Source organism: Oryza sativa, chromosome 7, assembly GCF_034140825.1.
Source record: "Oryza sativa Japonica Group chromosome 7, ASM3414082v1".
In the NCBI taxonomy this organism is placed as follows: Eukaryota; Viridiplantae; Streptophyta; class Magnoliopsida; order Poales; family Poaceae; genus Oryza; species Oryza sativa.
In genome coordinates this window covers 16,897,864-16,958,811 of record NC_089041.1, presented here as the reverse complement: position 1 = coordinate 16,958,811, position 60,948 = coordinate 16,897,864, and the positions used below count along the sequence as shown (strand labels likewise).

Below are 60,948 nucleotides of genomic sequence, written 5' to 3'. Positions count from 1 at the left end.
GTTCAATCGGCCATAGATGAAGGACGATTGAAATTCACCGATGGTTCCAAGATGAAGCTTGATAGTGATCTTTTTCTGGTGAACACAATTAATTTCATTGATAAGAAGGTGTAGATTCGGCCGGAGCAAGCCGAATCTACTAAAGGGAAAGGAGTGATCATTTGAGAGCCTAGGCCAAAGATGATGGTGCCAAAGAATCCAGAGGTTGGTGTTTGGAAAGAGAATAGGAGTGAAGCTTCAAGTTCTAAAGCTCCTAAGAAGACTAAAGTAACCATCGATATGTTTTTGAGTAAGTATGAGAAGCAAGGTGGTGAGAAAGCTCGCAATAAAGGAAAAAGACCAAGATCACCTCCTAGGAAGCGATTTGGTCATTCACCAAGACGGTCGGAATCACCTACATATCATGGGGTTCTTATCCAATGCCGCCACCGGGTTATCCTTTTCCTTTCTACATGCCATGGGGGACAACACCGCCAATGTTCAATCATATGCCTCCAATGCAATACAACCTAGGATGGGGAGGACCAAGGAGGCCAGCTTGTGAGCATTTGTCTTCACCAAACAATGGCCAGTTTTATGTTAAAAATCGGGTCAATGAAGGAAAGAGGGAAGGAAAGCGCGTTAAGGTGGAGACGAGGACTTTGGAGGTGATAACTATTAAAGTGGGATCTCATGATGTGCCAGTACCATCTGGAGATGAAGTTGGGGAGTCTTCGAGTAACAAATCCGAAGCCAGGACCAGCTTGTCGCAGTCGGCCAGTCTGACTAGGCCCTCTGGCCGGTCGGACCGCAGCCCTACGGCCGGTCTCAAGCCTGTCTGACCGGGCCTTCTAGCCGGTCTGACCGGGCTCCAGCGCTGGTTTGATGAGAGGTTTACAAAGGGTAGCTCGGGGGCTTCATTGTCTTCGGGTAGAATCAACAGGGGACATTATTTACCTCCTGGAACGGAGCCGAAACCAAGGTGGATGCCTAAGTATTTGACGACTATCCAAAAGAGGAGGTTGCAACGTCTTCGGGCCCAAGAATTAAAACAGAGAGAAGCCAAAGAGCGGAGGGATAGAAGGTTCAACGAGTTGCGACCACCGCCTACAAAGGTGTGGAGGCGTAAATCCATAGAGGGAGAAGAATCGGTTGTTGTGCAAAAAGAGAAGGAAGAACAATCGGTTACTAAGGACGAATCATCTCCAAAGGAAGACATGGATGTCAACATGGTGTGCATGTTGCCTATGGAGTCTTGTGCTATGGATGAAGCCAAAGTTGCTCAATTTTCACTAGGTCCTAAAGATGCGGTTTTTGAGAAGCCCGATGAATCAAATCGTCATATGAAGCCTCTTTATCTCAAAGGTCATGTTGATGGGAAGCTGGTCTCTAGGATGCTATTAGATGGAGGTGCCGCCGTGAATTTGATGCCGTACTCGTTGTTCAAGAAGTTGGGGCGTGGAGATGACGAGTTGAAGAAGACTAACATGATTCTCAATGGCTTTAATGGTGAACCAACGGAGGCGAAAGGTATTTTTTCGGTGGAGCTTACCGTGGGAAACAAGACATTACCAACCGCTTTCTACATCGTCGATGTGCAAGGTAACTACAATGTTATTTTGGGTCATTGTTGGATCCATGCCAATTTTTGTGTGCCTTCTACCTTGCATCAATGTTTAATTCAACGGGACGGCGATGATATTGAAATTGTTCAAGCGGATACATCGGCTGAGGTTGCAATGGCCAAAGCAACATTTGAGTGGGAATATTCAATGCTTATTGGGGATGGATCTTTATAGCTATGATTTTATTAGTATTTCCGATGGCAAATTGATACCTATCTCTGTAAAGCTGGCTAGTGTAGCACGGTTAGGCCATATTACTTTATGTAATGAGTAAAGAAGCTAATTTAGAGTGGTTGCAAAAGAGGGTGCAAGAATATCGGTCTACAAAGAACGATATTGGTGAAACCATTGAAGATTTTGATGAAGTAGAGAAGCTTGGTCAAGGGTTTACATCGGCCGATCCTTTGGAGGAAGTAGACATAGGTGATGGAACTAAGCCAAGGCCGACTTTTGTAAACAAAAACATGAGAGCTGATTATAAGGTTAAAATAATCGAGCTACTTAAGGAGTATGTGGATTGCTTCGCATGGGAGTATCATGAGATGCTGGGTCTTAGCCGTGATCTTGTCGAACATCGGCTTCCAATTAAACCGGGTTTTAGGCCTTATAAACAACCACCTCGACATTTCAATTCTTTGCTATATGACCGGGTCGAGGAGATTGATCGGTTGTTGAAAGCGGGGTTTATTAGGCCATGTCGTTATGCGGAGTGGGTATCTAGTATAGTCCCGGTGGAGAAGAAGGGTTTCCATAGACTTTAGAGATTTAAATAAAGCTACTCCAAAAGATGAATATCCTATGCCTATAGCCGACATGATGATTAATGATGCCTCGAGTAATAAGGTGAATAGCTTTTTGGATGGTAATGCCGGCTACAATCAAATCTTTATAGCGGAGGAGGATATGTACAAGACGCCTTTTAGATGTCCGGGATTTATTGGCTTATTTGAGTGGGTGGTTATGACTTTTGGATTGAAGAATGCCGGTGCAACATATCAAATGGCAATGAATTTGATCTTCCATGATTTACTAGGTATTATCTTAGAAATCTATATTGATGATATTATTGTCAAATCGGATGGCATGGAGGGACATATGGCCGTTTTAAGGTTAGCTTTTGAGAGAATGCGCCGGTATGGTTTAAAGATGAACCCACTCAAGTGTGTTTTTGGTGTGTCGACGGGAAAATATTTAGGATTCATGGTGCATGAGAGAGGAGTTGAGATTGATCCTAAGAAGATAGAAAAGATTCGTGATTTCAAAGCGCCGACATGCAAGAAAGAAGTTCAAAAGTTACTAGGTAAGGTGAATTATCTAAGGGGATTTATTTCTAACCTAGCGGGTAAAATCGATGATTTTGTTCCTATACTTCGCTTGAAAAAAGAAGCCGATTTTACTTTGGGGGCAAAACAACAAGAGGTGTCTGAGGGGTTGAAGAAGTATTTGTCTACTCCACCTGTGGTGCGAGCGCCTAGAGCCGGAATGCCGTTTCGGTTATATATTGCTTCCGAAGACAAAGTCATTGGTGCCGTTTTGACACAAGAGGAAGATGGCAAGGAATATATCATTACATATTTGAGCTGCCGTCTTTTGCATGCCGAAACGAGGTATGTTTTCATAGGGAGATTTTGTTTATGCCTATACTATGCTTGTACCAAATTGATTCATTATTTGTTATCTAGTACATGCATAGTTGCTTGTCAAGCCGATGTTATTAAACACATGTTGCAAAGGCCAATTTTAAGCGGGAGAATTGGCAAGTGGGCATATGCTTTGATTGAATATGATTTGGCTTATGAACCATTAAAATATATGAAAGGCCAAATTATATTTGATTTTATAGTAGACTATTATGTAGATAATGCTTATGAGGAAAAGGTTTGCTTGGTTGAAGTTATACCTTGGAAGATTTATTTTGATGGTTCTTCTTGCAAGGAGGGTCAAGGCATAGGAGTAGTTTTATTTTCACCTAATGGCATGTGTTATGAGTCATCGGTTCGTTTGGAGTATTATTGTACAAATAATCAAGCCGAATACAATGCTTTATTATTCGGCTTACAAGTGATGGAGATGGTTGGAGCTAAGCACATGGAAGCATTTAGTGATTTGGAATTGGTGGTGCAATAAGTTACCGGAACTTACAAATGTTTGGACAGATCACTAAATAGGTATCTTGATCAATGATTGGATATTATTGCCAATTTTGATGATTTTGCTATTAGACATATTGCTAGGCATGATAATTCTCAAGTAAATGATTTAGCACAACAAGCATCTGGCTATAATGTGAAGAGGGGAGTATTTTTGATATTAGAAGAGCAGGTGCTTGATTTTAAACCTTTGTGCGAAATTGGCAAAATTGTAGACCAGAGCGGTCTGACCGGCATTGCACGGCCGTTCTGACCGGTGACCAGGGGCAGTCTGACCGGCCACCTCGGGCAGTCTGACAGGCCTTGCACGGTCGATCTGATCGGTGTTGGGCAGAGAGCTGGGGGGCACGATGCAATTGATTCAAAGGCCGAATTGATTATAAATTCGGACATTTGTGCCCAGAAAACAGAAGAAAATTGGAGAATTCCTTTGATTAGATATTTGAAAGATCCTACACTTAAGGTTGATCGAAAGATTCGGCGGCAAGCACTCAAATATACATTGCTTGATGAAGATTTATATCACCGAAATATAGATGAAGTTCTATTGAAGTGCTTAGATGATGATCAATCTAAAGTGGCAATGGGAGAGGTGCATGAAGGAATTTGTGGAACTCATCAATCGGCCCATAAGATGAATTGTTTACTTAGGAGAGCGGGTTTCTATTGGCTGAGGATGATTGAAGATTGTTTCAAATATTATAGGGGATGTGAAGATTGACAACGATTCGGCAATGTTCAATTGGCGCCCGCCACCGTGTTGAATCCTATCATCAAACCATGGCCGTTCCGAGGTTGCGCTTTGGATTTCATTGGTCAAATTTATCCTTCATCATCAATGGGGCATAGGTTCATGCTAGTTACAACGAATTACTTTACCAAGTGGGCTGAAGCCGTGCCGCTCAAGAATATGACTCATACGGAGGTAATTGACTTTATTTTGAAGCATATTATCCATAGATTCGGTATTCCGCAAATATTGACTACGGATCAAGTAGCTTCTTTTATGTCTAAGGAAGTGAAGAGTTTTGCCGAATCTTATGGTGTTAAACTGTTGAGTTCTTCTCCTTACTACGCTCGGGCTAATGGACAAGCCGAGTCAAGTAATAAGACGTTGTTGAAGTTAGTAAAAAAGAAGATTGAGGAATACCCAAAGAAGTGGCATGAAGTGCTTTCTGAAGCATTGTGGGCGCATAGGATATGTAACATGGTGCCACTAAAGTCACACCTTTTGAGATGGTTTATGGTCAAGAAGCCGTTTTGCCCGTTGAGGTGAATCTTGGCTCTCTTTGATATATCAAACAAGATAATTTATCAAGTGGAGATTACAGGACATTGATGGGAGATAATCTTGATGAAGTCATCGACAAGCGTTTGAAAGGTTTGGAAGAGATAGAGAAAGAGAAGTAGAGGGTGGCCAAGGCGTACAACAAAAGAGTGAAAGCAAAGTTGTTTCAAGTTGGAGACTTGGTTTGGAAGACAATTTTGCCTTTGGGTACTCGATTCAGAGAGTTCGGTAAGTGGTCTCCTAGTTGGGAAGGTCCTTATCAAGTATACGGCATTGTTCGAGGGAACGCATATTTTTTGGAAACCCTTCAAGGAGAGCGTTTTCAGCGAGCAATCAATGGGAAATACTTGAAGAAATACTTCCCGAGTGTTTGGCAAGGCACTTAGGAGGTTCTATGACCGGTAATTGAATTATCGCCCTAAGACCAAAATATGTTCTATGCTTTTAGATTCACGTTGTTCATCAAAAAGACAGGGGGCATGTGTTTACACCCAAATTTGGCACTTAGGAATAAAATAGGGAAAATTACCAAAGTTTGGAAGTCTGCCAGTTTTCCTCTGCTTGGGCCGGTCTGACCGCCGTTGTTTGGCTGGTCTGGCCGACCCCGGTCCGACCACCGATAGTGGGTCGGTCAACCGGCGGTGTGTGGCCGGTCTGACCGGCAGAGTCCGAGTCCGGGTCTGTTTCGTCGGGTCTCGAGGTTTCCTTGCTCAAGAAGGCATGTTTCGGGTTTCCTTTGGATTCTATCCCGAGTTGGACGTGGAGGACAGCCTGTAGAGGGAAGAACCAACCCCTATATAAGAGACATGGCCAGTTCAATTGTAACTAATCAATCTATAATCAATCAATCAAATCGTTATTTTGCTTTTGCTTCTAGTTCTAGTTTAGTTTGTCCATCTTTGTCGATTTGCGCTGTAAATCGTTCGCCGCCGCTGTGAGAGTGTGACACCTCTTTGTAGGTTTGTCCTGAAAACCTTCCGTTTTGCCCACGAGACGGTGTCGGTGATATGGGTCCGGGGGTACCCACGCTGAGGGAATCAAGTCCTTTCCCCCGGCCACGTGGTCGCACGCCCCTCCAGGCCAGACGTGTAGGCAACGAACGGCCAAGAGGTGCCTAACTTCGTCTAGGGGCCTCGGGGTAGCTCGTTGCACCCCTCGGGCCCGAGGGGCTGCGCCACCCCGAGGCCGCATTCAATGCGGCGTGGCTGGTTGTGTGCCGCTTAGCGATTGGACGTGCCCCAGTCGCCTTGACCGGGCTGTGACCGGCCACCAGCGGATGGGACGGGTGGCAGCGCACCCACATCTCGCCCTGTGTCAAGTGGCGTGGGGGTGTAGACCCCCGATTTTGGAAATCGGAAATCTTCTGTGTTTATCCGTACCAATCCCTGGATCAGTAGTTGGTACACACATACATAGTTGGATCACAACATATCACGAATGAATTTAGGCTAAAAGAGTTAAATACTTACATTAGGGCCAAGTAGGCCAACAACTATTAGAGAACAACAGCGGAAGACAAAATAATATAAGGGCCCGGTTAACATGCCACAGGCAGTCGACTGGGGAACGAGACCTAGAACAAGACCGCTCTCCGATCATCTTGTGGGATACGCAAGTGTACCGACAAGGGCTTCTCTTCAACACTCTCCTAAAAGATATATAAATAGCAAGGGTGAGTACCAACCGTACTCAGCAAGCCACCACAACAACAATGCATATGATAGAGGGTATTTCAAGGAATGGCTTCAGGTTCTTTTGCATAAAGCTAATTTTACAATTCTTTTCACAAGCCTAAAACCTAGCATCGACTGATCAAATTTTAGTACCAGTGTTCACTTTAAACAACGACGGTTCTGTCCACCATCCATTGTGATCCCAAGGATAGCTTCCCGCCATTGAATCGTCATGGTTTTCTGAGGACGCCCACATTCCCGCCTCTCAGGAAGTGGCTCCATCAGCATAAAAATCATCATGCAATATCCCATCCCACACAAGTTAAAGAATTTAGAGTCTAGCCAAGTGTAATACATGTCCCGGTGCTCAATAACCGCGAGCACGGCTATTCGAATAGATTTGGTTTACTCACACTGCAGTGGATGTACACTTTACCCGCACTCCGCGACTGCCCAACACATGAGCCTCGTCCCAACACATGAGACGCGTCACGGCAAAGCTTTTCGATAACCTCGCATTGGCAGTACCCGCTCCATGAACTTAAATCCTCATGCACTCTAGGCGTCCATGTTTCTAGCAGTGAGAGGAGTTCTGGCGCTCCCGGGAAAGAGAAGTCTCACACGCATATTAAATTATGGTTCAAGTTAAGTTCTCTCTCTCACACACTCATGGCAGTCCTACCAATGGCGACACCGATGTAGGGCACGCCTCTCGGCCCTACCTCAACGGCTGTCCCACCGTAGTGCACCTGCCTCACTCAGGGGTGAACCATCTATGCAGGGATACTGCCTCCGCTCGGCTATCTAATCCGCTAGGTCTATACCCATTCGAGAAGTACGGTTGTACGGGGGTCGTTTCATGCTTAACTTCATGGCTCAGTCCTTAATTGACCGGGGACGGTACTAGCCTTTCCCAGATACCACCCAAATCCTCTGTCCGCCCCAGTCGAAAACCATTGTTTAATTTTATTTCTCCTTTCACAAATCATGTCATCAACATAATGGCAATGTGGCGCTTATGTCTCCACATGCCGCATCTCAATTACCTTCCCAAAGGTAATTGCCCCAAGCATATAGCATTTGATAAATATGACTATAAATGATTCTAGAATAGCATTTCTAAGCAATTGTCATAGTTGACTAGGGACTCATACGTAAACATGGTTACAAAGATTTAAGGGTTAGCAATAATCAAGGCATGGCATAATCACAAGTAGGATGTTCATCATTGCATGCAATTTTATTTGTAAACAAAACAATTTTTTTTTTGCAATTAGGATCAACATGTTCAAGGAATAGTGATGACTTGCCTTGCTCAGGATAATCCTTATTATTGATATAATCTTGATCAACCTTCACCTCCTGGAAGTTGCAGACGTTGCCTCACGACTAACCGATACACAAGGTCTATAATACGCGAGAAAAACCAATATTCAAACAACAATCAAATATGCGCAACAAAATGTACTATTCGTGTTTGCTAATGGATCCCAACCACGCTAGGGGCTAAGGTTTCTTAATCTTTCTATTGTCAACGTGGCCTATTTAGGAGTTAACCATCATAGCATTTATGGGATACATATATATTTGGCTAATCGGTGGTTTAGTCTATCAAATGGCTTATGGAAGGATTATGGCTAAGCATGCATCTATCTAAATAGGACAGTCATATACTAGAGGTTATGTTGTTAGATGGATTTAGGATCAATCAAATAATTACAGTGAATCATTTGTATTATTTATTTTATTGATGGAAGCTTTACTTTGATTATGAACATATTTTACTTGTCACAATAAATTATAAAAGGTTAATAATTATCCATGCTCTATATGTTAAATTCGGGAAGTTTATAATATTATAGTTACATATTATCTCTTAATGAACAATCCGGAGTTACAATTGAACTATGAACATATGAGGTACTATTCATGTTTGTTATATACTCCCCAGTTTAATATATGAAAAAGATAAATTAATTGTGTAACTATAATGGGATGTACAATATATGTGTGCAACAACGTATAAGGTTTTGGTCGCCTACTGTACATGAGCTTATTTAGAAAGTGTACTACCCAATGCTCCAAGTGATTCCTGAATATATTGTAGTTTAATTATACATTAGCTAGTTTCTATGAGTGATATTGTATATGTGATGCGACAAGTTTAAGCACTGGTTCTATTGGGTTACTAATAAGTGGTAATCAATTTAGGCATATATAAGCTATTCTATATGGTATTGCGTCGATTAATTTACTTAGTGATTCCTCCACATCTAGCTCTATTATTATTCTCCTAAACAGGTTAAAGATTCATCTATGTGTGTTTATATTTTAGTTGCATAATCATAAGGCTACACTTGATTTAAATAACCTATAAGCCATGGATTTAATTATATGGCCATCGAATATTAAATAAGTACTAGTATTTTCCTATACATCCATTCATTTGATACATCACATAAAATTAGTTTGTGTGGTTGTTATAGTGGCAAGACATGTTAGAGACAAATATTATTACATCTAGTCTACTGTACAATACTAATTTTATTTATTAACATATTTTTAAGTTGACTATTATGCATCATCTTGATATTAATTATTTAATATTTATAAATATATTTTATCAAATAGTGAATTATATATCATTGGAAAGCTTATGAATTTAGATGAATTTAGGTTCAAGTTTCACTCAAATCGGAGCTAAATATCGAACGAAATCCTAGAAATATTATATGATTTAATTTAGTCTATGACTAAATGATTAAATATAATACACGGCTAAAATCCCTAGTAATTAAATCCGAATTTCTACCGTGAATCGATTACTTATAGGGTTTACCCAAAAATAATCTATAATAATCTATAAGAATTCATCTATTTGTTTAGTTATTAATTACGTCTAAATTACTACCGCGAATTGATTTCTTGTAGAAATTACCAAGAATAATCCATAATTTATATTAAATTTTGCAATTCTACGACTATAATTAATCTATAATTAAATTCTAATTATTTTAAATTTTCTAAACTTCCCTAATCTCCCTCTAATTTCCTATTTATTTCCTTTTCCTTTTTCTCCCTTTCCTTTTTCTTTTCTTTTCTCTTTTCCCTTTTCTTTTTCTCTTTTTCTCTCTTTTCCTTTTCTTTTCTTCTCTCCCTCCCGGCTCCTTCCTCTCTTCCTCGGCTTCTCCCTCCCTCGGTTTCTCTCTTTCTCTCTCGGCTCTTTGCCTCCCCGGGCGGCGACGGCGGTGGGCGCGAGGTGAAGGGGGGAGAAAGACGGCTCACCGGCGGCGGCGGTGGCGGCGACGACGGCGACGGCGGCGCAAGGCGGCGACGCACGGCGCGGCGGCTCTATGCGATGACGCGGCGACGTGGTGGAGTGGGTAGAGGAGAGGAGGTGAGGATGGAGGGAAAGAGTGGGAATAGGGGGGGATTATATAAGGGAAGGGGAAAGAGATAATGGGGAAGAGGGAAGAGGGGCGGCGGCCTCATGGCGTCGGCGGGGTGGCGTGGCGCGGGGCTCGACGCGGCGATGTGATGGCGACGCGGCGCGGCAGGGCGCGGGGCGCGAGGAGCGGCAGCGGCGACGCGATGGCCGAACGGCGACGGCGCGAGGCGATGGAACGGGCGGCGCGGCGCGGTAGCAGCGGCGGCACGGGGCTCGGGGGAGCAGCGCGGCACGGGGCTCGGGGGAGCAGCGTGGCACGGGGCGCGAGGCGGCGAGCTCGCGGCGCAAGGCGACGAGACGGCGCGCGGCGCGGCAGCGGGATGGGACGCGCGCGGCGACGGGACTTCGATGGCGACGGCGCGGCAGTGGTGTCGCACGGCGCGAGGCGGCGATGTGATGCACGCGCGGCGCGGGGCAGGACGCGACGGCGATGGCGCGGCCGCGGCAATGAGATGGCGATGGCGACAGTGGCGCGGCGGCAGGCGACGATGGCGACGGCGCACGGCGGCTCGGGGCGCGAGGCGGCGGCACGGGGCGCGAGGCCAACGGCGACGATAGCGACGGCGATGGCGCGCGGCGCGTGATGACGGCGACACGACGGCGACGCGGCGCGGCAGCGGCGACGCGATGGACGGGCTCGGGGCGGCTAGGGGAAGAGGTGGGAGAGGAGGGGGAAGGCTAGGGACCACATCGAACACCTTAGGCGCAATGAACAGTGCCATTTTCTATTTAACCCGATTTTAGTTTATCCCTTGTATAAATTTCATTCTATAAATCCTAATTTTACATAAATGAGGTTTACCCAATATATGTTTTAATTTAGATGAAAGTTTACCAAATTTTAATATTACCCATATTTTATTCTTATATATATTTTTCTATTGTATTATTTAAATGAGGTCTAATTCTAAAATTAGCCTAGATAATTTTGGAGGCTTTGAGGGTTCTAAAATATCCTAGTGTGGCCCTTATTATTACAATAGCACATTGAATGAACTTATAGCAATATATTTTACACGGATAGGTTGAATCTATTTATTCTATAAATAGTATATTAAGACTCGGTACAACATTAATCTAATTTTAAACACTCACATATTCTTGTTTATATATAAGGATTAATTTATTTATATGACCATTATTTTATATGAGTGATTTTCCTGTCATGAGTAACTCGGCGACATGTTGCAAGTATCAATCTATATATTCCGGTGAATTACTTATTTATAAACACGATCACTATAGTGGTGATCATCATTTCATGTGTTCTTATATTTCATGTGAGATTCGATTCAAATGAATTAGATTTAATCTTACTATTTCTTTAGCTAATTGTGACATCAAGCTATCAATCATGGTTCGAATATCTAATACCTGATTTGTAATTTGTAATAGAAATTAATATTTGACTTTACTATCTTGTGCATAATTGTTTGTAGGATTAAATATATTCTCATAAATTATATCTATTGCTTAAATATCGATCCTTACTTTACTTTCTTTGTGATCATTTATGGTTTGGCAAGCAATAGCAATCATAACAACCAGCATGATGCAAAAGTTTTAAAAAGTTCAAAATTTTAGTGATTTTTATTGTATTGAATTTTCAGGATGTTACAGGGGGCAGGTATGCCCCGTCCCATCGATGGCAGGGGATCGATGTTGGACCGATGTATCCCACGCACCAAGCCTACAAAAGTCTCCATGAATTTATGAGGGAATGACAAGGAATGTCCCCCGTGTTAGGCGGAGGACGACGCTGGGCCCCGCCTGGGATCGCGTGGCCGCCTTACTTTTTGCCTAAGGCATGGGTAGCGGTCCCACCAGGTTGAGGTAGGCCCCTCTTTGGGAAAGAGACGTATGGAGGCGGTGCATGTGGTATGCCCTTGGACTATAAAAGGAGGACCTTGCCCACCGAGCAGGGGGACGACTCCCAGAAGCTTGAACCTTAGGAGAAGACTAGCTGATAGTTTCTCTTGAGCTTGAGCTCCCTTGTAACCACTTCAAGATAATCCACACACAGGAGTAGGGTGTTACGCTTCTCTGTAGCCCGAACCTGGATAATCCCCCGTTTCGAATTCGTTTGCCTTCCACTTCACCCACTCCACCTAGAGCAAAGTCACGCTCCTGATCGTTGTGCCCGGTCCACCGGCCGAACTCACAAAGGAGGTTCTCACGACCACCCGCTAGAGAGGGTTATCCCTTGACAGATGGGTAGTTATCTACGGTTTCATCTAGATCGGCTTTGCTAGCCGGTTTAGCTTATCAAAACCCATCTTGATCTAGTGCTTACTAGATTAGGGTGGTTGGCGACTCTACTATCACCGCAAAGCTTTAGGTGCTGCGATCGTGGTTGTCAACTTGTTACAAAAAGTTGCCAACAAATCCGTATTGAATATTCCCCCTTAATAGTACAAGCTCCCATAACAATGACATATTTTGGTTCAGGCATTTACTCATATAATCTCCCCAAAGTCCGCTTACCTAGGACTTAATCATGGTTTGGTACCAATCCATAACGATGAAAGTCGAATTACGAGCCTAAAGCAAATTCAATGAAACTAGAACCTCTCTCTGCGTGGAGCATTTGGATCAGCGAGTGACTTTTTGTCAATTGCAACATATGGACGTGAAGCACGTGTGGCCCACAGCGCTGAGAATGCTTGTAGGTGAGCGGTAGCAGTGGCTGACATATGGGTCCGGGCCCACACGTCAGTGTCTGCTACTGCATCAGCAGTACTGCAGACAATCTTCACTGGATCTTTTCTTCCTCGGTAAAATCCTAATTTTCAGGTTTGATCCCCTAGAGTTGGCTTCAACTCCACCGGTTAGATTTAGCTAAATCTCTGCCATCTATTTTTTTCTACGGCTGATAACAAGCCACGTCTCCTAATTAATTCAGTTAATCACATGGATTTAAAGGAAAAATTATTTTCTTAACATTTAGCAATGATAACGTTGCAACCAAGTTAACGGAGTATACATGTTCTCTTCTTCAAAATTAACAATAATGTGCCAACGGAATGTTTCCTCGTATACATATAATAACACAAGAGAACCTGTTGATGCAAAAACACCAAATTTCACTGTTAACAGAACCTTGTTAATAGTATACAATATTTCTTTTTTATATAATAGAGATAAAGCCATTCTTATGCGAAAAAAAAATGTTGGCCGGGAACTGGAATCACTATGCCAAAAATCACTATATATCTTCTTTCTTTGGACAACTAATTGTTAGTTATAAAGATTAGATGAAATAATTTCTCAGAAGAAAAAAAATAGTTGAAATTGAGGTGGCTTCATCTCAGCCTCAGAGAACAGCAGATGGCAGAGATTTGGCCAAATCTACCTGCTGGAGTTGGAATTAACTCTAGGGGTCCGGACCCCTACTTTTCAGCCCCATCGTTTGCAACAACCTATTTACAAAGCAAAAATAATTTCTGAATAAAACTTCTACGTACATGTTCATAACAATCTAAAAGCAAAAGCCGAAAAATAAACTACGATGAAAAAACCCTAAAATCAACTCCAAATTTAAGGTTAAAAATTTAAATTTTAGCTTATATGCATAAGTATAAACGAAAAGATGAGATCGTTTATCTTCAAGTTTAACCACGACAAGTGATCCAATCACGTACTGTAGCAGCCAAGCTGCCAGCTCGACAACAATTGATGATTAGGTGCGTTTGGTTCACTGTCAAAAGTGGATGTGATATGGCCGCTCATATTTTGCTGGATATGGTGATTCAATTTTTTGTTTGGTTGGATGGATATGGTGAATTTTTTTTGTCTGGTCAACGGAATGAAGGTGGATTTGATGATCCAAATTTTTCTTTGGTTGGAGAGAGTAAGGTGGATTTGTTGGTGTGGTTACCTTTCACTTAATATGGTGATATACCCCCATCAAACTCCTCCCAACAATTTTACACCACTACCTCCATTATAAATACACAGAGAAAAAAGAAAACAAGAAAAATAAAAATAAAAGGAAAAATAAAAAAGTAGGGTAGATCTCCGGGCTTGCCACCGCCGCAAGCCTCCCGCGCCAAATCTTTAGGCTCACCACTGCTCCCTCTTCCCATCAATGCAGTGCTCGCCGCCCACACTGGCCACAACGAATCGTCATCATTGTCGTCGTCATCGGCCGGGCTCGCATCGTCGCCTCTGCGCTCATCTCTCGTGCCAGATCTTCGGGCACACCGCCACGTCCTCTTCCCGCACCAGCAGCAGTGAATCGTTGTCGTCGCCGCCGGGCTAGCATCGTCGTCGTCGCACCGGTCGGGCGTCGTTGTTGCAGCCGTCACGCTCATCTTTTGCTCCGGATCTCCGGGCTCGACGCTACTCCCTCCTCCCGCTGATGTGGCGCTCACTTCCCGCATCAGCCACAACACATCTTCATCGTTGTCGCCCCCCTCTCCATGGGGTGACGCGACCGCTCACCGCGCTCGCCCGGTTGCATCCAATGGGAATATTCCCTTCCAGGCCATTGTATCCCACCTCGCCCACCAACCAAACACATACACACAAAAAAAGGGGACGCCATATCCTATCCACCCAAAACCTCCCTTCCAAACATACACAATCAAACCCTTCATCCCAAGACTGCTTTAATGGTGAGAGAAAAAGAACTGTAGTATCTCTTATCTTTGCTATGATAAGGGACGTCCTTCTCTTCCCCAATCTAAGCATCGGTCCTCGCACTTCTCCGAGTTAAAAAAAACACTCTAAAAAAATGTTCCAACGTAAAATGATACCACCAATGAACTAGATAAAAAACCAACTTTATAAAATTATTCCTCCTTGTTTATTCAAATTGGGTACGGTATTAGTTATAGGAAAATATGGGCGTATCTATATATAAGGGATATTGGGAGTAATAAGATTTCTAGATTAAAAATTGATTTATTTTATGATAAAAAGTATAAGATATGCCAGAGAATTACGCATAAATCTATGCTGGAAACAGAGATAGCAATGCCAATTGCTGCGTTCCTTCAACCGCTTTAGGAACGAGAAAACTTTTTAGCACATGATTAATTAATTATTATAAACTAAAAATGGATTTATTTGATCTTTTTAAACAATTTATACATATTTTTTTCTCAAAAAATCTACTACTTAACAGTTTAAAAAACGTACTAACGAGAAAAAAAAGAGAGCAAGTTGTAGTTTGTAGTTGTTTCAGCATTAGCAAACAGGACAAACAAGTTAAGAGATTTGTTATGTTTGAGTGTACGACGCATGAGGCTACTTTGGTGAATGGTGAAAAGACTCGAAGAAAGCTACATTTAGAACATTAACGCTTTTCGAAAGGGTGTTTTTCTTAAAAGCCATCTAGGACTGCGTGAGGCGTTTAGATTTGTAAGTTTTTGAAACAAAAATAATTTTAAATATTTTAATAAAAATATAAAAGTAAAAATAATTCTGCTGTAAATTCGGTCAAAATTCCTACGACCATCTGTTTACAAGTCGAGCAAGTTGGAGTGTGAAAGAAAAAAAACATATCACCCTTTAGAACACATATTATATATAACAATAATACACAATAGTAGTTGAAAATAATAGTATATCCCGTTACAATGGGATCACCTATACATTTGTCGATAAATTTTTTACTATAAATTTTACAGATGTAATTAAAGTACAATCGTGATAGTACACTATAACTTACATGTAACTTTCAAAAATCTCTTCATAACATGCTATTTCGGTGAAAATGGAGATCATGTAAACGAATATGTCAGGGTTACGGATAAGGCATACCTTCTATCCTACGACTTATGAAATATACCGATAAGATATACCTTCACATACACAGATCATCCCCATGAATATCGTATGGAATCCGCTTCAAATTATGGAAAATATCTCTTTCCAAAGTCCTACTCGAAAGGGATAGAGCTTCTGTTATACCGTACCAGATCAAATATCCACAAATCTTTCTTGGGGTCAAGATGATCCACGGTATAAAAGGGACCCCAGGGAGCGGTGAAAGGCATTCAATTCTATCGCCAACACACCCACCATAGTTTACGAAGCCGGAGTACGCGGAGCCAAGTCGCTGGGAGATCTCGTCGAATTCCTCGACTACAATCTCGTCGGTATCATCTAATTCGACTACTCTCGTTGTAATCTGTTCTCATCATCATAAATACCATATAAACTGGATTAGAGCTATTACCTGACAAGAGGCCTGAACCAGTATAATCCTTGTCTTTTGTCTGCTTGATATCGTACTACGTAGACCCTTGTTCCAACGTACCCTAGTACTCTACTCATCCGGTCCCCGAGTATCATTCATTGACAGAATCCTCTTACTTATGTGCGTGCAGTGAGTTTCTTTTTCTTCTCCACTTGCACAAATCTTAAAACAAATCTAACGGTTCAAAATTACGTGAAAGTTAGATGCAAATTACATTGTAGTTACACTATAGTTGTATACTTTGGTTACATCTGTTAAATTTTTAAGAAAAAAATCTGTCGACAAATATATAGCAAAATTGAAGAAAAGTTGGCCCATGAAATTATTTTTTTGCCTGGGGCAGGTCTCTCGGATAATAGGCAGGGATCCCGGGCTGCGGCTGAAAGGAAATTGGAATCATTTTTATTAAATGTTTTTCTGTTAAAAATTTCAAAAATAAATAATAGAATGAATGTTTTTTTTAAAAAAAAATGTTCCTTCCGCCAATTTAGGAAACAAATAATGGAAAAAAAATTACAGAAATATTCTTCTCCATCCTTACTGTAGGACGGAAGGAGAGTATAGGTATGCAAAACTTTTAGGGACTGCCTGTATATACATCATGAGACAGATATAGGTCATGCAGATTTCTTACCCTTTAGATTAACATCTAACGGATGGCATCAATATACATAAACAACAAACAAAAAAACAAACAAACGAGCCACGTGGACAATCTAAAACTTACGTGGGCTCAAATGGGCAAGTAGATTTCAGACTTACATCGTAAATACACTAAAATTACATATGTAATTTTCAGACTTACATCATAAATACACTAAAATTACATATGTAATTAATATATAGTTATAGTGTAAGTAACTATAAAAACAAGTTAGCTCAGTGAAAGGGATGAGTTAAAAATCATGGATTCGAGTCCTGGTACGTGTAAGAGTTTTTGTTTCTCATGCCATGCACGAATCTCAGCGTAGCGTAAATCTCAAATACATCCGACCGTAAAAAAAAAATGTGTAAGACTAAGCCATACAAAATCTGTCAGCAGATGGATAGCTGTTCCGAAACGGGTATTCTATTTTTTATTTTTGTAATTTTTCAATAAAAAAAGTATATAAATAAATAAAATCAACAGAAATCCCGAATTGGACTAGGGTTTACCCCTCCTCCCCTCCTACCAGACTATAAAATCCTGTTGCCCTGACCTTTCTCTCCGCCTCTACCCCAACTCGCTAAAAAAAAAAAAAAAACTAGCGCCGCTGCTTACTCAGATCAGAGGATGGCTGCTCACTTTGGAGGAAGGTTTCCGGTGCATGGCCAACCGGGAGAGCCAGGCCAGCCCGGAGGCCGCGGTCGCGGCGGTCGCGGCGGTCGCGGCGGCCGTGGACGCGGCGGACCAGGCGGCGCCGGAGGCTACGGCGGCGACGGGGGATACGGCGGCGACGGGGGCTGCGGCGGCGACGTGGGCTTCGTCGGCTACGTCGGCTACGGCGGCGACGGCGGTAACGGGGGCGACGGCGCCGATGGCGGCGCATGGGGCTACGGCGGCGACGGCGGCGCCGGGGGCGACGTCGGTGACGACCGGCCTCCACGAGTACCACGCGCCGGGAATGGTGGCGACGGCGGGCGCGCCGGCCCCGGCGGGTACGGCGGACAAGGTGGCCCCGCTGGGGACGCCGGCCCCGGCGGTATCCCCGGCCGCGGCGGGAACGGCGGGTACGGCGGCCTCGGCGGTGGCCACGGCGGGGACGGCGGCTGCGGCGGGGACGGCGGCCGTGGGGGCCGTGCCGGTCGTCGCGGTCGTGGTGGCCGTGGCGGCCGGGGCGGCCGCGGTGGCCGTGGCCGGGGTGTGATCTTGCTTGATTAGCCGCCCACTTCTGGCCGAGTCCGTACCAACCAACCTCCAGAGATATACCCAGCAGGAGTATGCTAAAGTGTTAAACTACGGTTTTTATGATTCATCCGTGCGGAACTAGTACTAGTAGTATCTTAAGCTCATGTAGGTGTGGTCTGGTTAGTTTAAGTCCGTCGTTCAATATTTAATTTGGTCTGTTCGTTGTCCAAATTTGTTAGAGTTGTTCCTTATGCTTAGCTAGCTATCTATAATGAAACTCTAGTATTGTTCGGATTGTGGGTTATCAAAGAGTAATCGGTACTGGAATATATTATTTCCTATGGAAATCTGGTCTCGAATATATTATTTCCTTTGTTTTGTTTCTACCATCCCTCTTCCCGCGGAAGAGGATCCCTCTTTGATCTTGATGTCTCTTCAGTTCTCTGGCATATGTCGGAAGTACTCAGATTGATGTGTTAACCAAGCAAACAGAAATAAAAGTATTGTTATATTTCAGAAGTAGTCAGATTGATGTGTTATAACCAAGCAAACAGAAATAAAAGTATTCGGTATTGATTGATGTGGTACCAACCAAACAGAACAAAATAGTCGGAGGCTTGAAATTAGTAAATTGATGGTACCAATATAGGGGGTGAAAACGGTCTCGGAAATTCTCGATCGACTTAGCGCCGTTTCCGACCGTGCTATTTTTGTATTTTTGGCTATTTAAAAATTTTGTTTTTTTTCTAATTTGTTTCTGTATCGTATTAATGTCGACATTGAGTAGTCTAAATGATAAGATCGAGCATCGTTTCCGAAGAGATGCTACCGTTTCGGAGCATCGTTTCCGAAGAGATGCTACCGTTTCCGACCGTTTTTCATCCCCCCCCCCCCCCAAATACATCGGTAATTCAACATGGATCATGTCATAAATCAAAGAGAGTGGTTCCAGGTAAGTAGCGTTGCTACGGGCTAAACACATCATCGAAATAGCGTTGCTACGGGCTAAACACATCATCGTACCACATTGATAATGGGAAAAATCCGGCCTCTACAACAACCTGGTTGTATACAGCCACATATAACATCAGGGTTCATGGAGATCGTTGTTGTTTGTTAGATGGAAGAAGGGGCGTATGGCATTCATCGGTTCAAATGTTAAAAGTTCGATTCAATCCCCCCTGTAATGGCACAAAGCCGTTACCTTTTTTTAACAAGAATGTATTGGGCATTTTTTTTCTTATTGCTATAGGATATATTGTAGGAGTACTAGAAGTGCTGTAGCCGCGCGTAGTTGCACCACGCAAAATAGATTGAACACATCAGACAAAAAAGACTGCGCGACACATGGCTTAAGTAAAAGATTATATTCAATAAATGTTACTAGCTGCTACTGGTAATGTTTCGCCATTTCATTTAGCATAAAATGGTTCTCCTCCATACGTATACATGATATCATACTGATCCAGGTATCATTATTCCTAATTAAAACCGCATAACATAAGTTACTACCACGATCACTAAGGCCTCCTTCGGCACGTGTGTAGGGATTTCCCCGGGGGAAACACCACCAGTCCAGGATTGGGTGGATCTATACCTAGCCAAACGGGCGGCCCGGCCCAGCACGGCACGGGCACGCCCGCGGCACGGCCCGCTAGGGCACGGCCCGTTAGGCACGACTCCTGTAGCGGGCCGTGCCGTGCCGGCCCACGTGCCTACTCCCCGGCCCAAGCACGGCCCGAGGGAACGTCGTGCCGTACCATGCCGGCACGGGCACGTCAATGGCCCATGGGTCGTGGTCGGCCCGTTGGCATGATCGGCTGCAGGCAAGCTGGCAAGGTGACAATGCCGACAAGGCGCGCGCGGATGAAAATTTGGACGCGGCACGCGGGAGCGAGCGGCCGGGGCCGTGGGACCGGCCGGCCGAAGGGCGACACGTGGCGCTGGACTTGCTGAATGCTGACTCAGTGACTTGCCTCTGTCCGTGTGTCTATCGCCTGTCACTCTGTCAGTGGAACAATTCAAATCAAAGAGAAAGGTCCGAAAGTTAACTAAGCTAAGAGAAAATTAATAGATAGTTGGAGAAAAATAGAAAAATAATTAGACTTAGAAAAATATTAGAAAAATATGGGGAAAAAGAGTAATGACCTTTATTGATGTTTACATGATACATGCTGCCTCGTTAAAAACTTTGTCATGTAAAAACTCATATTTGAGAAAACCATGACAAAGAAAAGAGTACAGCCAACAGGTCAATACTTAAAAAATATAAACTAGCTACCCTAATTGTTCGTCATCTAAATAAAGGTTTTCGAACTGTGCGGCCAATTCTTGGTTGTCAGCAGTGTATTGGGCATGTTCTGCAGCAAGTTCCCAGTCTTTGACGCTTAATAGTATTTCCACATGATCGCTGCTCAGACTTGTTCTCCTATCCTCGATAATTCTTCCGCATAGACTGAAGGCTGATTCGGAGGATACCGAAGATACGGGCACCGTCAACACATCCCGTGCTAGTTTTGATAGCACAGGATATGACATCTTATGATCATTCCACCACCCGAGTACGTTGAAGTCTGACGTTTCATGCCTGATGGCATCACTATCCAAATAGTTGGACAACTCTTCGGCAGGACCATGCGATCTAGCGTCCCCACTTGCTGCTGATGAACTGGTACCACCACCATGGCTAGAAGATGAACCGCCCCAAATTCTGCTCCACTGTAATTTTTTCTTACCTGCTGCAAGGACAGGTGGGGGTCTTTGCAAGCGATCTCACTAAAACTTTAATTCATACTTTCGAAATACCTCATAGAATTTAGTTTTGACATCAGCATAATAGGTAGAATAATCAACATTAATAATATCTCCAATAAGTGAAAGAATATTGAGGAATCCCCGTAATTTTCCCCTAGGATCAAGAATAAATGCAAAAGAATACAACATGGGGATGTCTTTCCAATATTTAAGATATTTTTGTTTCATATTAAAGACAACGGGCATTAAAAGGTCATCATTTTCATACTCTTTCAACAAAGTGGCAATTTCAAGAATATTATGCAAAATTAAATTAGCTGTTGGATAATATACTTGAGATAACAGAAGAGAGTACAGTCATGAAACGTTTCAAGAAATTGATTGAACCTTTCAACAATGTGCCAGGTATGATCAGTCAGTATTGGCTGGCCGTCACTGTTTTTTGGGCCATTACGTGTTTGAAGGAAAACAGTAAGTAAATCCTTGTAAGGTAATACAACCTTTAACATAAAATAAGTGGCATTCCACCGATGGTCTGCATCGGTTAAAAACTTACGTGGGGGCTCACCCGATGCACAACAATACCTTTTCCACTGTGCAATCCGTGGGTTTGAAGCAGTTAACCACGTGATTGCTTGACGAACAGCGTCGATGTGTACATTAACTCTCTTAAACCCACATTTAACAATTAGATTAATGATATGGCATGCACAACGCTGATGCAGAAGAAATGATTGAGCATAAATACAAAATAATGGTTGTAGAATTTCCATGGCCCTAGAATTTGCAGATGCATTATCCATTGTTACAGCAAAAATTTTATCTGCAAGGTTAAACTCATCAATAACCTCTCGAATTCTCTCTGCTATATTTTCACCAGTATGTGAAACATCAATTAACCTTAAGCCAAGAACTCTTTTTTGCATTTGCCAATCATCATCAATGAAATGTATAACTACACTAAGGTAATCCTCTTTAGCCCTACTACTCCATATGTCTGAGGTGACACTGACAGAAAAGGTGCATGTACTAAATAATTCCTTCAGTGATTCATAACCTTTGTCATAGACATTTTTCAAATCACGGGTTGTGGTTTGTCTACTAACAGCTTGAAACCTAGGATTATGAGAATTTTTTATGTAATTTTCAAATGCAGGACTCTCACCAAAGTTCAAGGGTAAATCTTGTCTAGCAATTAAACGGGCAAGATTTTCTCGAGCTACCATAGGATCATACTCCCACGTACGTACCGTACCATCAGGATTTAGTAGTAGTTGTTGCTGTCGTAGTTGGATTCCTTGCTTCTTTGCACAAGCCTCGGCATGCCGCTTCAAATGTCCTGTTCCACCAGATGATTTCGCAGATAACTTATTTTTGCATATTCTACATCTCGCGAATGTTACCTGCCTTCCATCAGGGCCTGTCATGGCCACCTCATCGAAATGTTGCCAAACACCGGAAGTTCTTGATCTCTTTGAGCCGGTGTTCGTCGATACACTCCCACTCATAGTGCCGGATGCTTCTGAACCCGCCGGTGGCTCCATAACTGGTGGTGTTGGAGCCGATCCGGTGGCATCATACTTACCAGTTGGGAATGACCTCGACACGTAGTTAGGGTCGAAATCACCTAACGTGAACGATGGAATGTTCGATTCGTCCATTCTGAAAATTTAAAACAACATAAACAAATTTCAGAATATTTATTCGCATAACATGAAATAAAATAATACATAAAACTGAATATATGACGTACTTCTTTCTTACCACCTTTGCTTGGCTTTACACCTCTTGTATGCACTATTTTTAGTCACAAACTATTTTTGATTTTAGACAAAATTTTGTCAAATTTTGTCTAAATCAAAAAATCGATCTATCACACGAAAGAGCACAACAGAGCACAAAATGGGAGGTATGGACGATTCAGAATGCTCCGGTGGGTGTCCTATTTATAGAAACAAATTTCATATTTTTTTCGAATTTTTTTCCATTTTTTTGCTCTCCAACGGCTACTTCTCAAAAACAGCGGTCGTTGGATTAGCTCACTAGCCGTTGGGGACACGTGGCACTCTCGCATTCGTCGTTTGACTAGCTGTTCGGCCGCCGTACGGGATCTCGCTGAGTCGCCTGTCGCCGTCTCGGCTGCTCCCAACGAGGCACGGAGTGACGGAGGCAGTCAGAGCGAGAGCGACCCAGCCTCCCAGCCCCAACGACACGTCGCGACGCCGCTTGCCACGCGCCACGCGGCGACGTGCGCTTCCCGCCGCCTGGCCCCGCGGCTGCCCTCGGCGGCTCGGCCGCTTGGCGCCACGTGCGCGGTGTGCCTACCCTAGGCCGCTCCCGTGCCGTGCCGTGCTCGCGGGCCGTGCCGTGCCAGCCCTCTACAGTAAACGTGCCGTGTCGTGCTGGCCCACGGGCTATGGCGTCAGCCCAGACACGGCACGGGTAAACAGGCCGTGCCGGCACGGCCCACAGGCCGGCGTGCTGTGCCGGGCCTGGGCCTTCTACAGTGCGGTCGTGCTTGGGCCGGCCCGGCTTGGCACGGCCCATTTGGCCAGGTATAGGTGGATCCCCACCCACCACCCAATCCACTTCCACGTTGGGTGTTAAACTCCCATGCTATTCGGCTGGGGAAAACAGGGGAAAAAGCAGGTTAAACGCATCTCTTTGAATAAAAACTGAGCAAAAACGAGCATAGATAGCACATCTCAACTTAGAAATAGAATCAAACTACGAAATCACACAAAATAATCCGAAATTTCAAAAAGAAAAGCTGATAACTAATTTCTACAATGGCATATATAGAAGAAAACCAAAATTAAGAAAACAGTTCATTAAATAAAGAAAATAAAAATACTGCCAAGTTTTTAAAACGATAATTAACACTGCTATGCATTGTATCAGTTGACAAATTCACATGTGGTAAGTCAATCTGTGCCCTCCAAACAATATTACAAGCATTTAAATTTTAGTGTTTAGCAAAGAGCCCACTGAGAAGTTTTTCTTATACATCACCACAGTAAGGTAAAATAAAATCGGAAGCAAAGGACATCAACACCTAGAACATTGAGTACAACCACAAACTAAGTTCCCAGGTCCCAAAATCTGATTTGTCCATAAATTTAAGAAATGAAGATGGTAACTGCATGCATTGTTGTCCTATCTTTGCCACCATTCGATCTTCACCAAATAATAGTAGCTCCATGACCTGGGAGGAGAAAATGATGAGCATTGTGACCTCAAGAAAATATTAAAATCAATGCCAAAGAACACAAAAAAAGAGCATTGTGAGCTCAACAGGACTACAAGAGAAATGAAAAGAGGCTGACCACCTATCATCATGCTATTCATGTTGCAAGAAGCCAATGGAGACACTTTACAAACAAGTACATGGAAAGAAAGATCTTTTTGTTACTATTCAAACAAGAAAAAGAATGATTTTCTTTTCAGATATGCAAACTCAGCATATACTGACTAGGGCTCCCATCGGATGGCCTATTCAGACAAAGAAAAAGCCAAATTTTGAATTTTCAAACTTAATTTTGACATTGATTTTGAGATATTTTCAACGTAGTTTTTTTTTCAGCATTGGCTTTTAAGTCACCGAGAACACATATATAAAAATTTTACCTACAAATTTATTTTTACTCTAATAAGCCGTTTTGGCTTATTAAAAGAAAAGCCAAACGATGGGACCCTAGAATATACTTGCTCTACAAATGACTCTGAACAAACACATGTTATTATCTATTACTAATGCAAACATGTCATTTTCTAGCTAAAACCTTAACAAAGTTGATCGATCTAGCTAATTCATATATCCAAAATATCAATCTCCAGAAGAGATCCTATAATTTTCAAAGTTCACAAGAACTAAATAGTACAGTTAAATTCAGTCTCTACCATGGTACTATGTTTCTGTCAGCCAGCCAGCTCCTCAACCTGAACCATAATTTCAGAATTTCAGAATTCATAATTGAGCTCAATTTCAGCAGGTCCCCAACATATACACCACTAATGCAGTCAGTGGGCAAGAAACACAAGCACATTCAGAGTGTATAGATGGAATTGATGTTGTATTAACACGTGTTGTATTAACAAATCCAATGGTCAAAGCAGTTGATAGACACCCAAACTGCAGAATTAAAGGAAAAATTCAGAACAATATCAGATTCTATGCTAACTGACTGGAATATACTTGCTGTCCAATTTCAGCTAATGACTCTGAACAAACACATGTTATTCTAAGCACATAAAAGTGCTGACATGTTAATGATTAGCCCTTGAACCCATTTTAATTCCAGGAACTGTTGACATGTGTGAGATGACTTCTAAGCACATAAAAGTGTGATATCAAGCAAACAAATGTTAACAAAAAAAAAAGAATCTTCTAAGCACCAAACTACAAAAAATTAACAGATAACAGAAGGTTGCAGTTAATGTCAAAGGTAGTAATGGCTGTTCTGTACTTCTGTAGATTAGATTACAAAGCATTAAAAAGATAAACAGCAGAGTATATCTTTTTATCACCATAAAAAAGAATCTTCTGTGTTTTTTTTTCCTGTGCTCCATTTAAATGATCATTCATACAGTTATTCATTTTTTCAATCCATAGAGTATTTTAATTATATGTATTTCCTTTTGTTCCTATGTTTTAAACATCATGCATTTCGAAAAAGCCCTGAATCATGTACTCAACTAGTGAGAGAACCTGACACCTAGCTACCAGCAACCAACATGCTTTAACCAATTAAAACCCCACTCGCGCGCACTACACCACACTACAGCTACTATATATACTCATATCTTCAGACAACAGCACAACAGTAGCAGCATATGCATGCCCAGCTAAGATTCTATCATATGTATGTCACTGACTACTCACACTAGTGATCTATCACTAGTTCACTACTCATCAGATTCAGATATATATAATGGAGCTGATCACTATTGGCCACTCAGCTTAACCCAAACACACACTAATGCCCAGGCGTGCAGCTCACTTTCTCATAATGCAGGATGTGATAGATCATGCCAGAACAGATGTATGTTCTTTCAGAAATCCATACCAATGAATTCACCTTCCCAACCACCAAACCAATATGTAAAATCTCCTTTGATAATGAAAAAGCAAGGTTTAGGATGGCTGCTAAATATATATACTAAATCCATACTGAGCAAAGGCGATTTTCATACGTATCCTAAACAAATTTAGCAGGTGGCACAGTTCAATATCCTGCAAAAATTATATATATACTACTTAGTATGTCACAAAATAAATTCATTTTTATACATAAATCTCTGGAGTATTTCAGAAAATACCCTACAAAAACAAACTACGTATATGAGTTATGACCTGTAAGCAGCACCGACTCTCTCAACGATAAACTCAACAGTATGTAACTGCAGGAATCAGTACTTGAGATTAAAAGGAAACAATGACAGAGTAGTAAAATCAGGCTACCATCCATTTATGGCATTTTTGGAGCAGAGTATAAAACATGTGAATAAAAACACACAGAAAACAAAACTTAGGAAATCGTTTGCATTGAAAAACAGAGCTAATTAATGTATATGAACAAAATTAATATCCTAAATCCATACTGAGCGTATAGACCTCAAAGGAAAAGTAAAAGCTAACCGTGCACAGATTGATAATGAAAAAAAAAACAGAGAGATCAGAACAGGATGTGATAGATAATGCCTAGAGATTTCACAAGTAAAATTAGCACAAGATTACCTAGCCCAAGATTAACTATCCCGCAACATAATCGATCAGATCTAGCCCAAGAGTTCACCTTCCCAACCACCAAACCAATCAATTCAGGAGAAGGATGGAATTTGACATACCTAGACAAGGTAGTAGAAGATGACGAGGTCCTTGAGGTTCTTGATGGGGAAGACGCAGTGGCCGGATGGTGGAGACCGAACGGAGAAGGCCGCACCGATGTTGAGCTCCGTCAGATCTGACGAGAGGCGGCATCTACGGTGAGAGGAGGCGGCGTCATTTGTGGCGAGAGGAGGAGGCTGAAGCGACGTGAGGCGCCGGCGCGAGCAGATGCGGTGTGCCGCGCCGGCGGGCGACGGGACGAGCAGCGGCGGCTTGGGCGCCGCTCCAGTCGAGAAGAGGCAGCGGTGTGTTGCTCAGGGTGGTGGACCAATATCCCTAGGGTTTGGGGGTATTGGGCCGGGATATCCACCTTCCCGGGCCAAGCCGAATGCATTTTTTGACAACCCAGGAATTCTTTCCCCTCGTGGTGGGCTTTCCCGAAAGGGCCGGGGAAAAGGCCGGTTTACACCCAAACCGAACGAAGCCGTAAGGTGGCGGGAAAAGTACACGCAAGGTCCCTCAACTTGTTAGCCAGATACAAAATCGTCCCTCAACCGCAAAACCGGACATCCGGCGTCCCCCAACTTACAAAACCGGTCACAATAGGTCCCTCGGCGGTTTTCACCCTGATTTTGTCCCACGTGGCAGCTGACTCAGCGTGGGACCCACGTGGACCCCACATGTCAGTAAGCCACGTCAGCACCCTATCTCTCTTTCTCTATTTCTCTCCTTCCTCTCGCTCTCTGCTCTCGCACAGGCGGCGGTGCGCGCGGCCGAAAGGTGGTGCAGCCGGCAACGGCGGCTCCCGGGTGGCGGCGCGCGGGCTCAGGGCGGTGCGAGTTCGCCGGCCTCCCCGTCCCCCTCGTGCGGTCGGCGATGGCGGCGCGCGGCTGTGGCCATCATAACTGACGCGGAGAGGAGGGCCGATGCGGTGGCGGCGGCGGCGGCGTCACCGACGCGGTGGAGAAGAGGGTCGGCGCGACCGACGGGGAAGAAGCGGCGGAGAGGAGGAGCAGCAGTGGAGGCCGGCGGAGGCGCGGGGAGGCCGGTGTGCTCCTCCCAAGTCCAAATCCGGCGGCGAGGCGGGAGGAACACGGTGACGACAGCGGGGAGGCACGGGGAGGCCAGCGTCGGAGTCGAGACGGGACGAATGCGTCGGCGTTGGCTCAGGGGAGCAAGGCGGCGGTGGCGGCGGTGAGAGGAGCAAGGCGGCGGTGTCAGCTTCCTCTCCGTGCTCGCCGACGAGGAGGAGCGGCGGGCAACCGCGGCAGCCGAGCTGGAGCCACACGCGGGGCAGCGGAAGCGCGGGGAGGCCGGCGAGCGGAGAGGTGATGACATGGCTTACTGACATGTGGGGCTCACGTGGGTCCCACGCTGAGTCAGCCACCACGTGGGACAAAATCGGGGTCAAAACCGCCGAGGGACCTTTTGTGACCAGTTTTGTAAGTTGGGGGACGCCGGATGTCCGGTTCTGCGGTTGAGGGACAATTTTGTATGTGGCTAACAAGTTGAGGGACCTTGCGTGTACTATTCCCTAAGGTGGCTACCAGTTTAGGAAGGTACACCGAAGGTCCCTCAACTTGTCATCGAGTTACAAAATCGTCCTCAAACCGCAAAACCGCAAAACCAGATATCTCGCATCTCTTAACTAATCAAAACCGGTCACAATAGGTCTCTCGGTGGTTTTGATCCTGGTTTTATCCTACGTGGCGGCTGAGTCAGCGTGGGACTCACGTGAGCCCCACATACCAGGATGCCACCTCATTACCTCTCTTATTTCCAACATGGCCATGCGCGCCGGCTCCGAGAGGCTCCCCCACGGCGGCAAAGTCAACGGCCTGGCTCACCGACCACCCCGAGGACTGGGACCCGGCGATGGCGGAGAATGTGGTGAAGATGTGGAGCGTCGTGTGCCCGGCGACCACCGGTGTCGACGACGACCCGTGGATCAACCCGCGGCGGTAGCTGCATCGAATGACAACAATGGAGACGATCATGATGGTCGTGGTAATGACGACAAGGACGACAATGGCAATGCTGGAGCCTATGGACGACGACGGCGGCGGCGTGGCTGAAGGCGGCAGGCCTGGCACAGAGGGATACACTACGAGCTCCGGTGGCAGTGGCGGCGGAGTTGGGAGAAGGGGACCGGGTAGCATACCTGCATCAGTGCAGTTTTTTCTCTGATTAGTCCCAAATCAGATGCTAATTCGTAAAAATGCATTAAATATAGGTCATGCGTAGGATGAAGGAACAGATTATGGGTGAAATTTCGTGGAAATGAAGTGATAAAACAACTGGAAATTTGGAATCTGGGACTAATCACGCGAGCAGGATGGAAAATTCGATCAATCACGCAACCTAATCTCCCCAATTCCCCTCCATTTCAGCTAACAAGTTCAGGAAAAAATCCACCTCAGCAGCTTGCGACAATCCAATCACGCACGGAATTCCATCAGGTGATCCGTTCAATTCCACTCCCGAATCAAACCACACCACACCGCTCCACACCAAACCAAACCAACTCAAATATCAAGCGCAGCTTGGGCAAAAAACAGGAGAGAGGGACACGGGCAATTACTGACCTGATGCATCGGTGGCGGGGAGGGGACGAGGACCCCGGAGCAGCGCAGCTGGTGCGACGGGGGCGCGGCTAGATGCTGCACACGCTTCCCTCCACGAACCTGAAGGAGAAGGAGGGGGTTAGGGTTAGGGTTCGGGAGCCTCCTCGCCCTCCACGACGCCACCTCGCCCTGCCGACGCCGACGACCTCATCCCCTCCGCCGGCAGGCCTGCCCAGTAGTTGAGTGAGAGAGAGAAGGAAAGGAAGGGAGAGGTCGGCCTGCTGACATGGCATCATGACATGTGGGGCTATGTGGGTTCCATGCTGACTCAGTCGTCACGTAGGATAAAACCGAGATCAAAACCGTCAAGGAATCTATTATGACCAGTTTTAATTAGTTAAGAGACACGGGATATCTGGTTTTGCGGTTTGAGGACGATTTTGTAACTCGATGATAAGTTGAGGGACCTTCGGTGTACTTTTTCCACCAGTTTATATAGTGGAGTTGTGTATAGATGGAGGATTTTGTAATAACCTGGGACTTGTTTAATTTGTCGGCTTGATGAATTCATGGACTCGTGCATGATTAAGCATATGCACAACAATATTAAACTTTAGTGATACTCTCTCCGTATTTTAATGTATGACTCCGTTGACTTTTCGACTAATATTTGACCATTGTTTTATTCAAAATTTTTGTGTAAATATAAAAATATTTATGTTATGTTTAAAAAATATTTGATAATAAATCAAGTCACATTAAAATAAATGATAATTACATAAACTTTTTTAAATACGAATGGTCAAACGTCGAAAAAAAAAGTTAATGACGTCATATATTAAAAAATATGAGGTAGTAGGTTTTTTATCTTATCGATGGCACAAGACGTAACGTGCTTGGAGCCTTGGAGATATATATATTCGTCAGGAGATCTATCAAGAGCAACTTGTAGTCCTTTTCTTTTTCTTGCAGAGAGAGAGTTTCTACGAATTGCGAGCAACGAAAATTTCCTGACGACTTGAGGATTCGTCAAGCAGAAAGTCTCCAAGTTATTTGAGCATAAAACACTTCTTGTAATAACCTGGGACTTTTATAGTCCACTATCGTGTGAAAAATCCTGTGTCAAAACGCGCTATACGTTGCATGAACACACAATTATAAACTTTTTTGAAGATGGTAATTATGTCCTCTAGATACAAACTACAACTAATTAATTTGATATTTTTAGTCCGTATAAAGTTGACTCGGTTTTTGAGTCTTTGACAATTACTCGTATGGATCATATAGATTAAGGGCCCGTTTGGAAGTTCAGCTTTCGGCCTGCTATGGGTGTTAGGTTTGGGCCAGGGACATTTACCAGTTATGTTGGACTCCAAGACATCTATTTGGAAGGGCCACATCTTCAAATAAAGCCTCACACTACCTTACGGCCCAGAGAAATCTCTGCAGGAGCCCACCGCAAATTCACCGGAGAATGTTGTTGCAAAAAATTTACATGTACGTACGTATTGCAGATTTACAGCTTATTTTTTTGAACGCATAAGAAGGTCCAATAGTAATTCATACATAGTATAATTGTTTGTGATCAATAGACTAATGGCGATCGATCGCGAGATTATGGTCTGATCAGTCTTTTTTTTTCCTTTTTGCTTAGGCGGTTTTCATCCTTTCTCTCTTTTCTGAGGCTCATGTTTATTCAAGCTTCTACTTTTAGCCGCCCGGAATCCCTGATTTGTTTTAACGGTCTTTTTTTTTCTTTTCTGTAACAGGCGATATTCCTTTTTTAATAAACCATAGATACATTTTGGGGCAATTTCGTTATTACCCCTATTTCCATGTTCAATACTGATTTTGCCCCTACTTTTTAGGGTTTTCGTTTTTGCCCCTACATTTTTGAAATGAAACCACCGTTTTCACATAGTCCATTAATTATTGCTAACGGTGTTAAATGTGAGGTAAAAAAGACAAGTATACTCTTAGATATTTTCCAGTACTTTTGTACACTACTTTCAATTTTGACCCAAATTTTGGTAAACTTTAACAAAATTTGGACAATTAAATTATTGCTATAGTATGGCATCAATAGATTTTTATTTTGATTATGTCAAAAGTACCGGAATATATCTAAGGGTATATTTGTCTTTTTACACCCACATTTAACACCGTTAACAAGAATTGAATAGGGGCAAACGGTTGATTCATTTCAAAAAAAAAAGTAGAGGTAAAAACAAAAACCTAAAAAATAAGGGCAAAATCAATATTGAACATCAAAATAGGGGCAAGAACGAAATTGTCCCGTACATTTTTGCCTTTGTCTTTTCTACATTGTTTCGTTATTTCATTTCTTATTTCGTTAAAAGTGCTCCGTTATGTTTTTGGCACGGCAGTTGTTCTATTCTGGATGGCGTGGAAATTTTAGTTAGACCCATTATCATCTCCTTTGCAGGAGGTGGGTTGTTTATTATTATTGCTCCAAATTTATTCCAAATTTCATAAACTGACCGTGGATCTTTACCACCAACACTGGTGGAGAAACCATCTTTCATCGGTCGACTGATTTCCACAATAGTCCCGGATGCAATAAAAACCGGGGCTAAAGATGATCTTTAGTCCCGGTTCAAAAGGGTAACGGGCATATTTGATCTTTAGTCCCGGTTTGTGTTACCAACCGGGACTAAAGATCATCTTTAGTCCCGGTTCGAATGCTGTCAGGACCTGTCAGGCCCCCCCGGGATCTAACACCAACCGGGACTAAAGATCTTAACTTTAGTCCCGGTTGGTAATAGATCCCGGTGATCTTTAGCCCCGGTTAGTGCTACCAACCGGGACTAAAGATCTTAACTTTAGTCCCGGTTGGTAATACCAACCGGGACTAATGATCCCGGTGATCTTTAGCCCCGGTTGGTGCTACCAACCGGGACTAAAGTCCCACCCCTATATATATGTCTTCTTCCTCCTCCAGCTGCCCGAGCAAGCTTCAAAATTTCTTCAAAAAAGAGGGGAGGTCATGCCAAAATTAATATTGAATTTATTTTGGTGATTACATACAAATCGGAGGTGCCTAAAAGGTTTGCAACTTCATCCTCCAATGTTTTTTTTTTGTCATACTACATTTACACCTATGTTTTGCACACTTTTTTTGTCTCCAAAATTTAGTTGTAAGTTGATGAGAGAGAAAATGTGTGTGGGGAAGAAAGAATATATAGAAATTTAGTTCATTTGCTAAATAAGGTTTTATAAAATAGTTGAGAAGGAAAACTCTCGTGAAAGTTAATCTTAAATAATAGAAAACAAATTAAAATGAAAATTAAAAGAAGTAAAACACATTAAAATTTAAAACTTTACAAATAGTTTTTAAGAATTATTTGGTGTAATATTTTATGATTTTTGTATGAATAAAGATATCTTATAATTATTGTATGACTGTCATTATTGTAAGAATAATTATTTGTGTGCGGTTTTTTTACTCATGTAGATGGATCGGCAATGGATGTACGCTGACCGGCGGTCCAAAGAGTTTATTGACGGTGTGCACTATTTTTTGAGAGTGGCCGAAGCTAACAGGCAAAGGGGTTTTATTTGTTGTCCATGCAATAAGTGTAAGAATCAGAAGGAGTATTCTGCATCCAGGACTATTCATTTCCACTTGTTTGAGTCGGGGTTCATGCCAAGCTATAATTGTTGGACATCCCACGGAGAGCAAGGTGTTGAAATGGAAGAAGATGAAGTGGAAGACGACAATATTCCGGACTTTGCTCAGTATGTTGGATTTGAAGGAAATCAAACGGGCGAGGAGGAAATAGCTGCTGATGGTAACGACGTTGCGGATGATCTTGGTCAGATGTTGCAGGACGCCAGGGAAGACTGCGAAAGTGAAAAGGAGGCCCATAAATTGGACAAGATGTTGGAGGACCACAGAACTTTGTTGTACCCAGGTTGCGAGCAGGGGCACAAAAAGTTGGATACCACTCTGGAGTTGTTGCAATGGAAGGCAAAAAATGGGGTTAGTGACAAGGCATTTGGCGATTTATTGAAACTCGTCAAGAACATTCTTCCGGGGGGAAACAAATTGCCCGAGACAACGTACGAGGCTAAGAAGATAGTCTGCCCGTTAGGACTGGAAGTTCATAAGATTCACGCATGTCCGAACGATTATATCCTATATCGCGGTGAGGAGTATGAGAACCTAGAAGCATGCCCTGTTTGCAAAGCACTACGATACAAGAATAGACGGGACGATCCAGGAGAAGTTGATGGGCAGCTAACAAAGAAGAGAATTCCTGCTAAGGTGATGTGGTATTTCCCTATAATACCACGGCTAAGGCGTTTGTTCAGGAACAAGGGGAATGCTAGAATGTTGCGATGGCACGTTGAAGAGCGTCAACAGGACGGGATGCTAAGACACCCCGCCGATGGTTCGCAGTGGCGAAACATCGACAGAAAATTTAAAGAATTTGGAAAGGACGCACGAAACATACGGTTTGGTTTGAGTACGGATGGCATGAATCCTTTTGGAGAGATGAGCAGCGGCCATAGCACTTGGCCCGTTACGATGTGTATCTACGACCTCCCCCCCTGGCTATGCATGAAGAGGAAGTACATAATGATGCCGATTATTATTCAAGGCCCCAAGCAACCTGGTAACGACATCGACGTGTACCTAAGACCACTGGTCGAAGATCCTAAACAGTTGTGGAAGAAGGAAGGTGTCCCCGTGTGGGACGAGGACAAACAGGAGGAGTTTAACCTACGAGCGCTGCTGTTCGTAACCATCAACGATTGGCCTGCACTTAGCAACCTATCCGGACAGTCCAACAAGGGGTACAAGGCTTGCACTCACTGTATGGATGAAACAGAAAGTACGTATCTTAAGCACTGTAGGAAGGTTGTATACATGGGTCATCGTCGATTCCTTGCAGCAAACCACCCGGTACGGAAGAAAGGCAAGCACTTCGAACATAAGGCTGACCACCGTACGAAGCCTAAACATCGCAGCGGGAAAACAGTGTTTGATATGGTTAAAGATCTTAAAGTAGTGTTCGGAAAGGGGCCTGGAAGCCAGCATATAGAGAGCGAAGATGGTCACGTGGCGATGTGGAAAAAGAACTCTATATTTTGGGAGTTACCATATTGGGAATTCTTGGACGTACTCCACGCAATCGACGTGATGCACCTCACTAAGAACCTTTGCGTAAACCTTCTTGGCTTCCTAGGTGTATACGGAAAGTCGAAAGATACACTGGAAGCACGTAATGATCTGAAGCATATGGAACAACGCGGCGACCTTCACCCGGAACCAAAGGAGAAAGGAAGCCATTACTTGAGTCCAGCCAGCTACACTCTTAGCAAGGCAGAGAAGGAAAGTATGTTTGAATGCTTGGAGAGCATAAAGGTACCGTCTGGATACTCCATGAATATCAAGCGAATAATAAGCACGAAGGAGAAGGAGTTCACAAACCTAAAGTCTCATGACTGTCACGTGTTGATGACACAACTGCTACCAGTTGTAATAAGGGGTATCCTTCCAGACAATGTCCGGGCAACAATAACAAAGATATATGCATTCATGAACGCAATTTCGCAGAAGGTCATCGATCCGGATAGATTAGAAGCCCTTCAGAATGAAGTGGTGCAATGACTCGTCAGTTTTGAGTTGATATTTCCACCTTCATTTTTCAATATAATGACGCATCTGCTTTGTCACCTTGTGAAAGAGATCCGTATTCTCGGGCCTATGTACCTACACAACATGTTTCCTTTCGAGAGGTACATGGGCGTTCTGAAGAAGTATGTTCATAACCGTGCTCGTCCAGAGGCAAGCATCGCCAAGGGTTATGGAACAGAGGAGGTCATCGAATTTTGCGTAGAATTTGTCGAAGACCTTCGCCCAATCGGGGTACCTGAATCACGCCATGAAGGGAGACTACAGGGAAAGGGAACTCTCGGAAGGAAAGCAATAACGACGGTAGACAACAATTTATTCCGTAAAGCCCATTTCACTGTTCTGCAACACTCTTCATTGGTAGCTCCTTACATCGAGGAGCACTTGGCTCTAGTTCGCGCTAGGAACATCGGTAAGTCCGATGCATGGATTACACGGCATCACATTGATACTTTCCCCGTGTGGCTACGACAACATCTCATGGGTAACGAGTCGATCAACCAACAACTTGCCTTCCTGGCGAGGGGACCGTCTGGGTCGATCGCGACATTCCAGGGATATGAGATCAATGGGTACACATTCTACACGAGAGCCCAAGACATGAAGAGCACGAACCAAAACAGCGCTGTTCGTGTCGATGCCATGGGACACGATGGAACAATTGCCACGTATTACGGTGCCATCGAGGACATATGGGAACTTGACTATGGTCCTCTCAAGGTTCCTCTGTTCCGGTGCCAATGGGTTAGGTTGACTGGTGGAGGCGTAATGATTGATGACAGTGGGATGACAACTGTTGACCTTAACAAGGTTAGATACTCGGACGAACCTTTTGTCCTTGCCAATGATGTAACGCAAGTCTTTTTCGTGAAGGACATGTCTAGCAAAGGAAAGAAGGGCAGAGGGCCTGATGAGCCTAAGCGTCAAGTGGTTCTCCCAGGCAAAAGAAAAATCGTCGGAGTTGAGGACAAGACTGACGAGGATTACGATCAGTTGGATGGGCAACCCCCTTTCACGGTGACGATTGACCCTAGCATCCTCCTATCAAATGAAGACACCCCTTACTCACGCAGCGATCACAAGGAGGGAACAATAGTGAGGAGAAAGTACGTGCCGTAATTATTGTGTACACGATGTAAACTATTTTGGATGTATTGATTATCCATATAAATCAATTGATGTATGGCATATGTTAATTACGCACGATTATTAGAGGTTTCAACAAGTTTAAATCATGTATATGCTAGTTATATGTGATACTTACAATTTTTAAAAGTTTTAAATCACACAGGTGGCAATTTCATATGTATGTTAATTAGAGTTTTTAACATTTAATTTACTAGCATTCATATGCTAATTATAATTGACTAGAGGATTTTTAAAAGTTTTAAATCACGCAAGTGGCAATTTCATATGTTAATTAGAGTTTTTAACATTTAATTTACCATCATTCATATGCTAATTATAATTGACTGGAGAATTTTTAAAAGTATTAAATTTAATATATTTTTAAAACTATCATTCATATATTAGAGTTTTTCATAATTTAATTTACTATCTTTCATATGCTACTTATATATGACTATTCGAATTTTTAAAAGGTTTAAATCATGCATGTGGCATTTACATATGTTAATTAGAGTTTTTAGCATTTAATTTAATATAATTCCTACGCTAAGTACATATGATGATTACAATTTTTATTAATTTTAAATCATGCAGTATGTACATACATATCTTAATTAGAGTTTTTACCAATATAATAATATCATTCATATATATGCTAAGTATATATGATTATTGGAATTTTTATTAATTATATTTGCTTATTACGATTTATCCACTTAATTTATTACAGACAAAAATAATTTTTCGAAGTAATTGTCATTAATCTTTGTACTTTAAATAATGTTAATGCATTAACTTCTATTTTATAAACACATATGTAAGCGAAAATCATATGCAGTGCTATAATCTTTAGTCCCGGTTCTTAACCCTAACCGAGTTTAAAAAGAATTTCGAAATAGCGGGAAAAGATATTTACTCCCGGTTGTTGAGAACAACCGGGACTAAAGATATCTTTAGTCCCGGTTGTTCTCAACAACCGGGAGTAAAGATCCGGGGGTATATATATTCCCGGTGCGCCCTCGTCTTCTTCACCAACACTTAAACGTTTTCGGCCGATCGATCTCTCTCGGCCTCTCTCCTTCGCCGCCACTGCCTAGGGCAAATCCCCGCGCCGACGCCGCCGTATCTCGCCGTCGTCTCGAGCTCGTCGTCCTCGCCGCCGCCTCCGCCTCCTCCGCTGCCGCCGCATCTCTGGGGTGAGAGCCACCGCCGCCAGATCTCCCTTCATGCATCTCGATCTCTCCGATCTCGATCTCTCTCCGTCGCGCCGCCCGCCACGAGACGCCGCGCCACGACGACGACGCGCCACGACGACGACGCGCCACGCCGCCGCCTTCGACGCCGCGCAATGCCGCCGCCGCATGCCAACGCCACGCCGCCGCCTTCGCCGCCGCGCGCGCAATGCCGCCGCCGCCACGCCACGCCGCCGCCGCCACGGCCCCGCAACGCCACGCCGCCGCGCCAACCGCCGCCCCGATGCCGCCACACCGCCGTTAACGAACGAGAACGAGAACGATCGAACGAACGAGAGCGAGAACGAACACGTCAACGTACGTTGCCGCGACAACGTGAACGAGAACGAGAACGATCGAACGAACGAGAGCGAGAACGAACACGTCAACGTACGTTGCCGCGAGAACGTGAACGAGAACAAGAACGATCGAACGAACGAGAGCGAGAACGAGAACGATCGAACGAAGACAAGCGAGAACGAGGGAACGAACGTGAATGAGAACAAGCGAACGAACGTGAATGAGAACGAGCGAACGAACGAGGACGAACGTTAACGTGAAATGCAATATATATATATATATATATATATATATATATATATATATATATATATATATATATATATATATATATATATATATATATATATATATATATATATATATATATATATATATATATATATATATATATATATATATATATATATATATATATATATATGTTACTTCGCATTTATCCTAATACATTTTTTTGTATCTTGCAGAAAAGACGTGTTGTCGGAGTCGTCCGTCAAGCCTGAGTGGAAGAGCTAGCCCTAGAAGGAATTGGAGCAGGCAAGTGACGTAATAATATAAATGATTGTTATATTTGTAATGCAATTAATTAAGATTATTAGACCTGTAATTAGACTTATCATATAAGATTGTGTAGTGTTCTAATATTATTTGAGTTTTAATATAAGATTATTTTATTGCAAATTAGACTTAGTATGACATTATTCACTACGGAATTGGTGCGACTCCTAGCAATTGACTATTGTAGTCTTAATTAGACTTAGCATATACTCACGAAACACTTAGCATACATGACTATTTTAGTCTTAGCATGTAATATTATTTGAGTTTTAATATAATATTACTTTATTTGTAATTAGACTTGGTATGTAATTATTGACAACGGAATTGGTGCGACAAGTAGCAATTGACTATTGTAGTCTTAATTAGACTTAGCATATACGCACGAAACACTTAGCATATACATGACTATTTTAGTCTTAGCATGTAATATTATTTGATTTTTAATATAAAATTATTTTATTTGTAATTAGACTTAGTATATAATTATTTACTAGCTAGGGTTGTATAATATACGTCACCTAGACTTAGCTTATATCACGATTTGTAATTAGACTTAGCACGTAAGGTTGTGTAGGGTTCTAATGTACGACATTTACACTTAGCATACATGACTTAGATTGTTAAAACATAAATGTCTCGTGACTTAGCAGATGTTTCTTGTATCAACAGATGGCTGACCGCGATGAGGAACAGATATTGTACGATACAATCGCGGAGGGAAGCAGCCAGTACTGGAATGAAGAAGAGGGGAACGAGGATCCAAACCAGTACTTGAACGAGGAAGGGAACGTGGAGAGGGATGCGGAGGGGAACCAGCAGGGGCACGTGGAAAGGGATGTGGAGGGGAACCAGGAGGAGGAGGCTAGTGGTAGTCAACCCTCCGTTGGACAGAAGAGGGCACGCGGGCAACGAGGTGCAGCGAAGAAGCTTGAGGGTCGGCACATCATAACGGAAGTAGAAGAAGATGGACGTCCTAGTGCCCCGGCCGAAGCCGCCAAGAACTATGTACGTCACAGCGGTTGGGTTGTGCGGGATAACGTGCCTGTCAGTACGGTGTACTGGCGAAGAACAAGGGCACGCGGAGATCATGAGAGCTTTGTCCCATATTCAGAGAAAGAGATGCTGTGGACCACAATGCTCGAGACATTCACCCTTCCTGCGGGTACAGAGGACAAAGTGAAAAGGTGGACTCTGAAGAAAATGGCAGAACAGTTTCAGAGCTTCAAGGGAGATCTGTACCAGAAGTATATACTGAAGGGGCAGACACCGAACTTCGACACATTCCCAAAGCTAAGGGATCACTGGGACGAGTTCGTTGCATATAAGACAGGTGAACAAGGGCAGGCGATGATGGAAAGAAACAAAGAAAATGCCGCCAAGAAGAAGTACCATCACCACTTGGGGTCAGGAGGCTATAGCGTCGCGATGCCGAAGTGGGAGCAGATGGAGGCTAGCTTGATTGAGAGGGGTATCGAACCGGCAACAGCCAATTGGCCGGAACGATCGAAGTTCTGGTACTATGCTCACGGTGGAACGCTCAACCCAGCTGATGGCTCACTGGTCTTCGGCTATCAGATACGAGAGGCTGCGCGACGACTAACAGATGCAGTGGAAGCCTCCTCTCAGGGCACGTTCCGACCAGACAGAGATAGGGACGAGCTGACACTCGCCCTGCAGACTCCAGAGCATCCAGGACGAACTCGAGGGAAAGGGGTGATTCCTTGGAAGATTGGTTTCAAGGAGGACATCCACACGTACAGGAGTCGGATGAGGAGCAAGAGAGATACCGAGGCCAAGATTGCAGACCTAGAGTTCCGGGTATCGAGCTACAAACTCAACATGCAAGAGGAGGTGGCAAGGAAGATTGATGAACGCATGGCCACACATCGGTCCCATGATCCCCAGCCGACCATTCCTCCTGCAATGGTGAGCCCGTCAGGAAACCGTAGCAGCTGCGCCTCAACGGGGCAGGTAGGATCACAGAGCATGGACGCCATGCAAACACAGGACGAATCGACCTGTCCCGTTGATGACATCACTCAGCGGACACCATGTGAGCTGCATATTCCTTTCAAGAACTTATCAATAAAGGTAAGATTTAGCCATTCCGCTAGTTGCTGCTTATATGGATTACTAATAAATAATCTCTCACAACATGAAGGTGGCGTCGGGCATGGCCATCCCAACGGACCCTTCAGGTACTTACCACTGCAGGCCGATTCCAGCAGGATACTCGAAGGTCGAAGTTGAGTTGGTCGAAGGCGCGTACGAGGACCTCGAGCTGGATTACCCTGGAGGAGACGGTGAGACGCATCTACGAGACACATGCCATGCCATTATTCTATGGCGCAGGCGGTACATCATCCTCCCTGGGCGACAAGCGGCGTCTCGTGCACCATCTCCACCGGCTCCGCCATCTCCTCCTCAGGATCCTGCACCGTCTCCTCCTCATGCTCCGCCAGCACCGTCTCCACCTCAGGCTCCAGCATCGACTCCTCCTCAGGATCCTGCACCTACTCCTCCTCGTGCTCCTACACCTACTCCCCCGCAAGCTCCTCTTCCGGCACCTTCAAAGTCAGGGGCCCCCCCAGCTCCACCGCCTGCCCACACAAGGGCAACGAAGAAGGCGAAAGTTGACGCCGCCAAGAACAAGGACCCGGGGTACGATTGCACGCAAGAGGAGCTTGACGCTTACGTTGCATCAGAAGTCAAGAGACAATTCAAGCCTCGAAGTCCAGAAAAGAAGATTCCTATAGACCCCAGTGTCAGGAACTTCTTCAGGGGTATGTCTGCATCTGTCAAGGAGGCCATCAAGCTATCGGACTATGAGCGAACGCTGAAGAAAGCATCTTCTGGAAAGTCCAAACCAGTCCCTCAGCTTGGAGAGCAACCAAACCAGGAGATCGAGCCGTTGGTGACCGGTAAAGAAATGACGATAGAACAATTTATTACTGACACCGGTCTAACTACGGATCAATTGCTAGGAGTCGCACCAATCGAAAAGGCGGAAGTGAAATACATGTACGAACTCGGTAAACCGCTTATCAAGCCTGAGCTGCTGCAGTCCCTACCTACACAAATGTACAAGTTCCATCAGCTGTACATGGAGATGAGCGCCACCGGTAGAGAGATGATCGGAGCGAGGATCAGGGACACGGACTTCTTGCAAGGAGATGACATTCTCTGGATCAATTTCAGGGGAATCTACGAACTATACCAGCTGGACGCCCTCGACGTCTCTATTATGAGTTGCTGGATTTTGTAAGTATATCGTTCAGTTAGATTTCTTATTATACGTCTCCTTTAATTAATTAGTTCCTTGTATATAAGTAGACCATAGAAAATAATATACTCCCTTTTATCGTTGTAGAATGGAGATTCAAAGGGCCCGACGGCGGAGGGTTTTCGATACTGGATTCATCGACCCTCGGAAAGTAAACGTCGCAATGCTCGACCAATATCCACAAGAAACAGAGGACAATCTCGTCCATCTCCTGAAGGCGCAGCATTACAATACGTTCATACTGTTGCCATACAACACAGAGTTAGTTTAATTTTACTGTCTTCCTACATACCAAATTTCATTCCCATACGAACTTGCTAAGTGTTTCATATGTAATGCATCCCACGCACATTGCAGATTCCACTGGGTGCTTTTACTCATCGACCTGGAGGCCTGCACCGTCAACGTATATGACTTAATGGATAAAAAAGAGTCTACGTTTGACATGGTTTTCGAACTTATAGACAGGTACCGTCATAAGTTCCTTTGTTAATTAAGAAAATCTTGTTATGTTAATTGCTACTACGAATCATAGCTTTAAACTCCATGTAGGGCTTGGTATCGGTTCCGTCATTTGGTCTGCGGCAAATGGAGAGAAAGACTTAGGCGGAAGTTCAAATTTCCTGTGAGTACACATGCTCTACATTTATATTTCTCCGATTCAAATACATACAAGTGTATATTAATTAGATCTCTCGTTGTTTGTCATTTATTTGTAGTGCGCAAAGCAAAAGCAGGGAACTAACTTGTGCGGCTATTACGTGTGCAAGTATTGCCACTGCCTTGTAGACCAAATCATCACCACAAGAGAGCTCGATGTACGTACAAATAAATTCAAAATTTCATTACGTAGCGATTTCTTGTTTAATTACTAATCAATTTCATACATTCATATAGTTTATTCGCATGAGGGATAACCTGACCACACACAAGGAATTTATCGCGGCGGTTCAAGAACAACTCATGGGATTCATCAACGAAGAAATCCTTGATCCCAAGGGTGAATTCTACTACGACGGAAACACAATTCACCGGTCCTTAGCTTCTGAGCTAGCAGCGAGTACTACTACGTCGAAATCGTAGCTAGCTAGGACATATAATGGATTGTAATTAATACATGACTACATATGTTTCTATATGCATGTGTACACATTTTCTATAATGTAAATATATTTTGTTCATATATATATCTATATACATATGCATTTGCATAACATATATATGTATAAATACATATATATTATGCATGCATATACATATAATATAATATAATATATATATATATATATATACATATATATATATATGTATGCGTATATATGTATTGAAACATATATATGCATGGTTTATATATATATATATATATATATATATATATATATATATATATATATATATATATATATATATATATATATATATATATATATATATATATATATATATATATATATATATATATATAAACCATGCAGCAACAGGGCCATGCAAAAAAAAAAGGTCATCTCGATCTTTAGTCCCGGTTGGTAACACCAACCGGGACTAAAGATGGCTCAGCCGGCCACGTGGCTGAGCCATCTTTAGTCCCGGGGCCGGCTGAGCCATCTTTAGTCCCGGTTGGTGTTACCAACCGGGACTAAAGATCGATCTTTACTCCCGGTTATTTCACCCGGGACTAAAGATAGCGATCTTTAGTCCCGGATTGGTACTCCCGGTTTGGAAACTGGGACTAAAGGGGGTTACGAACCGGGACTACAAAGGGTTTCTCCACCAGTGCAACCTGGCGGGAAAAAGAAAAGGTTAGTGTCCATTCTCAACTTCATCGCATCAATCACCATCGTGTCCTCTCCCTCTGTCCTTAATAAAATCAAATCCTCTGTCCCTAATAAAATAAAATCCTAGAATCTCAAAAAACTATTAAGAAAAGAAACAAAAAAACAAATTACCCTTAATTAATGTAAAATTTGTATTGGTCGATGAGTAGGTGAGGGGTATTGAAGTAATAAAATTTCTCGATTTGCGGATTGATGGTAGGTAAGAAGGTACTCCCTTCATCCCATTTTAAGTGCAACCATAAGTTTTCGCGCCCAATTTTGATCGTCCGTCATATTTGAAAAAAATTTATAATTAGTATTTTTGTTGTTATGAGATGATAAAATATAAATAGTATTTTATTCGTGACTTATGTTTTTAATTTTTTTCAGAAAAAATTTAAATAAGACGGATAGTCAAAGTTGGGCACGGAAAACCATGACTGCACTTAAAATGGGACGGAGGGAGTAGGAGTTGGTTTATTTTAGAATAAATTTTAAATCATAGGAGTTAGTTTATTTTGGTACGGAGGGAGTATTTGATTAAAGTTAAACCGCCACCACACCAGACAGACACACATGTAAGTCCAATCGGCGGTTCAACGTGTCGACCCAAAAATATACTAGTGAATCAGAGTTCAGAGAGGGTGGGCCCACACTGATCACAATTCTGCAAACGGTAGTACTAGCACAGAAGATTGTGTGCTGGGAAATGAAATGATCCGAGAAAAAAATTGCGAATCGCCAGCCTGCGGAAGCGCGGTTATATAGAAAAAGGTCCAAATTTCAAACGAATTTGATCCAATTTAACACATCAGCAGCCAAAAACAAACAAGATCTCCAAATTTTCTTCAAGTAATTCAAAACCTCACACAGATTACACACATCTTCTCGCTCCGAGTCAACTGGCCGTGAGCCCGTGACCGTAACTCAGTCGCTGGGCTACAACTACATGCAAGCTTTTTCAGGATCAGAAGCTAAGCAAATGATTAATTAATTACTAAGCTGCAAGAACACAACAACTAGCTAGTAATCTAGCACGCTGCTACAAACATCACGAGTTGAACTATGCACACGCGCGAGCAGGTTAATTCATGATTCGAAGGCGAGACTACTTCAGCAGCCAGCGTACTGTCTTTGCTGGTTGCCGTACGTACGTGGAGCCGTCATGGACCGATCGATCGATCGATCAGCGGGTGCCGGCGGCGACGGTGAAGGGTGGCGGGGGAGAGAGCGGGGACGGCGGCGGCGAGGCGAAGGGGAGGCTCCGGAGGACGAGGAAGCGGACGCGGCGCGGGAAGATGCGGGGCGGCGCCCGCGACAGCAGGAGCTCCATGGCGCGCGCCACCGCCGCCGTGTACTCCTCCAGCAGCTCCGCCACGATCGCCACCAGGATCATCCTCTCTCTCTCTCTCTCCTTCTCCTTCTCCTCCTCGCGCCGCCGCCGGCGGGGTCCCTCGCGTCGCGAGTGCAGCGTGGTGTGGGTGGTGGCGTTTTGCGCGGCTTTGGATGGAGGCCTCTGGAGAGATGGATGCGATGCGATGCGATGCCATGTCCGTTCGTTTCTTCTGCTGAGCATTTTCTATTTTTTATTATTATTGTACTATTCTTTTTGTTTGTTTACCGAAGTAAAGGAATGGCAATCTTATCCGATGCCATGGTGTGGGGGCCGACGCTTGGGCCTTCTATGGAACCTTTTGGGAGAAACTGCTACGTGTACATGGAAATTGGGGCGCACAAAAAAAAAACCCTCTCTGTAGCTTAGGCTATTTGACTACTCGTCTTTTTCAAAAAAAAATTGTGCAAATATAAAAAACGAAAAGTTATGCTTAAAGTATTTTGGATAATAAAATAAGTTAAAAATAATAATAATTTCAAAATTTTTTGAATTAGACGAATGGTCAAACAGTACAAGTAAAATGTCAAAATCCCTTATATTAGGAGACGTACAAAGTAACAAACAATCCCTAATCCCTACATATACATAGGATCGAATAAAGCATTACATAATACAATGTCACATTCAGTTCTAGATCTTATATTATAAGATGATGCAGGGAATATTATATGTCGATGACAGTATGACACTAACAGACTTACAACTAGTTATATGGGTCTTACTGATAAGTAATTCAATTGGAAACGTATATCTCAGAAAAAATTTTCATACCATTATATTGCTTTTAGATTGGTGCTTTACTCTCAACAATAACCTTTACTCTTCTCCTACCTCCTAGTCGTAGTCACTACATCACACTAGAGGGCATGAGTCAAACGACCAAAAAATTGTCTTGCCATCTCCGCTGCGCCACCACCGGCCGAAAGGCATCAACACTCAACAAAGCTGACGAAGCTGGCCGCCTCCTCCCTTCTCCACCACCTACCCCCTCCCTAAGCTAACTGTGGCGAGGTGCCCCCGTCCCGCATTCTTCTTCGTCTTTAACGGTTCCCTTCTGCTGGATCACCATCACAAAACACCGCGTTCAAACTAGAAGCATTGCTTTGGCCCTGCCACCCACACTATCCTAGCCCCTCCCCCTGGCCGCGCACACACACACCTCTAGCGCCTCGCCACCCACCGGCATGTCATGTCATTGTCTCCTAGGCCATCCTTCTAAGCCCGACAATCTTCCTTCCCTCCTCGTCTCACCTTTATCCTAACCCAGAACTTTAAACCATAACTTGTCGCTCTGTCATTGATTGTCGGAGCTCGCCTCAGCTAGAGGATGAGCTGGGTTCATTGAAGCATGAATCGTGAATCAAATGCTAAGATTAAAAATGTGTAAGATTTTGGTCTAATTTCTTTTAACAGCCGTTTAACAAGACTTTTCTCTTCTATCATACGACTTAAAAATTTCGTCGAAAATGTCTTAGTTAACTCACCGGTGACCACCATTACACCAGCAAGCATGAAGTGTTGGTAACCTCCTCACAAGCGTGCATAGCAATATCCTAATTCATGTCTCCTCTCTCTCCGACGTGACCATCGATCGACCAAAAGCAGGGTGTGTATCGACAAGTCCAAAAAAAAGAGCATTTGAACGTGACTGACACTTAGGCACTTATTAGCAAAGACAAGCAGTAGCGATATTTACTTAACTAACGACAGTACAGTAGTTCTCTGCCATTTAGCAAGAACCGACGGTTGGTGCTCGGTTGCTGTGTAGTCCCTCCGTCCAAAAATAAATCAACTTTTACCATTCAAACTTTTTTCAAAATAAATCAACTTCTACCTTCTTATCTACTCTCGGTTCGTAAATTAAAAATTTTTATTCCTTCAATACCCCTTACATATCTACCCACCAATACTAATTTACTAATAATAAGGGGTAGTTTGGATATTTATCCTCTCCTTTAGTGTTGCACTCGGATGTTAGGAATTGCCTCTACGTGGGACAGAGGTAGTACGCACTTCATTTTAGCAAGGACCCACGATTTGTATATTCTCTGGAGAAAAGGATATTTTCCCTGGATGCGTCGCTTTTGGTAATTGCAGAATTGTTGGGAAAAGAGTACAGTGACAGCAGTAAAAGCAGCCAGGCAGACTTCAGGTCTTTGGATTCGTCTGCAGTCGACGTGTCACTGCACTTACAGATAGTCTGTAATATCTTCGGTCACTATCCATTGAGTCCATTCCATTGAACGGATTGTTAGCTTAACTGGAAGGAGTCCAAACCGGGTAGACGGACAAGGGCCGGGTAGGGGAAGATGAAAGGGCTGTTTGATTGAGTACTTTAAATTACTTAATATTTTTTTATTTTTTAAGAAAGATATATTTTACACCTCTACATCCAACCCAATCCAAAATTCGCTATTTAAGATTTAAACTTAAAATCTTTGGGTGCTACTTAGATCACTGTAACCACTAAAGTATTACATGTCCTTTTACTTGTCATGATTCTTTTAAGCTAACTTATCAAAGATGTGGTTAATCTTACCTAGTGAAAAGTAAATTTCAAAATGCTATTAGGATGAGCCACATCATCAGATAAACAATAACCATTGAATCGAGAAAAAGACAAAATAGAGAGAAGCTAAAGAGTTCAGCCATTGATTATAGAGGGAAAAAAAGACGATGAACTACCGAAGCATTCCAGCAATTCAGAAATGAGAGAGAGAAAGAGCAAACAAGAAAAGTAGCTTTGTAAGAGAGTGGGGGCGTTGGCTGGCGTATGGCATGTGATATAATTTTGCACTATACGCACTCAGTAAAAATTATTTTACAAATAATCATTCAAAATTATTTATATTATATGTATATACAATCCTTACAACCGACTAATTCCAAATTACTACTGTAACTTTAATGTCACAAAATTTATTATCACATAAACATATCAATAAATTTTTCTATGATTTTAATGTTTTACTTTGGTTCACCTCTTTAGTGTAAAAGTTAATAGGTTGGCCTTAAGAGTGAGTGTTTCATCTACCTATATGCCCTATATGCTTGCAGGTCATGGCTGATCAATTACACTTCTCCCAAGCACATACTTAACAGAATAAAACATTGTTTACTGATGCCAATTTAAATTACATGCTCATATATATATATATATATATATATATATATATATATATATATATATATATATATATATATACACACACACACACATATAACACAATGGTTAAAGTCGTGCAAACGTGCGATATCATAGGCTAGTAAAATTGAAACCACATTTTAGCTAACATGAGTCACTCTTGCCACACTTTTTTTATATCGATAAAATGTAGGATCTACATGGTAGAGAATAAGAGAGGAAATCTTGTCACAAGATTGGCTAAGAACCAAACAGCCATCTAAGTCAGTCAAATTTGTATAACTTAAGGCGTGACAACTTAAACAAGTAATAGGAACCAACCAAACAACCATGTAGAACTACAACAATTTATGGTATTTACAGAGTTAAGGATTCCATCAGAGAGATGGTTAGGTCAGCAGTATCGTCGAGCTTGGACAACAAAGAGTGTTTCTTAATTATCATTAACTTCTCATGCCAACGGCTTCAAATTGAATTCGATAAAAGAAAATACAGGTGATTGGGAACCCCACATTGATGTAATGATGTTTGTAGTACGCAGTTGTCTGGAGCGGAAACTGAAAACATATTTCATTATTGTTGAATTAAAATAGGTACATGAGCAGCTCATCAGCAATAATAGTATTTTGTCTGCTTTGAGCCAGGGGATAAGATGGAAATAATGGAGGGACCAGTCTCAAAACGTTAGCAACCTCCTCTTCACTGGCATGGCTGCCGACAGATGCAGTCCTGCTGCTCTCTGATTTACAGAAATCTTCTCGAAAATGGTATGAAATTAGCTGCTGCTCCCGGTGATTTCATTGTAGGTGCTCTTGATTTTGCTCACCAGAGCTTCCCTGCAAATCCATTAGAGTGCCAAACATGATAAGAATATGAAAGGCTAATAGTAATTTTATATACGAGAACAAAAGGATATTTGAGGCATAACCTTATCCAAGGTTACCAAATTATGAACATTTGTTACTAATTGAAGTGTATTTACATGTTGTCTAGTTCTCAAGCCAGTATTAATGGATATTATTGAATAAAACATTGAGCTTGGACTTGAGCCATCACTTCTAAATATTTGGTCTCAATTCGAAAAGCTCAACCAAATCTTGTCTTAAAAGTCAAATATTCGAAGCCATAGATAGAACCATGTATCTCCTCATTTCTTTAACATAAGGTTTTTTTTAATTAGCAGGGTTCAACTTCCAATCTAAGTCAATTGAGTATATTGATTTATCAATAAGGACTAAAAATCACACATAACACATATTCCAACGGTTACCAAGTATTTCAGTCTTAACGAAATCATTGTCATTCATACGGATTGCAAAACAGAACTCCTCTCCACAATGTTTATACATGTAAAATTCTACGAGTTTAAACCAGAGAAATTGTCAGTTCTGTAACAACGGTGCAGTATCATGTTACTGTAGAACCGGATGTGAAGAGCAAAAATTAAAACAGGATGTCTAACCTGTCTGGCTGGAAGATGAGGTTCCGGTATGTAAACCACTGCATGAACACAAAGCAGCAGTTAATTGGAGCTCGTAAGAGAAGCAATCTTACACTACCTCACTCTCTATGTGACAACGAAATTTGCAACTGAATGCCTATAACTTACCCCTGTATACCCGATTCCAACGAGCTCAAGCACGCCGGGCAAAAGTGGAAGCCTGTCGATGGCCTAATCCGATATGCAGATTACCAAGAAAATGAAATTAAGCATCATATCTGAACTTGAAGGAGCAAGAGATCATATGCATGGAAGCATATGTGTCGCGTCGTATACCTTGATGGCGCCTATGGCAGTCCAGAGGCCGACGAGCGCGGCGACGCCGATGGCGGTGACGGCGTACTTGTCCTCAACTTTGGCCCACTGCCTAGACACAACGGTGGTCACAGTTACGCACATTGCACAGGAATGGCCTCACAACTAACTGAAGCAGAAACTGAGACTGAAATGATGATGCAGAAGCAGCAGCTAGCAGCAGCAGCAGAAGATAAGGATTGCATGCTGACCGCGTCCTGGGCTGCCTTGACGACCTCCGGCACCTCCGTCTCGCTGCCGGTGCCGTCGGCCGCCCTGATCGCCACGCCCCTCGACGCCCTGAGACCTACTGACATGGAGAGCCAATGATTCAGTTTTTGCGAATAAAACACGAGAAAGCGAGCCAACGATTCGGTGCGAGGTCTCACCGTACTTGATGCCGGTGGCGGCGACGGCAAAGGCGACCGTGGTGGGGCGGCGAGGCAGCGGTGCGAGGACGAGCGGCGCGGCGGCGAGGCGGCAGGTGGTGGCGGCCATGGTGGGGTGACCGAGCGGGTGGCGCGGCGGTGGACGCGTGATCGATCGGTGATCTGTTTGTCTGTCCTGTGATGTGGTGGTGCGACGCGGGCGCGGGGGCGAGGATTTTGGGTTGGATTTGGGCGCGGCGGAGACCACACGTTGCGCCACCGGGAATCCCGCTACGGATAGGTGCCAACTGTAGTTCCAATCGCGATAGGTTCTGTGGCCCACGAGCCCACAAAGCTTGGAGCAGAGTGGCCGGGACAAAATAGTGGCTGTGCAAGGTTCGTCCTCCCATCACAAATTAAGTAGTTTCGGACATTGACGCAGTCTTTGAAAATACAACTTATGTGTTAGCCACAATCAATATTAACTGATGACACCCGCGTTTTGTTGCAAAATATAGGAATGATTATATGTTAGATGTGGTAGAAATGATGGATGGATTTGGGTTAGAATATTGTGAAAATGGTGTGGGGACGATGATTTTGCTGGCATGTGTGTATATTGAATTTTAGAATGTGATAAATTGTTGATGTTAGTAATTTTTATGATTGCATGTTATGTTTTTGATGCTTAGTAGATTGATGTGGTATACTTTTCCATTTAAGCTTTAGAAAGCACTAATAATTACTACCTCTATCCCAGAATATAATAAGTTTTATAGTAGGTAGAAGTGAATGGTGTAGGGTTGTCATTGGATGAGTAGTAAAGGTAGGTAGGAAAAGTGAATGGTGCATGGTTGTGATTGGTTGGAAAGAGAATGCTAGTAGAGAAGTTGTTATATTTTGGGACAAATTCTGAGTGCTAAATGTTTTTATATTTTAGAACTGAAGGAGTATTATGCTTTTGTATTGTCGTCGTCCAAAAATTCACTCGTCAAGTGACAATCTTCTATCTTGGTGCAGGAGCTCTACGTTTTGAATGCTTACTAGATTGGTATACTTTTACAAATTAAGCTTTAGAAAGCACTAATAATTGTTATGCTTTTATATTGTCGTTGTACGCAAAAATTCATCGAATTAAATAATACTAAAATTATTTGGCATCATTCTCTTATGCAAATAATATTTTCTTGGGCCCATATAAGGCTCAATGACATGTGGACCAAAAGTATAAGTAATAAATGATGTCAATGTACATACAATATTGGGCTCATTTTTGTCATTTCGCCGAGTCGAGTCTTGTTGCTTCGCACATGAACCCTACAATATTGACATAATTCGCCTACTTGATATCTCAATTCTATCATTTGTTTGTTCATAGAAAAAATAATAAATCATTGGGCACTAATTTGCAGCCCAATTTTACAAAATAGATGTGAAGCGTGTCTTTACGACGTTTAGGCACGGAAAATTCAAATATCATACGATAATATAATCAATATTAGACTCGTTTCGCTGCATATTTTGAATAGAAAATAATGGTGCAAATGGATTTCGACTTTAATACATGGTTTGAAGATTTGAGCTGTTCAAACAAAGGAGATTGACTAGTACTAGGTATAGATTACATTGATTTGTTGGTAGCGATCACAGATGCAGTTCCAACTAAATTAAAGGTGGGGCCACTGTCATTAGTAGAGATAATTTCATGATTATCTCCGGACTCCGGTACGCGTGGTTGGTTTTACTTTTATCTCCAGCACGTCGATGGATTAGCTTATCTGTGCGTCGGTTTATCAGGAGAATTAATGCGTGATCTCATCATCCCGAGTGCTGGAAACTCGGAGAGTCGGAGGTGGTAGATTAGGAAATCCAGAAGACCAAAGCCCGCCGGCGCTAGCAACAGGGAGGTAGCAACAGTAGCAAGCCTGCGCCGCCGCGAAGAAAATAATTAAACACCGCACCCAGCGTCCTTTGTCAAGCCGCTTCATCATCGACAACATGCCGTTGGCCAAGACATTTGCGCTGGAGCACATTAATTTCCTAGATTAAACATAGTAGATGTCACTACTAGAAAAGCAATATCGCAAGCGGCCAAAAAGGGTCTTCGCAGGCGGGGCGGATGTCCGCTTGTAAGCCAACGACTGTGACGATCGCCGATCTTCACAGGCGGGGTGGCCGTCCACCTGCGAAGATAATTTTCGCAGGCGAACGTTGGCTAGTCCGGTCCGCCTACGAAAATAGGAACCGGCCGCCTGCAAAAAAAAAAAATTCCGCCTACGAAGATAGGTAGAAAATATTAAAATTTAATAATAATTTGCCCGTAAATTACTTTTAAATTATTTAATAGAAATTCTTGCAGGTAGATTATTATATACATATATTGGAAGATTATCAAGCATTTGGTACTGATAAATGTACATATATTACATAACTCAAAAGTGTTGCCAATATATATATATATATATATATATATATATATATATATATATATATATATATATATATATATATATATATATATATATATATATATATATATTACAATATTTTTTTTACATTGTCACTTCAAATACGCCATCTAGTTAATACATTATGGCATAGCACTGTTCCACTCCCGAAGATCCTTGAATTCGTTACTTGTGGCTAAGGCACCCTCTGGGTCGAAGAAATCTACTTTCACATGACAGCACTCATGGTGGATGAAGTGGCACAGATCACGCTGGACATTTTTGATGCCTGTATCGTCAAAGCTTGTTCGATGTTCTAATCTTGGCAACTGCATGCATTGAAGATAAACAATATATTAGTATCATAAATATGTGAAGCTGTTTAGCACATAGTATAGAGACTTACATCCTCCGGGTTAGTCCTGTACCTCCCATTAACCCTTAGGAATTCGCACGCGTAAAACCCGCAAAGGACCGTTCCTCGCGGTTGCTTGTGACACTTCAGGACATATCATAAAAAAATAGTTAAAATTTGCAATTAGTGAAACAATTGGAATACATTAAGTGAGTGGAGTATTACCGGCCAATACGTACGTACTAGCAGCTTCTCCCTTGTTCGGGTCTGTTCTCCACCCTTGAACTTGTAGTATTGGTACACACTGTATGGATGTCGTACCGTTTCACATTAAGGAGGATATTTATTTATAATACATTCATATAAAAATGCAAGAGTCATAATCACTTACTACTGTAAGATTGTTAGAAATTCTTTGTATTGCTTGTGACTATAATCGAGAGGGTCCAAGACTACCACGGTTCCGTCTTCAGGGTGGATGAGTAAACAGATATAATGATCACTACATATTAACAACAGCATAGTTAGTTAGTACCAGCTAAAATAAGACACATGTGTACAAGATAAATGTGCCGGACTTACTTAAAATTATAAGCGGCCATGACGACTCTCTTATTTTGAAAGTGCAAGAAGGCTCGTCCAATGTACTGTGCGACAGTAATCAATTTCTCCTTGTGCAAGCCCTTCTTGTATTTAGCTATCTCTTTTGGATTCTTGCCCTTCAGCTGGTCAGACCCTGGTGCTAGCCTCATAGTATGCTGTGTTTGGCAAATCCGAGTTAGATCCAAGAAGCCGATAGGTTCTTTTTTCTTCTTAGCATCCATGTATTGCATCCTACAGAAGAAGTTTGTTAGTAACAATCACATGGATTTGTATTGTACATATTTTTCATATAATTAATTAAAACTCATACTCACATGCACCAAACACCGACATAGTTGACGTCCATCTTATCCCGATGATATATGGCATGGAGATCTAAGAAATATAGCCATATGTAACCTTCTTCGCCGAAACAGTCTGCCGGTGATCGAGCTGTTATATTGCCAAGCCTTTCTTGCTGGCCTCCATGTAGAAGGTATGTAACCTTTTCATCTCCCATGGTCCTTCGTTCAGTGCCCATTCAAGCAAGAGTGCTTTCCCATGTTCGTACTTTTCCGGGCAATCATGAGTTGTGAAGTATGTTGGCCCGGCTAGTTCAGCGGCCTTCTGGGGGTCATCATCTCTGAGCTTGGCACGTTCCTTATCCCCTTTGAAGACGGTTACCATGAACTTCTCCTTGTTCTCATCTTTGGACTTGGAGTCGTGGCTCCTAAGCACTCTAGGCACCTCAGAACCGTGATCTCTTGCACCTCGGGGTCTTTCGCAGGAGAAGGGTCTTCAAATATTTCTGGTTCTGTACCGTTCCATTCCAATCCTGGTACTTCTTCTATTTCTGTCTCGACTGATGCCACACCTCTGGTTCTGCCACTTTAATCTCCATTTAGACATCCAGCACTACAATCTCCATGGGCACCTCCGGCACTTCAATCTCCGGTGGCACTTCCGGCACTGGATTTTCCTTATGCATCTCGGGTTCCTCCGCTTTATCAGTCACCTTCTTCTTAGGAGGTCTCGGAGGTTTTCCCAACCCCGGTTTTGGCACTACAGGTTTTCGCGTGGCGTCGGTGCCCAATCCAAAGGATATGTCATTCTTGTGCCAGAGAATTACAAGATCGACCACATCCCCAAGTACGGATACACCATCTGCAGTAGGGAAGTCAATGTCATAGGACTCAAACCCTTCGTGGACCACTTGCGGCTGCACTTTGGCGTACGCATCGGGTATGAACTCTTCATTATATGTTCTCCCAAGGATAGCAATGGCTGTAGCGGCCTCAAGAGTTTTCCCGAAGCGTCCAATGGGAACGTGCAATCTGCAGGGTGTATTCTCCTTGAGGTCATCAAAGGGGTAATCTGGCTCAGGTTCTTTGGTTTCGGGGCGAGGCAAAATCATTTGCTTAACGCAGAAATCCATTATTTGCCTTTCAAAATCCACAACCCCTTCGTCTCTAAGTTTATCCTTGTACGCTTCACGCTTCTTGTGGGGGTCATGTTTGAACCCTTCCTTCCAACTCATCTTGCTCGACACACCTCGAACCCTACCCCCATGCTCAGGAGTACCCAGCGCCGTACTTAGCACATCTTTCTCCCTCTTAGGCTTGAAAAATCCTTTCTTCGGTGAACTGGAAAAATTCTCTATTTAATCGGCAACGCCCTGCAGCTCCGGATCTTCAAACGATACTTTGCCTTCATCCGTGATCTTCGGAGTTCTAGCTCTTACCCAGTTCCTTGATCTATGTGTCCATTCTTCCATTGGTACCGGTTGCCCCATCTTCCTCATTTCCTCCTCATCTTTTGTCCACTGCTCCACCTTTGGTGCGTATCCCGCGGAGCCTAAGCGATGAGGAAATTTGTTCTTCTTGGCCAACTCTGAATACTTTTGGCTCCTTTGAATTTCTTCCGGGGAGTTTTTCAACGTCAGAAAGTCGTCCCACTGATTCGGGGTTATGTTGGCATACGTCAAAAACGGTGTACGTCCCGTCTTTACAAATTTCTTGTTCAAAGTGGTTTTCCAACCACGCCAAGACTTGGCCATTGTTTGCAGTGCACAATTCCTCACTGCTGCCTCTGATCCATCCGGGAACTGGAAGATTTTCTTCAACTCTTTCCATAGGACTTCCTTATCCCCGTTCGATACATGATCCCAGTCCTTGACCGTGATGGGGATCTTTTCCCTTACTATTATGCCACACTGTGAACTGAATTTCGCACGTGCCGTCTTAGGGGCGAGCGGCTCTCCTTTTGGCGAAACATGGGTAACAACATGGAACCCTTCATCCTTTTTATTCACGCTTCTCTCGCCCTTCCTTTTCTTCGCCTTTGCTGACCGTTCGCTTTTGTTTGAGCCGGTTGTGTTAGTTGGTGCCTCGTCGTCTTTCGACGGAACTTTTTTCTTCGGCTGCCGTTTTGATTGCCGTGGTGCCGTTTCCTACGAGAAGGTATATATGAAAGTTTCGAATTAGCTCGGGCTAATAGTTATCACGGTGAACAGTTTACATATTAAGTTTACTTACCCCTTCTTTAGGGGGAATGTAGTCCTTATCGCCTTCTGCACAGTCGCCCATTTTCCTTCTCTTCGGGCTTGGGCTTGGACAAGGATCATTTGGCGACGAGTACTCATCGTCTTCGTCAGCTACGTCGCTGTCGGAACTATCTTCCGGTGGGACCATTGGTTCCGGAGCAACCACAACAGCAAGGGACTGCTCTTGCTCCCCTAAACCCTTCTCTTCGATCCCTTTAGTACTATCGGCCATCGTTTCAAACTTCTAACATAACAAAAAAAATTGTATATTAAACTATGTATTAAAAACTTGTGTACATAATTGCACAAGGTTATAATAAAAACTTGTGTACATAATTGCACAAGGTTATAATAAAAACTTGTGTAAACCATTGTGTACTAAAATTAGTACAAACTAATTTGCTAAATTGGTACAAACAAATTTGATAAATTAGTACAAACTAAAATTAGTTTGTACTAATTTGCTAAAAAATTAATAAGGCGACCATATCCTCTACATGTTATTAAAAAAAATTGAACATACCCTCCCAATTTCATTCACATATCACCCACAGTCCCACATTCATATTCACAATCAAAACATTTACATATCACCCACCCCTCATTCCCATTCACACCCACATGCACACACATATAAACCCCCACACAGCCACATGCACACACATATAAAAAGCAAGCACCCACATGCACACACGTCCGTGGACGACGAACGGCCGACGACGAGGTTCGACCGTGGACGACGACCGGCCGAAGACGTCGTTCGGCCAAGGACGAGTTCGCTCGTGGACGACGACCGGCCGAAGAAGCCGTTCGGCCGCGATACCGCGATTGAGAGAGAGAGAGAGGGGCAGCGTTGGAGTGGCTGGCGGTGGTGGAGCGGGCTGGCGGCCGGCGCGAGGTGGTGGAGCGGCCGGTGGCGGTGGAGCTCGCGGGCGGAGCTCGGTGGTGGAGCGGCCGGTGGCGGTGGAGCTCGGCCCGTGACTATGGAGCTCGGCGGTGGAGCAGCCGGTGGCGGTGGTGGGCCGGTGGAGCGGCCGGCGCGAGCTCGACGGTCGGCGCGTGGCGCGCGGAGGACGACGGTCGGCCGCGGCGGAGGATGGCGGTCGGAGGGCGATGGTCGCAGGCGGGCGGCGGCGGAGGACGGCGGCGGCGTGGGACGGCGAAAAAATTCGACAGCCTGACGGCGCCAAAATTTCTAGGGTTCCCGCCTGGACTTAGAAATTTTGGCGCTGCGGGCTTGCCCTTATATAGGACAACGATCTTCGCAAGCGGGCCGTCCGCTTGCGAAGATCGTTTTTACTATCTTCGCAGGCGGACGGTCCGCCTGCAAAGATGTAAACCGCACTCGGCATAACAATCTTCACAACCGCCTGCAAAGATGTAAACCGCACTCGGCATAACAATCTTCACAAGCGGTCCGTCCGCCTACGAAGATTGTTACAGAGGTGAATATACATTATTTCAAAATCTTTTTAAAATTATTTTTGTAATTTGAAAATGTCTACAATAGTTTTAATAAAAATGGTTATTGTACATACAACCATACTTTTCAAATGTAAATCTTACTTAAATGTACATAGTACTTAAAATTTTTTAACAAATTTTGAAACAATGGTAAGTGCACATAAAAAATTGCTACTAAATTTTGAAACCTCTTTTAAAAAAACTTTTAAAATATAAAAATCTGTAAATGTTACACTACAAATGGTAATTGCACATAAACTAATTGATCTTGAGTACAATTGTTCGTCATTTTGCGATATGATCACACATCACCTTACATACCACCATTACATAACTACTAACTTGTTAGATGCTTACATGCCACTCAACAATCATTACCCTTTAACATTTTTGCCCACACCGTCCGTGCGTATGTAAGGCTTCACGGTCTTCTGAGTAGATGTCTCGACATTCTTAATCTTCTGTACAAACTGACTATAAAGTGGCATACTATCGTATTGGTTATAATCTTTGACATCTTCAACCCCATCCACTCTCAATATATTTTGTTTCCCTGTAGCACTATATTTTTATCTTTAATAATACTTAAAAAATTCGTAGTGGTGATGGTGAAGGCAACATAGACGTGCGATCCAAATTAGAAACGTAGATCGACATGCTCCACCTCCGCAACGCAAAAAAAAAAAAAGAAAAAAAAAAGAAAGAAACGGCACACGCTACTCCTCCGCGACGCGAAAAAAAAAGAAACGGCGCCTCCTCTTCTCACTCGTCACCCGACACCGCAGACTTCTCCCTCTCCGCCGTCGTCGTATCCCGCCTCCTTCACACCATCGCCGCCCCTCAATCCATCCTCGCGCCTCCCTCGACCGCCGCCGCACCGATCCGATCTCTCTCGCGCTTCTCCCCCGCCGCCGCCGCTCCAGATCCCCCCGCTTTTCCTCCTCCTTCCGCCCACCTGCCATCGACGCCACTGCCCCTGCTGCTGACTCCACCTCCTCCCCGCCGCCGACGCCTAGCGCCGCTGCTGCCCACCCGCAACCGCCATTGCCCAACCGCAACCGCCGTTGCCGCCCCAGATACCCCGCCTTTCCTCCTTCCGCCCACCTGCCACCGACGCCGCCGCCCCTGGCAGTGACTCCTCCCCGACGCCGACGCCACCGCCGCCGACGCCTACTGCAACCGACGCCGAATCCCCCGCCGCCAACGCCACCGCCACCGCCGTCGACGCCTACTCCTTTGGCAGTGTGGAGGACTGCTGCTTCCCTGTCCCCATCTAGTGTGTGCACGCTTTGTGTTTGTTAAAATGCATATGTGAAAAAACTGTGGGTATAAAATGATATGCTGCAGATTATCTTTTCCTGTTATAGGTTCATCAATAATGGTTTCCCTAATTCAACTTTCAGATTGCTGAATCTTATGGTCTAGATTGATAGCTGATGCATTGGGGTGATCATACAAATGATTTCCGTTGGTAATCATTTTTCCCTACCTTACCATGGAATCTCTACTCCTCACTGAAGCTTGAAATGCTAGCTCCTCAGGGCTCAGGTGCGCTGGAGCATGCAGTTTGACAACAAGTACATTGCTTTGTGTCTATGCTTCCCTACTGCTCAATGAAATGATTGGCTGGGTTAGCTCCTGTACTTAAATCGGTTTCATTCCTATGCAACAATTAAGCACAAAATATAACATAGTTGGGGGGTTCATGATGTTTCAGAAACTTGGATGTATTCTGTGTATATTAATATTTAGGATGTGAGAATGAAATTTCTCCCTTTCATGTCTTCATGGAGGACAATAATGGTAACCACAGTTTTTTCACATATGCAACAATCAAGCACAAAATAAAACATAGTTGGGGAGTTCATGATGTTTCAGAAACTTGGATGTATTCGGTGTATATTAATATTTAGGATGTGAGACAATGAAATTTCTCCCTTTCATGTCTTCATGGAGGACAATAATGGTAACAACAGTTCTTTTCACATATCCAACAATCATGCACAAAATATAACATAGTTGGGGAGTTCATGATGTTTTCAGAAACTTGGATGTATTCGGTGTATATTAATATTTTGGATGTGAGACAACGAAATTTCTCCCTTTCATGTCTTCATGGAGGACAATAATGGTACCTTAATCTATGGCATCATGGTTCCAAATTGTGTTCAAGTTGGGTAAGTTTTTTTTTTTTTTGTGGCAACTACCCTTCAGAATTGTGGAACATAATACTAAGGTCAAAATTAAAAATCGGTGCATGAGGTGTGGGTTAAGGAGATTATAAAATCAAGATGAGGGTCTTTGCTAGATATAAGTTCACATAGAAAACCAGGATTAGCTTAATTTTCTACTTGGACTGAACTTGTAGTAGAACCAAATTTCAGAAGGAGCCTGTCCTGAGCACAACACTGTGCTTTAAATCTAATGCAAGAGATTTATATAAGCTGTGGGACAACGATTTGTATTCCAGGATGGAGGTTCAATATTTTCCTTCTAAATAGAAGCAGAGAGTTGGCATCTTGTGCAGAATGTTTCCTCATTTGTTCTCCTTTTGACAAGTAAAATGCATCAATGATAATCTGTGGGTGGAAATTAGCATCACATGCTTCATTCGTCCATCACCTAAAAAGATTCTCATATAATCTGATATTGGTTTCTGTAGGTGAATGTTTAGTTGTTTAAACATTGCTTTATTACTGCCAATTAAACTCGCCCTTTTTTCTCTTTAGTTGCTTCCCTGTTTGTGATCAAATCAACGGTTTATCTATGCTTTGTACTCAGCTTTGTTAGGTAGTATCAGATTAGAGAGCACTGAATAATTAACTATTTTTTATCTTCTACTGACAGCTACCAAGTGAAAGGATAGTTCAACTACCCTGGTGTCCATGTTGAGTATGACCAACATCGGCATCCTTTACATAGTTGTCAAGTGCTTTTTTTTTGATAAAACTGATTATATGACATATATATCCTCCCTGGGTTCTGTTTTTTCCCCTTGAATCTTTTTTTGTTACAAATCTGGGCAATCCAGTAGGCATTAGCGAAGACAGTCATCATTACCTATGATAAACATCTGATGCTATCTAAACAATCAAGTTAATAGCTCCCAACTAATAGAACTTGAAAAGGAGGATTAATGATTGTTACTTGCAGCTGCTGGAACCTAGAATGGTCTACTTCATTGTCAGGGAGTAGAAGGTGGTGGAGTTGTCTCGGAGGCACTCCCTCAAGGCTGCTGAGGCCACCCCGTTCAAGAGACTGAATGTGAATATACTCTTGAGAAATTTGCAGTAAATTGGCAGTAATGGCACCAAGGATCAAAGAAAATACTACCATTTTTTTTGCTGAGTCCAAGTTATGGTTTAGCACTGGAGACACATTATTAATTTTCTTCTTGCAATATGTATTCAGCGTGTGGGTTGATAATTTAGAGAGCTCTAAAACGATAGCGGAAAATCAAACAAAAATCTTACTAGGCGCAAGTGCTAAATAATGACAGGTATTTCCAAAGAGATGCAAGATTGGTCTAAATG

The 60,948-nt window shown here is 43.2% G+C and overlaps 2 protein-coding genes and 2 long non-coding RNA genes across 5 annotated transcripts; 2 read left to right on the top strand and 2 right to left on the bottom strand.

Annotated features, from left to right (window-relative positions):
- The first annotated feature begins 17,675 nt into the window (after positions 1-17,675).
- LOC136357427 (uncharacterized) lies at positions 17,676-18,215 on the top strand. The gene has a single exon (XM_066312682.1). The coding sequence runs from the start codon at positions 17,676-17,678 to the stop codon at positions 18,213-18,215; it is 540 nt and encodes a 179-aa protein (XP_066168779.1).
- A 5,596-nt stretch (positions 18,216-23,811) lies between these two features.
- On the bottom strand, positions 23,812-27,084 carry LOC9270929 (uncharacterized). Its single transcript, XR_001547229.2, has 2 exons — positions 26,798-27,084; positions 23,812-24,155 (listed from the first exon to the last, which is right to left on the bottom strand). It is a non-coding gene; the product is annotated as an uncharacterized lncRNA (long non-coding RNA).
- A 21,322-nt stretch (positions 27,085-48,406) lies between these two features.
- Positions 48,407-50,394, bottom strand: LOC4343189 (protein CURVATURE THYLAKOID 1B, chloroplastic). 2 transcript variants are annotated; one of them, XM_015789909.3, is made up of 6 exons: positions 50,047-50,394; positions 49,870-49,967; positions 49,640-49,726; positions 49,472-49,534; positions 49,325-49,362; positions 48,407-48,698 (listed from the first exon to the last, which is right to left on the bottom strand). In XM_015789909.3, the coding sequence occupies exons 1-6, from the start codon at positions 50,153-50,155 to the stop codon at positions 48,638-48,640; spliced, it is 456 nt and encodes a 151-aa protein (XP_015645395.1). In that variant the 5' UTR covers positions 50,156-50,394; the 3' UTR covers positions 48,407-48,637. The 2 variants fall into 2 exon arrangements, with proteins under 2 accessions (XP_015645395.1, XP_015645396.1); XM_015789910.3 differs by having other exon boundaries at positions 49,870-49,964; positions 50,047-50,368.
- Positions 50,395-58,558: 8,164 nt separating this feature from the next.
- On the top strand, positions 58,559-59,135 carry LOC107278031 (uncharacterized). Its single transcript, XR_010742823.1, has 3 exons — positions 58,559-58,737; positions 58,819-58,886; positions 58,957-59,135. It is a non-coding gene; the product is annotated as an uncharacterized lncRNA (long non-coding RNA).
- The last annotated feature ends 1,813 nt before the right edge of the window (positions 59,136-60,948 follow it).

Coding starts and splice junctions, on each gene's coding strand:
- LOC136357427 (XM_066312682.1), top strand. CDS start 17,676: ATGGCCAACCGGGAGAGCCAGGCCAGCCCGGAGGCCGCGGTCGCGGCG.
- LOC4343189 (XM_015789909.3), bottom strand. CDS start 50,155: ATGGCCGCCACCACCTGCCGCCTCGCCGCCGCGCCGCTCGTCCTCGCA. Junction 49,968..50,046: donor CGCCACCGGCATCAAGTACG/GTGAGACCTCGC, acceptor TCTCCATGTCAG/TAGGTCTCAGGGCGTCGAGG. Junction 49,363..49,471: donor TTGGAATCGGGTATACAGGG/GTAAGTTATAGG, acceptor GTGTTCATGCAG/TGGTTTACATACCGGAACCT.